Source organism: Balaenoptera ricei, chromosome 1, assembly GCF_028023285.1.
Source record: "Balaenoptera ricei isolate mBalRic1 chromosome 1, mBalRic1.hap2, whole genome shotgun sequence".
Classification (NCBI taxonomy): domain Eukaryota; kingdom Metazoa; phylum Chordata; class Mammalia; order Artiodactyla; family Balaenopteridae; genus Balaenoptera; species Balaenoptera ricei.
This window is the reverse complement of record NC_082639.1, coordinates 97,492,049-97,564,137: the sequence shown is the minus strand read 5'-3', so window position 1 is coordinate 97,564,137 and position 72,089 is coordinate 97,492,049. Positions and strand designations below refer to the sequence as shown.

General features: G+C 38.6%; 1 protein-coding gene and 1 non-coding gene across 2 annotated transcripts; both read right to left on the bottom strand.

Moving 5' to 3' along the window:
* Positions 1-28,716: 28,716 nt before the first annotated feature.
* On the bottom strand, positions 28,717-28,823 carry LOC132355226 (U6 spliceosomal RNA). The gene has a single exon (XR_009499575.1). It is a non-coding gene; the product is annotated as a U6 spliceosomal RNA (small nuclear RNA).
* A 10,021-nt stretch (positions 28,824-38,844) lies between these two features.
* Positions 38,845-70,743, bottom strand: CD53 (CD53 molecule). Its single transcript, XM_059900991.1, has 8 exons — positions 70,702-70,743; positions 52,883-52,962; positions 51,803-51,991; positions 49,668-49,742; positions 48,998-49,093; positions 41,696-41,776; positions 40,565-40,648; positions 38,845-39,705 (listed from the first exon to the last, which is right to left on the bottom strand). Exons 2-8 carry the CDS (start codon positions 52,943-52,945, stop codon positions 39,634-39,636), a joined length of 660 nt encoding a protein of 219 aa, XP_059756974.1. The 5' UTR covers positions 52,946-52,962; positions 70,702-70,743; the 3' UTR covers positions 38,845-39,633.
* Positions 70,744-72,089: the final 1,346 nt, after the last annotated feature.

The window sequence follows — 72,089 nt, the reverse complement described above, 5'->3', positions numbered from 1 at the left end:
TCCATTTACATTTAAGGTAATTATTGATATATATGTTCCTATTCCCATTTTCTTAAATATTTTGTGTTTGTTACTGTAGGTGTTTTCCTTCTCTTGTGTTTCTTGCCTAGAGAAGTTCCTTTAGCATTTGTTGTAAAGCTGGTTTGGTGGTGCTGAACTCTCTCAGCTTTTGCTTGTCTGTAAAGGTTTTAATTTCTCCATCAAATCTGAATGAGATTCTTGCTGGGTAGAGTAACCTTGGTTGTAGGTTTTTCTCCTTCATGACTTTAAATATATCCTGCCACTCCCTTCTGGCTTGCAGAGTTTCTGCTGAAAGATCAGCTGTTAACCTTATGGGGATTCCCTTGCGTGTTATTTGTTGTTTTTCCCTTGCTGCTTTTAATATGTTTTCTTTATATTTAATTTTTGATAGTTTGATTAATATGTGTCTTGGCGTGTTTTTCCTTGGATTTATCCTGTATGGGACTCTTTGTGCTTCCAGGACGTGATTAACTATTTCCTTTCCCATATTAGGGAAGTGTTCAACTATAATCTCTTCAAATATTTTCTCAGTCCCTTTCTTTTTCTCTTCTTCTTCTGGGACCCCTATAATTCGAATGTTGGTGTGTTTAATGTTGTCCCAGAGGTCTCTGAGACTGTCCTCAGTTCTTTTCATTCTTTTTTCTTTATTCTGCTCTGCAGTAATTATTTCCACTATTTTATCTTCCAGGTTACTTATCCGTTCTTCTGCCTCAGTTATTCTGCTATTGATCCCATCTAGAGTATTTTTAATTTCATTTATTGTGTTTTTCATCCTTGCTTGGTTCCTCTTTAGTTCTTCTACATCCTTGTTAAATGTTTCTTGCATTTTGTCTATTCTATTTCCAAGATTTTGTATCATCTTTACTATCAATACTCTGAATTCTTTTTCAGGTAGACTGCCTATTTCCTCTTCATTTGTTAGGTCTGGTGTGTTTTGACCCTGCTCCTTCACCTGCTGTGTGTTTTTTTGTCTTCTCATTTTGCTTATCTTACTGTGTTTGGGGTCTCCTTTTCACAGGCTGCAGGTTCGTAGTTCCTGTTGTTTTTGGTATCTGTCCCCAGTGGCTAAGGTTGGTTCAGTGGGTTTTGTAGGCTTCCTGGTGGAGGGGACTAGTGCTTGTGTTCTGGTGGATGAGGTTGGATCTTGTCTTTCTGGTGGGCATGTCCATGTCTGGTGGTGTGTTTTGGGGTGTCTGTGGCATTATTATGATTTTAGGCAGCCTCTCTGCTAATGGATGGGGCTGTGTTCCTGTCTTGCTAGTTTTTTGGCATAGGGTGTCCAGCACTGTAGCTTGCTAGTCGTTGAGTGAAGCTGGGTCTTGATGTTGAGATGGAGATCTCTGAGAGATTTTCGCCATTTGGTATTACATGGAGCTGGGAGGTCGCTTATGGACCAGTGTCCTGAAGTTGGCTCTCCCACCTCAGAGGCACAGCCCTGATGCCTGGCTGGAGCACCAATAGCCTTTCATCCACACGGCTCAGAATAAAAGGGAGAAAAAAATAGAAAGAAAGAAAGAAAGAGGATAAAATAAAATAAAATAAAGCTATTATAATAAAAATAAGAAAAAAATTATTAAGAATAAATGTATTCAGAAAAAAATTTTTTTAATTTTTAAAAATAGATTTATTAATTTTTTGTAATAAAAAATAAGAAGAAAAACTATTTTAAAAAAATTTATTAAGAAAAAAATTTTTTAAATTTTTTAAAATAAAAAATATGAAAAAACTTATTAAAAATTTTTTTAATTTCTAAAAATAGAAAATAAGGAAAAAATTATTAAGAAAACATTTATTAGGAAAAGAAAATTTTTTTAAGTAAAAAAAAACGGACAGACCTAACCCTAGGACTAATGGTGAAAGCAAAGCTATACAGACAAAATCTCACCCAGAAGCATACACATATACACTCACAAAAAAAAAGGGGGGAAAATTAATATATCCTGCTCCCAAAGTCGACCTCTTGAATTTGGGATGATTCGTTGTCTATTCAGGCATTCAACAGATACAGGCACATCAAGTTGTTTGTGGAGCTTTAATCCGCTGCTTCTGAGGCTGCTGGGAGAGATTTCCCTTTCTCTTATTTGTTCGTACAGCTCCCAGGGTTCAGCTTTGGATTTGGACCCGCCTCTGAATATAGGTCGCCTGAGGGCGTCTGTTCCCCGCCCAGACAGAACGGGGTTAAAGGAGCAGCTGCTTCCGGGGCTCTGGCTCACTCAGGACGGGGGGCAGGGAGGGGTATGGATGCAGGACGAGCCTGCGGCGTCAGTGGCGTCGTGATGTTGCACCAGCCTGAGGCCCACTGTGCATTCTCCCGGGGAAGTTGTCCCCGGATCACGGGAGCCTGGCAGTGGCGGGCTGCACAGGCTCCCAGGAGGGGCGGTGTGGAGACTGACCTGTGCTCACACACAGGCTTCTTGGTGGCGGCAGCAGCAGCCTTAGCGTCTCCTGCCCGCCTCTGGGGTCCGCACTGATAGTCGCGGCTCGTGCCCGTCTCTGGAGTTCGTTTAGGCGGTGCTCTGAATCCCCTCTCCTTGTGCGCTGCGAAACAAATAGGCAAGAAAAAGTCTCTTGCCTCTTCGGCAGCTGCAGACTTTTTCCCGGACTCCCTCCTGGCTAGCACCGAAGCCCGAGCCTCAGCTCCCAGCCCCCGCCCGCCCCGGCGGCTGAGCAGACAAGTCTCTCGGGCTGGTGAGTGCTACTCAGCACCGATCGTCTGTGCGGGAATCTCTCCGCTTTGCCCTCCGCACCCCTGTGGCTGCGCTCTCCTCCGTGGCTCCAAAGCATCCCCCCTCTGCCACCCACAGTCTCTGCCCACGAAGGGGCTTCCTAGTGTGTGGAAACCTTTCCTCCTTCACAGCTCCCTCCCACTGGTGCAGGTCCCGTCCCTATTCTTTTGTCTCTGTTATTTCTTTTTTCTTTTGCCCTAACCAAGTACGTGGGGATTTTCTTGCCTTTTGGGAAGTCTGACGTCTTCTGCCAGCATTCAGTGGGTGTTCTGTAGGAGCAGTTCCACGTGTAGATGTATTTCTACTGTATCTGTGGGAAGGAAGGTGATCTCCACGTCTTACTCTTCCACCATCTTGCCCCCTCTATTTTTAGTTTTTTAAGGAACCTCCATACTGTTCTCCATAGTGCCTGTATCAATTTACATTCCCACCTAAGTGCAAGAGGGTTCCCTTTTCTCCACACCCTCTCCAGCATTGATTGTAGATTTTTTGATGATGACCATTCTGACTGGTCTGAGGTGATAGCTCATTGTAGTTTTGATTTGCATTTCTCTAATGATTAGTGGTGTTGAGCATTCTTTCATGTGTTTGTTGACAATCTTTATACCTTCTTTGGAGAAATGTCTATTTAGGTCTGTCTACCATTTTTGGATTCAGTTGTTTGTGTTTATGATATTGAGCTGCATGAGCTGCTTGTAAATTTTGGAGATTAATCCTTTGTCAGTTGCTTCATTTGCAAATATTTTCTCCCATTCTGAGAGATGTCTTTTCATCTTGTTTATGGTTTCCTTTGCTGTTCAAAAGCTTTTAAGTTTCATTAGGTCCCATTTGTTTATTTTTGTTTTTATTTCCATTTCTCTAGGAGGTGGATCAAAAAGGATCTTGCTGTGATTTATGTCATAGATTGTTCTGCCTATATTTTCCTCTAATAGTTTGAAAGTGTCTGGCCTTACATTTAGGTCTTTAATCCATTTTGAGTTTATTTTTGAGTATGGTGTTAGGGAGTGTTCTAATTTCATTCTTTTACATGTAGCTGTCCAGTTTTCCCAGCACCACTTATTGAAGAGGCTGTCTTTTCTCCACTGTATATTCTTGCCTCCTCTATCAAAGATAAGGTGACCATATATGTGCGGGTTTATCTCTGGGCTTTCTATCCTGTTTCATTGATCTATATTTCTGTTTTTGTGCCAGTACCATACTGTCTTGATTACTGCAGCTTTGTAGTATAGTCTGAAGTCTGGGAGCCTGATTCCTCCAGCTCCGTTTTTCTTTCTCAAGATTGTGTTGGCTATTTGGGGTCTTTTGTGTTTCCATACAAATTGTGAAATTTTTTGTTCTAGTTCTGTGAAAAATGCCAGTGGTAGTTTGATAGAGATTGCATTGAACCTGTACATTGCTTTGGATAGTATAGTCATTTTCACAATGTTGATTCTTCCAATCCAAGAATATGGTATATCTCTCCATCTATTTGTATCATCTTTATTTTCTTTCATCAGTGTCTTATAATTTTCTGAATACAGGTCTTTTGTCTCCTTAGGTAGGTTTATTCCTAGATATTTTATTCTTTTTGTTGCAATGGTAAATGTGAAGGTTTCCTTAATTTCTCTTTCAGATTTTTCATCATTAGTGTATAGGATTACAAGAGATTTCTGTGCATTAATTTTGTATCCTGCTACTTTACCAAATTCATTGATTAGCTCTAATAGTTTTCTGGTAGCATCTTTAGAATTCTCTATGTATAGTATCATGTCATCTGCAAACAGTGACAGCTTTACTTCATCTTTCCGATTTTGATTCCTTTTATTTCTTTTTCTTCTCTGATTGCTGTGGCTAAAACTTCCAAAACAATATTGAATAATAGTGGTGGGAGTGGACAACCTTGTCTTCGTTCTGATCTTAGTGGAAATGGTTTTAGTTTTTCACCATTGAGAATGATGTTGGCTGTGGGTTTCTCATATATGGCCCTTATTATGTTGAGGTAAGTTCCCTCTATGCCTAATTTCTGGAGGATTTTTGTCATAAATCGGTGTTAAATTTTGTCAAAAGCTTTTTCTGCATCTATTGAGATTATCATATGGTTTTTATCCTTCAGTTTGTTAATATGGTGTATCACATTGATTGATTGCATATATTGAAGAATCCTTGCATTCCTGGGAAAAACCGCACTTGATCATGGAGTATGATCCTTTTAATGTGTTGTTGGATTCTGTTTGCTCGTATTTTATTGAGGATTTCTGCATCTATGTTCATCAGTGATATTGGCCTGTAGTTTTCTTTCTTTGTGACATCTTTGTCTGGTTATGGTATCAGGGTGATGGTGGCCTTATAGAATGAGTTTGGGAGTGTTCCTCCCTTTGATATATTTTGGAAGAGTTTGAGAAGAATAGGTTTTAGCTCTTCTTTAAATGTTTGATAGAATTTGGCTGTGAAGCCATCTGGTCCTGGGCTTTAGTTTGTTGGAAGATTTTTAATCACAGTTTCAATTTCAGTGCTTGTGATTGGTCTGTTTATATTTTCTATTTCTTCCTGCTTCAGTCTCGGAAGGTTGTGAGTTTGTCCATTTCTAAGAATTTCTCCATTTCTTTCAGGTTGTCCATTTTATTGGCATATATTTGCTTGTAGTAATTGTTCATGATCCTTTGTATTTCTGAAGTTTCAGTTGTTACTTCTCCCTTTTCATTTCTAATTCTATTGATTTGAGTCTTCTCCCTTTTTTTTTGATGAGTCTGTCTAATGGTTTATCAATTTTGTTTATCTTCTAAAAGAACCAGCTTTTAGTTTTATTTATCTTTGCTATCGTTTCCTTCATTTCTTTTTCATTTATTTCTGATCTGATCTTTATAATTTCTTTCCTTCTGCTAACTTTGGGGTTTTTTTTTGTTTTTCTTTTCTTTTTCTATTTGCTTTAGGTGTAAGGTTACGTTGTTTATTTGAGATGTTTCTTGTTTCTTGAAGTAGGATTGTATAGCTATAAAGTTCCCTTTAGAACTGCTTTTGCTGCCTCCCATAAGTTTTGGGTCGTCTTGTTTTCACTGTCATTTGTTTCTAGGTATTTTTTGATTTCCTCTTTGATTTCTTCAGTGATCTCTTGGTTATTAAGTATTGTACTGTTTAGCCTCCATGTATTTGTATTTTTTACACATTTTTCCCTGTAATTGATATCTAGTCTCATAGTGTTATGGTCGGAAGAGGTACTTGATACGATTTCAATTTTCTTAAATTTACCAAGGCTTTGGTAAATTTAAGAAAATTGAAATCGTATCAAGTATCTTTTCCGACCACAACGCTATGAGACTAGATATCAATTACAGGAAAAGATCTGTAAAAAATACAAACACATGGAGGCTACACAATACATTACTTAATAACGAAGTGATTACTGAAGAAATCAAAGGGGAAATCAAAAAATACCTAGAAACAAATGACAATGGAGATACGACGACCTAAAACCTATGGGATGCAGCAAAAGCAGTGCTAAGAGGGAAGTTTATAGCAATACAAGCCTACCTCAAGAAACAGGAAACATCTCGAATAAACAACCTAACCTTGCACCTAAAGCAATTAGAGAAAGAAGAACAAAAAAACCCCAAAGCCAGCAGAAGGAAAGAAATTATAAAGATCAGGTCAGAAATAAATGAAAAAGAAATGAAGGAAACAATAGCAAAAATCAATGAAACTAAAAGCTGGTTCTTTGAGAAGATAAACAAAATTGATAAACCATTAGCCAGACTCATCAAGAGAAAAAGGGAGAAGACTCAGATCAATAGAATTAGAAATGAAAAAGCAGAAGTAACCACTGACACTGCAGAAATACAAAAGATCATGAGAGATTACTACAAGCAACTCTATGCCAATAAAATGGACAACCTGGAAGAAATGGACAGATTCTTAGAAATGCACAACCTGCCGAGACTGAACCAGGAAGAAATAGAAAATATGAACAGACCAATCAGAAGCACTGAAATTGAAACTGTGATTAAAAACCTTCCAACAAACAAAAGCCCAGGACCAGATGGCTTCACAGGTGAATTCTATCAAACATTTAGAGAAGAGCTAACACCTATCCTTCTCAAACTCTTACAAAATATTGCAGAGGGAGGAACACTCCCAAACTCATTCTACGAGGCCACCATCACCCTGATACCAAAACCAGACAAAGATGTCACAAAGAAAGAAAACTACAGGCCAATATCACTGATGAACATAGATGCAAAAATCCTCAACAAAATACTAGCAAACAGAATCCAACAGCACATTAAAAGGATCATACAACATGATCAAGTGGGGTTCATCCCAGGAATGCAAGGATTCTTCAATATACGCAAATCAATCAATGTGATACACCATATTAACAAATTGAAGAAGAAAAACCATATGATCATCTCAATAGATGCAGAGAAAGCTTTCGACAAAATTCAACACCCATTTATGATAAAAGCCCTGCAGAAAGTAGGCATAGAGGGAACTTTCCTCAACATTATAAAGGCCATATATGACAAACCCACAGCCAACATTGTCTTCAATGGTGAAAAACTGAAACCGTTTCCACTAAGATCAGGAACAAGACAAGGTTGCCCACTCTCACCACTATTATTCAACATAGTTTTGGAAATGTTACCCACAGCAATCAGAGAAGACAAAGAAATAAAAGGAATCCAAATCGGAAAAGAAGAAGTAAAGCTGTCACTATTTGCAGATGACATGATACTATACATAGAGAATCCTAAAGATGCTACCAGAAAACTCCTAGAGCTAATCAATGAATTTGGTAAAGTAGCAGGATACAAAATTAATGCACAGAAATCTCTTGCATTTCTATACACTAATGACGAAAAATCTGAAAGTGAAATTAAGAAAACACCCCCATTTACCATTGTAACAAAAAGAATAAAATATCTAGGAATAAACCTACCTAAGGAGACAAAAGACCTGTATGCAGAAAATTATAAGACACTGATGAAAGAAATTAAAGATGATACAAATAGATGGAGAGATATACCATGTTCCTGGATTGGAAGAATCAACATTGTGAAAATGACTCTACTACCCAAAGCAATGTACAGGTTCAATGCAATCTCTATCAAACTACCACTGGCATTTTTCACAGAACTAGAACAAAAAATTTCACAATTTGTATGGAAACACAAAGGACCCCGAATAGCCAAAGCAATCTTGAGAACGAAAAATGGAGCTGGGGGAATCAGGCTCCCTGACTTCAGACTATATTACAAAGCTTCAGTAATCAAGACAGTTTGGTACTGGCACAAAAACAGAAATATAGATCAATGGAACAGGATAGAAAGCCCAGACATAAACCCACGCACATATGGTCACCTTATCTTTGATAAAGGAGGCAAGCATATACAGTGGAGAAAAGACAGCCTCTTCAATAAGTGGTGCTGGGAAAATTGGACAGGTACATGTAAAAGTATGAAATTAGAACACTCCCTGACACCAGGCACAAAAATAAACTCAAAATGGATTAAAGACCTAAGTGTAAGGGCAGACACTATCAAACTCTTAGAGGAAAACATAGGCAGAACACTCTATGACATACATCACAGCAAGATCCTTTTTGATCCACCTCCCAGAGAAATGGAAATAAAAACACAAATAAACAAATGGGACCTAATGAAACTTAAAAGCTTTTGCACAACAAAGGAAACCATAAACAAGACCAAAAGACAACCATCAGAATGGGAGAAAATATTTGCAAATGAAGCAACTGACAAAGGATTAATCTCCAAGATTTACAAGCAGCTCATGCAGCTCAATAACAAAAAAATGAACAACCCAATCCAAAAATGGGCAGAAGACCTAAATAGACATTTCTCCAAAGAAGGTATACAGATGGCCTACAGACACATGAAAGAATGCTCAACATCATTAATCATTAGAGAAATGCAAATCAAAACTACAATGAGATATCATCTCACACCGGTCAGAATGGCCATCATCAAAAAATCTAGAAACAATAAATGCTGGAGAGGATGTGGAGGAAAGGGAACACTCTTGCACTGTTGGTGGGAATGTAAATTGATACAGCCACTATGGAGAACAGTACGGAGGTTCCTTAAAAAACTACAAATAGAACTACCATACGACCCAGCAATCCCACTACTGGGCATATACCCTGAGAAAACCATAGGTCAAAAAGAGTCATGTACCAAAATGTTCATTGCAGCTCTATTTACAATAGCCAGGACATGGAAGCAACCTAAATGTCCATCGACAGATGAATGGATAAAGAAGATGTGGCACATATATACAATGGAATATTACTCAGCCATAAAAAGAAATGAAATGGAGGTATTTGTAATGAGGTGGATGGAGTTAGAGTCTGTCATACAGAGTGAAGTAAGTCAGAAAGAGAAAAACAAATACAGTATGCTAACACATATATACGGAATCTAAGGGAAAAAAAAAAAGGCCATGAAGAACCTAGTGGCAAGACGGAATAAAGACACAGACCTACTAGAGAATGGACTTGAGGATATGGGGAAGGGGTGGAGTGAGATGTGACAGGGTAAGAGAGTGTCATGGACATATATACACTACCATATGTAAAATAGATAACTAGTGGGAAGCAGCCGCATAGCACAGGGAGATCAGCTCGGTGCTTTGTGACCACCTAGAGGGGTGGGATGGGGAGGGTGGGAGGGAGGGAGATGCAAGAGGGAAGAGAAATGGGAACATATTGTATATGTATAACTGATTCACTTTGTTATAAAGCAGAAGCTAACACACCATTGTAAGGCAATTATACTTCAATAAAGATGTTTAAAAAAAACATAACAAAAAAACAAAAACAAAAACAAATTTACCAAGACTTGATTTGTGACCTAAGATATGATCTATTCTGGGGAGTGTTCCATGAGAAATTGAGAAGAAAGTGTATTCTGTTGTTTTGGGATGGAATGTCCTATAAATATCAATTAAGTCCATCTTGTTTAATGTATCATTTAAAGCTAGTGTTTCCTTATTTATTGTCATTTTGGATGATATGTCCATTGATGAAATTGGGGTGTTAAAGTCCCCTACTATGATTGTGTTACCTTCGATTTCCCCTTTTATGGCTGTTAGTATTTGCCTTATGTATTGAGGTGCTCCTATGTTGAGTGCATAAATATTTACAGTTGTTATATCTTCTTCTTGGATTGATCCCTTGATCATTATGTAGTGTCCTTCTTTGTCTCTTATAATAGTCTTTATTTTAAAGTCTATTTTGTCTGATATGAGAATTGTTACTCCAGCTTTCTTTTGGTTTTCTTTTGCATGGAATATCTTTTTCCATCCCCTCACTTTCACTTCTGTATGTGTCCCTAGGCCTGAAGTGAGTCTCTGGTAGACAGCATATATCTGGGTCTTATTTTTGTATCCATTCAGCCAGTCTGTATCTTTTGGTTGGAGCATTTAATCCATTTACATTTAAGGTAGTTATTGATATGTATGTTCCTATTACCATTTTCTTAATTGTTTTGGGTTTGTTATTGTAGGTCTTTTCCTTCTTTTGTTTTTCCTGCCAGAGAAGTTCCTTTAGCATTTGTTGTAGAGCTGGTTTTGTGGTGCTGAATTCTCTTAGCTTTTGCTTCTCTATAAAGATTTTAATTTCTCCATCAAATCTGAATGAGGTCCTTGCTGGGTAGAGTAATCTTAGTTGTAGGATTTTCCCTTTCATCACTTTAAATATGTCCTGCCCCTCCCTCCTGGCTTGCAGAGCTTCTGCTGAAAGATCAGCTGTTAGCCTTATGGGAATTCCCTTGTATGTTATTTCTTGTTTTTCCCTTGCTACTTTTAATATTTTTTCTTTGTATTTAATTTTTGATAGTTTGATTAATACGTGTCTTTGGTGTATCTCCTTGGATTTATCCTGTATGGGACTCTCTGCACTTCCTGGACTTGATTATCTATTTCCTTTCCCATATTAGGGAAGTTTTCAACTATAATCTCTTCAAATATTTTCTCAGTCCCTTTCTTTTTCTCTTCTTCTTCTGGGACCCCTATAATTCGAATGTTGGTGCATTTAATCTTGTCCCAGAAGTCTCTGAGACTGTCCTCAAGTCTTTTCATTCTTTTTTCTTTATTCTGCTCTACAGTAGTTATTTCCACTATTTTATCTTCCAGGTTACTTATCCGTTCTTCTGCCTCAGTTATTCTGCTTTTGATTCCTTCCAGAGAAGTTTTAATTAATTTCATTTATTGTGTTGGTCATCATTGTTTGTTTGCTCTTTAGTTCTTATAAGTTCTTGTTAAACGTTTCTTGTATTTTTTCCATTGTATTTCCAATATTTTGGATCATCTTTACTATCATTACTGTGAATTCTTTTTCAGGTAGACTGCCTATTGCCTCTTCATTTGTTTCATCTGGTGGGATTTTACCTTGCTCCTTCATCTGCTGTATGTTTCCCTGTCTTCTCATTTTGCTTCACTTACTGTGTTTGGGGTCTCCTTTTTGCAGTCTGCAGGTTCATAGTTCCTGTTGTTTTTGGTGTCTGCCCCCAGTGGCTAAGGTTGGTTCAGTGGCTTTTGTAGGCTTCCTGGTGGAGGAGACTAGTGCCTGTGTTCTGGAAGATGAGGCTGTATCTTGTCTTTCTGGTGGGCAGGACCACGTCTGGTGGTGTGTTTGGGGATGTCTCTGACCTTATTATGATTTTAGGCAGCCTCTCTGCTAATGGGTGGGGCTGTGTTCCTCTCTTGCTAGTTGTTTGGCATGGGGTGTCCAGCACTGTAGCTTGCCGGTCATTGAGTGGAGCTGGGCCTTAGTGTTGAGATGGAAATCTCTGGGAGAGCTTTTGCTGTTTGATATTACATGGAGCCGGGAGGTCTCTAGTGGACCAATGTCCTGAACTCAGCTCTCCCACCTCAAAGGCACAGGCCTGACAGCCGGCTGTAGTACCAAGTCCCTGTCAGTCACATGGCTCAGAAGAAAAGGGAGAAAAAAAGAAAGCAAGAACTAAATAAAATAAAATAAAATAAAGTTATGGAAATAAAATTTTAAAATAATTTTAAAAATAAAAAAATTTTAAAGTAATAAAAAAAAGAAAAAAAAGAAAGAAAAAAAGAAAGAAGAGAGCAACCAAACCAAAAAACAAATCCACCAATGACAACAAGCACTAAAAACTATACTAAAAAACAAACAAACAAACAAACAAACAAAAAACAGACAGACAGAACCCTAGGACAAATGGTAAAAGCAAAGTTATACAGACAAAATCACACAAAGAAGTATACACATACGTACTCACAAAATGAGAAAAAGGAAAAATATATATATATTGTTGCTCCCAAAGTCCACCGCTTCAATTTTGGAATGATTCATTGTTTATTCAGGTATTCCAGTGATGCAGGGTACATCAAGTTGATGGTGGAGATTTAATCTGCTGCTCCTGAGGCTGCTGGGAGAGATCTCCCTTTCTCTTCTTTGTTCGCACAGCTCCTGGGTTTCAGCTTTAGATTTCGCCCTGCCTCTGCATGTAGGTCACCTGAGGGTGTCTCTTCTTCACTCAGAGAGGACAGGATTAAAGTAGCAGCTGATTAGGGGGCTCTGGCTCACTCAGGCAGGGGAGGGGAAGGGATACGGAATGTGGGGCGAGCCTGCAGAGGCAGAGGCTGGTGTGATGTTGCAACAGCCTGAGGTGCCGTGTGTTCTCCCAGGGAATTTGTCCCTACATCACGGGACCCTGGCAGTGGCGGGCTGCACAGGCTTCTGTGAGGGGAGGTGTGGATAGTGACCTGTGCTTGCACACAGGCTTCTTGGTGGTTGCAGCAGCAGCCTTAGCGTTTCATACCCATCTCTGGTGTCCACACTGATAGCCGCGGCTCGTGCCTGTCTCTGGAGCTCATTTAGGCAGTGCTCTGAATCCCCTCTCCTCTCGCACCCCGAAACAATGGTCTCTTGCCTATTAGGCAGGTCCAGACTTTTTCCTGGACACCCTGCCGGCTAGCTATGGCACACTAGCCCCCCTTCAGGCTGTGTTCAAGCAGCCAACCCCAGTCCTCTCCCTGGGATCCAACCTCAGAAGCCCGAGCCTCAGCTCCCATCCCCCACCTGCCACAGCGGGTGAGCAAACAAGCCTCTCAGGCTAGTGAGTGCTGGTCGCCCTGATCCTCTGTGCGGGAATCTCTCCACTTTGCCCTCTACACCACAGTTGCTGCGCTCTCCTCCGTGGCTCCGAAGCTTCCCTCTCACCACCACTGCCCCACATCCCCACCCCAGTCTCCACCAGTGAAGGGGCTTCCTCGTGTATGGAAACTTTTCCTCCTTCACAGCTCCCTCCCTGTGGTGCAGGTCCTGTCTCTATTCTTTTGTCTCTGTTTTTCCTTTTTTTCTTTTGCCCTACCCAGGTACATGGGGAGTTTCTTGCCTTTTGGGAAGTCTGAGGTCTTCTGCCAGTGTTCAGTAGATGTTCTGTAGAAGTTGTTCCACATGTAGATGTATTTCTGATGTATTTGTGGGAAGGAAGGCTATCTCCATGTCTCACTCCTCTGCCATCTTGAAGGTCTCTCTTGATCACTGTGGTTTTGATTTGAATTTCCCTGATGATTACTGATGTTAGGCACTTTTTTCATGTACCTGTTGTATTTGTATTTCTTCTTGGGAAAAAATGTCTGTTCAGGTCCTTTGTCCCCTCTTTAATTTTTTTTTCTGAGTTGTATGAGTTCCTTGCGTATTTTGGAGATGAGCCTATTTTCTAATATGTGGTTTACAAATATTTTCTCCCATTCCATAGGTTGCCTTTCTCTTTTTTGATGGTTTCCCTTGCTGAGAAGAAGCTTTTTAGTTTGATGTAGTACTACTTGTTTATTTTTGCTTTTGTTTGTTCTTTTTGTGTCAAATCCAAAAAGAATAATTATCAAAGCCAATGTCAAGGAGCTTACAGTCTCTGTTTTCATCTAAGAGTTTTACGGTTTCAGATCTTATGTTCAACTCTTTAATCCATTTTTAGTTCAATTTTTTGTATGGTGTAAGCCAGGGGTCAAATTCTTCTCTTTTGCATGTAGCTGACCAGTTTTCTCAACACAATTTACTGAAGAGACTGTTGTTCCTCCTTTGCATATTTTTGGCTCCTTTGTTGTAAGTTAATTGACCACATATCCATAGGTTTATTTCTGGGCTCTCTATTCTGATCCATTGGTCTATATGTATTTTTTATGCCAAAATCATTCTGTTTTGATGACCATGCTTTGTAAAATAGTTTTTTTTTTAATATTTATTTATTTTTATTTTGCCTACACTTGGTCTTAGTTGAGATGTGCGGGATATTTGTTGCGGCATGTGGACCCCTTAAGTGCAGCATGCAAACTCTTAGCTGCAGCATGCATGTGGGATCTAGTTCCCCAACCAGAGATTGAACCTGAGCCTGCTGCATTGGGAGTGTGGAGTCTTACCCACTGGAACACCAGGGAAGTCCCTGTAAAATAGTTTGAAATCAGGAAATGTGATGCCTCCAGCTTTGTTCTTCTTTCTCAAGATTGCTTTGGCTATTTGGGGTATTTTGTGGTTCCATATAAATTTTAGGGTTGTTTTTCTTATTTATGAGAAAAATGTCATTGGAATTTATAGGGACTATGTTGAATCTGTAGATTGCTTTGGGCAATATGGACTTTTTCTTTTTTTTTTTTTGGCTACGTTGGGTCTTTGTTGCTGTGCACGGGCTTTCTCTAGTTGCGGTGAGTGGGGGCTACTCTTCGTTGTGGTGCACGGGCTTCTCATTGTGGTGACTTCTCTTGTTGTTGAGCACGGACTCTAAGGTGTGCAGGCTTCAGTAGTTGTGGCAGGTGGGCTCTAGAGAGCAGGGTCAGTAGTTGTTGTGCATGGGCTTAGTTGTTCCACAGCATGTGAGATCTTCCAGACCATGGCTCGAACCCCCATCCCCTGCATTGGCAGGTGGATTCTTAACCACTGCACCACCAGGGAAGTCCCCAGTATGGACATTTAACGATATTCTTCCAATCCGTGAACAAGAACATCTTTCCATTACTTTGGGTTTTCTTCAGTTTCTTTTAGCTTTCAGTATATAGAACTTAGGACTCCTTGGTTAAATATATTTCTAAGTATTTTATTCTTTCTGATGCTATGGTAAATAGGATTGTTCTCAGTTTCTCTTTCTGATAGTTCAATGTTGGTGTATAGAAACAATTTACTTTTTTATATTAATTTTTATCCCGCAACTTTACTGAACTCGTTTATTAGTTCTAACATGTTTTTGGTGGGGTTTTCAGAGTTTTCTATACATAATATTATGTCATCTGCAGATAGAAATAATTTTATGTGCTCCTTTCTTATTTAGATGTCCTTTATTTCTTTTTCTTGCCTGATTGCTCTGGCTAGGAATTTCACTACTATGTTGAGTAAAAGTAGCAAGAGTGGGCATCCTCGTCTTGTTCCAGATCTTAGAGGAAACGAATTCAACATTTCACTGTTGAGTATGATGTTAGCTGTGGGCTTGTAATATATGGACTTTATTACTTTGTGATACATTCCCCTATAGTCAATTCGTTAAGAGTTTTATCATGAAATGTTGCTGAATTTCGTCAAATGCTTTTTCTGCATCTGTTAAGATGATCATATAATTTTTATTTTTCAGTTTGTTAATGCGGTATATCACATTGATTTATTTGCAGATGTTAAATCATCCTTGTTTCCCTGGAATAAATCCCACTTGGTTATGGTGTATGATCTTTTTAATGTAGTGTTGAATTTGATTTGTTAATATTTTGTTGAGGATATTTGCATCGACGTTTGTCAGGGATTTTGGACTATAATTCTCTTTTCTTGTAGTGTCCTTGCCTAGCTTAGGTATCAGGGTAATGATGACCTCATAAAAAGAGTTTGGAAGTGTCCCTCCCTCTTTTATTTTTTGGAAAAGTTTGAGAAGGATGTATATTAGTTCTTCAAATGTTTGGTAGGGTTTATCAGTGAAGGCTTCTGATTATAAACTTTTCTTTCTTGGGATTTTTTGATTACTGGCTCAAGCTCTTTACTAGTAATTGGACTGCTCAGATTTTCAAATTCTTCATGATTCAATCTTTGAAGGTTTTATGTTTCTAGGAATTTATCACTTTCTTCTAGATTGTTCAATAAACAAGCATATACTTGTTTTTATGCTTCTTTGTATTTCTGTGGTCTCAGTTGTAATGACTCTTCTTCCATTTCCAATTTTATTTATTTGAATCCTTTCTCTTTTTTTCTTGGTAAATATAACTAAAGGTTTGTATATTTTCTTTTTCTTTTAAAAAAAACAGCTCTTGGTTTCATTGATGTTTTATTCTATTTTCTTTTTAGTCTCTATTTATTTCCACTCTGATCTTTTATTTCTTTCCTTCTACTAACTTGGGGTTTAGTTTCTTCTTATTATTCTAGTTCCTCGAGGTTTACAGTTAGTTTATGTCAGATCATCCTTTTTTCTTAATGTAGGCATTTATCGCTCTAAACTTTCCCCTTAGAACTGCTTTTGCGCCATCCCATAAGTTTTGGTATGTTGTGTTTCCATTTTTATTTGTCTCAAGTCTTTTTTTAAATTTTTATTTTGATTTCTTCTTTGACCCTTGGTTGTTCAGGAGCATGTTGTTTATTCTCCACATATTTGTGAATTTTCTAGTTTTCTTTTTGTATTTGATTTCTAATTTCATACCATTGTGGTAGGAACAGATGCTGGATATAATATCAATATTCTTAAATTTATTAAGACTTTTGTGGCCTAAATTATGATCTGTCTTGGAGAATGTTTCATGTGAGCTTGAGAAAAATGTGTATTGTACTACTGTTGGATGGAATGTTCTTTAAGTGTCTGATATGACCATCTGATCTAATGTGTAGTTAAAATTGAATATTTCTGTATGGGTTTTCTGTCAGGATGATCTATCCATTATTGAACTGTGGTATTTAAGTTCTCTACTATTATTGTATTGCTGTCAATTTATCTCTTCAGATCTGTTAATATTTTCTTTATATATTTAGGTGCTTCTATATTTGGTTCAGAAATATTTACTACTTTTATATACCCTTTGGTGAATTGATCCCTTTTTCATTATAGAAAAACCTTCTGTGTCTCCTGTTACAGTCATTAGCTTAAAGTGTATTTTGTCTGATATAAGTATAGCTATGCCTGATTTCTTTTGATTTCCATTTGCATCAAATATCTTTTTTCCATCCCTTCACTTTCAGTTATGTGTGCCCTTAAAGCTGAGGTACATCTCTGGTACACAGCATATAGTTGGGTCTTGGTTTTTGTTTTTCGGGTTTTTTGAATCCATGTAGTCACTCTGTGTGTTTTGATTGGAAAATTTAGTCCATTTACGTTTAAAGTAATTATTGATAGGCGTGGACTTACTATTGCCATTTTTTTGTAGTGGTATTTTTTGATTCCTTTCTCTTTATCTTCTGTGTATCTACTATAAGTTTTAACTTTGTGGTTATTTTGAGACATATAAAATATATTATATTTATAACAGTCTCTTTTAAGCTGATCACTTGTCTTTGAATGCATACAAATGCTCTACATTTTTACACTCCCTCTCTCCACACTTGGTTTTGATATCACTAATTTATATCTTTTTACAATGTGTATCCATTAACAAATTGATGTAATTATAGCTGTTTTTAATACTGTTGTTTTATACTTTCATATATTTTTCTGTTATTAATTAGAGCCCTTTTGTTTCAACTTGGAGGTGTTCTTTAACATTTCTTGTTAGGTCAGTCTAATGGTAATTAATTTCATAAGCTTTTGCTTGTCTGGAAAACTCTTTATCTTTCCTTCAGTTCTAAAGGCACACTTTGCCAGGTAGTGTTTTCTTGGTTGGCAGATTTTTGTTCAACACTTTGAATACATCTTCCTGCCTGCAAAGTTTCTGCTTAAATATTTGCTGAAAGTTTATGGGGGTTCCCCTGTAAATTATAAGTTGCTTTTCTCTGGTTGTTTAAGATTCTCTCCTTGGTTTTTTTTTTTTTTAATTATTATTTATTTATTTATTTTGGCTGTGTTGGGTCTTCGTTTCTGTGCGAGGGCTTCCTCTAATTGCGGCAAGTGGGGACCACTCTTCATCGCAGTGTGCGGGCCTCTCACTTTCGTGGCCTCTCTTGTTGAGGCGCACAGGCTCCAGGCACGCAGGCTCAGTAGTTGTGGCTCACGGGCCCAGTTGCTCCGCGGCATGTGGGATCTTCCCAGACCAGGGCTCGAACCCGCGTCCCCTGCATTAGCAGGCAGATTCTTAACCACTGCGCCACCAGGGAAGCCCTCTCTCCTTGTTTTTAACTTTTGACAAGTTAATTATAATGTTTCTTGGTATGGTTCTTTGGGTTTATTTATTTGGGTCCCTCTCTGGGATTCCTGAACTTGGATATCTTTATCTTTCTCCAGGTTAAGGCAGTTTTCAGCCATTATTTTTTGAAAATAAGCTTTCTGCTCCCTTTCTCTCTCTTGTCTCCTTGTGGGACCTCTATAATGCATATATTGGTTGACTTGATGATGTCTTCTATCATCATCAGGCTATATTCACTTTTTTTCATTCTTTTTTATTTACTCATCTGATTGGATGAATTCCACTGCCTTAGAATTCTTTCTTCTACTTGGTCTAGTCTGCTATTGAACCCTTCTAGTGAAATTTTCAGTTTAGTTATATTTTTCATCTCTATGGTTTCTTTTTGGTGCTTTGTAATATTTTCCATCTCTTCATTAAAATTCTCCCTTTGTTCTTGCATTACTCTTCTGATATCACTGAGCATCTTTATGACTATTATTTTGAACTCTCTATCAGGTAAGTCACTTATCTCCAATTCATTAAGATCTGTTTCTGGAGATTTATCTTGCTTTTTTGTTTGGTACTTACTCCTCTGTTTCTTCATCTTCCTTGACTGTGTTGGTTTCTGTGCATTAGATAAAACAGCCACCACTCCCCATCTTTTTTTTTTTTTTTAAACTTTTTCAATTTTTTTTTTTAAGAATTTCACTTATTTATTTATTTATTTATTGGCTGTGTTGGGTCTTCGTTTCTGTGTGAGGGCTTTCTCTAGTTGCGGCAAGCGAGGGCCACTCTTCATCACGGTGCGCGGGCCTCTCGCTATCGCAGCCTCTCTTGTTGCGGTGCACAGGCTCCAGACGCGCAGGCTCAGTAGTTGTGGCACACGGGCTTAGTTGCTCCGCGGCATGTGGGATCTTCCCAGACCAGGGCTCGAACCCGTGTCCCCTGCCTTGGCAGGCAGATTCTCAACCAGTGCACCACCAGGGAAGCCCTCCCCATCTTGATAGAGTGGCCTTTTATAGGAGATTGAACCTCATTGATGGTTTGGCCTGAGCTCCTAGCTGTCTTTCAAACTTCTGTGACTGTCCAAGTCTCCTTCTTCATTTTCAGTGGCTCCCAGTAGTTTAGGGTATGCCAAGACATCTCAGTGTCCCAAAAGGGAGGATTTCAATCAGCACCTATATGCAGGTTGATTAGAACCTGGATCCTCAGGTAGCAGCTGGGACAGTATGCATTTAAGCTCCTCCAAGGGAGAAACTGGGAGATGGTCATTTTGCCTGTTCCTTCTGTACTGATCCTTGGTGTATAGCCATGGAGAAGGAGATGCTCCTACACCTGTTAAGAAAGTGTTTCTATATTTGTTACAGTCCTGTGAGACTCATGAATGCAAGCACCACTGGCTATAGAGCCAAGTGATCCAGTGACCCATCCCTCATATGGGACCTGCAAATCCTGGGGCACTATATGTGTGTACAAGCTCCTTTCAGGAAGACACTGTCAACTTAATCTTGTTATTGGATCAGGGTGTACATAAGCTTTCTTGGTCTCTGGGGAAGATTGCAGTGAGTCCCTAGCGCCTGCTAAATTAGAAGTCTGGCCTTCAGATAGTAGTTTTTAAAGTATGCAAATAAACCTCTTTCAGGGAAAGACTTGGAGATGTATGATTTTGCCTGCTCCCTTTGCACTAAGCCTTGGGGGATAGCCTGTTAAGAATTGTTTCTTTATATGCTGTATGAGTCCTGTGGGACTTTTGAAGGAAATATCTTTGGTTATTAGAGCCAGGCAATCTGGAGACATACCACTTTTGTGGAAGCTCTAAAAACTGGGTTGCACACATGTGTACAATTTCCTTCCAGTCAGATACTAATAATTTGGAATGGGCTGAAAGGAGAAGGTAGGATGGATGTCTGCCATCTTCCCTGGTCTTTGGGGAGAATTGCAGCCAGTCCCTAGTACCTGCAAAACTGGAAGGCTGGCCCTCAGATAGTAGATTTCAAAGTATTCTGATAACCTTATTTCAAGGAAATACTGGGAGATGGGTGATTTTACCTGCTTCCTCTGTGCTGAGCCCTGGAGGGAGAGGCATGGTGAGTTCTCATGCACCCATTAGGAATTGCTTTTTTTGGTTTGCCATTGTATCGTGGGTCTCTTGGACACAAGCCCCACTGGGTTTCAGAGCTAGGTGTTTTGGGAACCTGTCCCTGTGATGGGAGTCTCAAAAGTTGGGGTCCAAGCTTTTGTGGGGTCCAAACTCTTCACTCTTTGAAAAGAATCTGGGAGTTGGGTGTTCCCTCCCAACTGTATGGCACTGTGCTAAAGGTGGGGTTTATGGTGTAAGAGAGTGTCTCAGTCTTTCCTACCCATTTCAGTGTCAGTATTTTCTCATTCGTCTGTTGTGTAGAAATCACTCAGCTAGTTTCTGGATCTCTTTCAGAGGGAACTTTTATGTGTGTAACTGTACATTCATTGCATCCGTGGGAGGAGGGAAACTCAGGAGCATCCTATATCACTATCTTGTTGACTCCCAATCTAGAATTTCTTTTAATGAGGTTTTTCTGGTGATAAATGCCTGTATTATTTTTGCCTCAAATTGTCTGTATTTCACTTTCATTTTTTAGCTTGCAAACTTTATTTTTTAGAGCAGTTTTAGATTCACAGAAAAATTTAGCAGAAAGTACAGAGTTTCCATATACCTCATGTCCCCATACATACACATCCTCCCCCCACTGTCGGCATCCTTCTCCACAGTTGTACATTTGTTAAACTTGATGCACCTACATTGACAAATCATGATCATCCAAAGCCCATAATTTACATAAGTGTTCACTTTGGTGAACATTCTATGGGTTTTGGCAAATGTATAATGACATGTATCAGCCATTATAGTATCATACATAATGGTTTCACTGACCTAAAAATACTCTTTGCCTATTCATCCTCCTTCCCCCCAACCCCTGGTGATCACTAATCTTTTTTATTGTCTCCATAGATTTTCCTTCTCCAGAATGCCATATAGTTGGAATCATATAATATGTAGCTTTCAGATTGGCTTCTTTCACTTTGTAATATGCATGTAAGATTCCTCCATGTCTTTTCATGACTTGATAGCTAATTTCTTTTTAGCATTGAGTAATATTCTAATTTCTTTTTAGCACTGAATAATATTCTATTGCCTGGATTTACCACAGTGTGTTTATCCATTCACCTACTGAAGGGCATCTTGCTTGCTTCCAAGTTTTTGCAATTATGAATAAAATTGCTATAAACTTGTGCACAGGTTTTTTTGTGGGCATAAATTTCAACTCCATTAACCCCATTAGCCAGGGTGTCTGAGTGACTTCAGTGAGAAGTGGCCCTCTCCCAACAATAAATATGTAACACAAGCAAGAAATAAATCTGTGTTGTTTTCTGCTACTGTAGAATTATCTAGCTTATTCTAATAGATGATGCTCTTATTATCTGTTTAATGTCATTGAAGCATCTGTAATGATGTCCCCCATTCCATTCCTGGTATTTGCTTTTTCTCTCTGGTTTTCTCTCTCTCTCTCTCTCCCCACCCCCACCTCTCTTTCTCCCCACCCCACCCCTAAGTCTCACCTCCAGAAGTTTTTCTTTTCAAAGAACATACTTTGGACTTTGTTTATGCTTGTTTTTTATTTTTTAACTTCTGCTCCTTTGTTTAATTTTCTTCCTTCTGCTTTAAAAAAATGTTTACGTTTAATTATCTTGCTTCTCTTTTTCCAACTTCTTGAGATGTTAGCTCATTAATTCTCATCTTTTCTTTTTTTCTAATATATGCATTTAAGGCTGTAAATTCTCTCCAAATTGCAGTGTCTTCCCATAGATCATGATATATAGTATTAGTGTTATCATTCAGTTCAAAATATATTCTAATTTATATTAGAAAAATTATATTTAATTTATATTTCTTCTCTGTTCCATGGGTTTCTAGGAAGTGTACTTCTTAAATTCTAAATGAATGGAAGTGCTTTTTTGTCTTTCTTTAGGAGATTTCCAGTCTAAATGGATTATGAGCAAAGGACATATCTTACATATTTTCATTCCTTTGAAATTTTAGATATTTCTCTTGTAAACAATATATAGTTTAATGTTAAAAAAATTCAGTATGATAATTTGTCCTTTGACTAGTTAATATCATTTATATACATTCAATTTAATTACTTATAAATTAGGGTTTCTTTCTACCCTCTTATTTTGTTCTTTACATTTATCATATATGTTCACTCTGTTTTATTTTTTTTCTTGACTTTGCTTTAATTGACTAAATATTATTTTATCATTATTATATTCACTTGGAAGTTTTAAAATGTTATTTCTCTTCTTATGGTGCCTACCCTAGAAATTATAACATGCACACTTTACTTTTCAAAGTCTGAATTTAAAAAATATTTATCTACCTCCTAGATATACAATGAACATTTTAACTCCATTTATCCTCTTCTTGACTTGTTGTTGTCTAGTGTTTTAAATCTATCTCTTTTTCCACCCCAACAATACATTATTATAATTATTCTACAGAATCAATGGTCATTTACATTTGCCCACATATTTACTACTATTTTTCTCTCCTTGATTCTATTTGTATTTCAGATCTTCCATCTAGGATCACTTTCTTTATGCCTGAAATTTATCCTTTAGAATTTTCTTTAGTGAACATCTGCTGATGACAAATTCTCTTGACTGTTATTTCTCTAAGAATATTCTTATTTCAAACTCAGCACTTTGAAGTCCACTGTCTTCGGAGAGATTTACTACTGATCAATGGTCAATCTGTCATTTCTTCAGAAATAATCTTTCTTTGGCTACTGTCAAGATTTTTCTGTCTTTGGTTTTCTTCAGTTTTCATATGATAGTCATGACTGTGGATTTATTTTTACTTATCCTTGAAATTAAATGGACGTTTTCAATCTATACATTGGAGCCTTTCATCAATTCTTAGATATATTCTCTTCAAATATTTCCTTTGGCTCATTTCTCTCTATTCATTCCAGGACTAAAATCAAATGAACTCAAACTGTATTTTATGTATCTCTTGTCCTCTGTACGTTTTCTACATTTATATATATCTATGCTGCATTCTCAATATATTTTTCTCTTCTATCTTCCTGGTCACAAATTCTGTCTTTTGTTTGTATTCAATCTGTTACCACATACATCTGTTGAGGTTTTTAATTTCAGTTATTGCTTTTTTCATTTCTAGATGTTATTTGGTTCTTTTTAAAGTCTGTGATTTTTTCATAGTTTCTTATTTCTGGTAGAAATTTTAACATTTGTGACTTTTTTTTAAACGTCTTTATTGGAGTATAATTGCTTTACAATGGTGTGCCAGCCTCTGCCCTATAACAAAGTGAATCAGCTACACACATACATATGTTCCCATATCTCCTCCCTCTTGCATCTCCCTCCCTCCCACCCTCCCTATCCCACCCCTCCAGATGGTCACAAAGCACCGAGCTGATCTTCCTGTGCTATGCGGTTGCTTCCCACTAGCTATCCATTCCACGTTTGGTAGTGAATATATGTCCATGCCACTCTCCCACTTTGTCACAGCTTACCCTTCCCCCTCCCCGTGTCCTCAAGTCCATTCTCTACATCTGCATTTTTATTCCTGTCCTGCCCCTAGGTTCTTCAGAACCATTTTTTTTTTATTTAGATTCCATATATATGTGTTAGCATACGGTATTTGTTTTTCTCTTTCTGACTTACTTCACTCTGTATGACAGACTCTAACTCCATCCACCTCACTACAAATAACTCCATTTTGTTTCCTTTTATTGCTGAGTAATATTCCATTGTATATATGTGCCACATCTTCTTTATCCATTCATCCGATGATGGACACTTAGGTTGCTTCCATGTACTGGCTATTGTAAATAGAGCTGCAATGAACATTTTGGTACATGACTCTTTTTGAATTATGGTTTTCTCAGGGTATATGCCCAGTAGTGGCATTGCTGGGTCGTATGGTAGTTCTATTTTTAGTTTTATAAGAAACCTCCATACTGTTCTCCATAGTGGCTGTATCAATTTACATTCCCACCAACAGTGCAAGTGTGTTCTCTTTTCTCCACACCCTCTCCAGCATTTATTGTTTCTAGATTTTTTGATGATAGCCATTCTGACCGGTGTGAGATGATACCTCATTGTAGTTTTGATTTCCATTTCTCTAATGATTAATGATGTTCAGCATTCTTTCATGTGTTTGTTGGCAATCTGTATATCTTCTTTGGAGAATGTCTATTTAGGTCTTCTGCCCATTTTTGGATTGGGTTGTTTGTTTTTTTGTTATTGAGCTGCATGAGCTGCTTGTAAATTTAGGAGATTAATCCTTGGTCAGTTGCTTCATTTGCAAATATTTTCTCCCATTCTGATGGTTGTCTTTTGGTCTTGTTTATGGTTTCCTTTGTTGTGCAAAAGCTTTTAAGTTTCATTAGGTCCCATTTGTTTATTTTTGTTTTTATTTCCATTTCTCTAGGAGCTGGGTCAAAAAGGATCTTGCTTTGATTTATGTCATAGAGTGCTCTGCATATGTTTTCCTCTAAGAGTTTGATAGTGTCTGTCCTTATGTTTAGGTCTTTAATCCACTTTGAGTTTATTTTTGTGTATGATGTCAGGGAGTGTTCTAATTTCATACTCTTACATGTACCTGTCCAGTTTTCCCAGCACCACTTATTGAAGAGGCTGTCTTTTCTCCACTGTATATGCTTGCCTCCTTTATCAAAGATAAGTGGCCATGTGTGCATGGGTTTATCTCTGGGCTTTCTATCCTGTTCTATTGATCTATATTTCTGTTTTGTTCCAGTACCAAACTGTCTTGATTACTGTAGCTTTGTACTCCCCAACTCATTCTACAAGGCCACCATCACCCTGATACCAAAACCAGACAAAGATGTCACAAAGAAAGAAAACTACAGGCCAATATCACTGATGAACATAGATGCAAAAATCCTCAACAGAATACTAGCAAACAGAATCCAACAGCACATTAAAAGGATCATACACCATGATCAAGTGGGGTTTATTCCAGGAATGCACGGATTCTTCAATATACGCAAATCAATCAACGTGATACACCATATTAACAAATTGAAGGACAAAAACCATATGATCATCTCAATAGATGCAGAGAAAGCTTTTGACAAAATTCAACACCAATTTATGATAAAAGTCCTCCAGAAAGTAGGCATAGAGGGAACTTTCCTCAACATAATAAAGGCCATATATGACAAACCCACAGCCAACATTGTCCTCAATCTTGAAAAAGTGAAACCATTTCCACTAAGATCAGGAACAAGACAAGGTTGCCCACTCTCACCACTATTATTCAACATAGTTTGGGAAGTTTAGCCACAGCAATCGAGAAGAAAAAGAAATAAAAGGAATCCAAATTGGAAAAGAAGAAGTAAAGCTGTCACTGTTTGCTGATGACATGATACTATACATAGGGAATCCTAAAGGTGCTGCCAGAAAACTACTAGAGCTAATCAATGAATTTGGTAAAGTAGCAGGATACAAAATTAATGCACAGAAATCTCTTGCCTTCCTATACACTAATGATGAAAAATCTGAAAGTGAAATTAAGAAAACACTCTCATTCACCATTGCAAGAAAAAGAATAAAATATCTAGGAATAAACCTGCCTAAGGAGACAAAAGACCTGTATGCAGAAAATTATAAGACACTGATGAAAGAAATTAAAGATGACACAAATAGATGGAGAGACATACCATGTTCTTGGATTGGAAGAATCAACATTGTGAAAATGACTCTACTACCCAAAGCAATCTACAGATTCGATGCAATCGCTATCAAACTACCACAGGCATTTTTCACAGAACTAGAACAAAAAATTTCACAATTTGTATGGAAACACATAAGACCCCGAATAGCCAAAGCAATCTTGAGAACGAAAAATGGAGCTGGAGGAATCAGGCTCCCTGACTTCAGATTTACTTTTACAACACGGTAAACACAGTTGATTTAAAACATGTGTCTAAAAATTTCAGCATCTGAACTCTGTCTCTGCTGACTCTGGTTTATGTTGGTTCTTGCTCATGTTATATTGTTGCTCTCTTTTTTGGCTCAGAAACTTTGATTGCTTGCTAGCCATTGTCCTTGAAAAATTATTTTGGGACATTTCCTGAGGCATAAGATGGATTTTCCCTCCTCAATATAGGTTTTTGATTCACCTCTCTTAGGTCTCTGGGCATGTTTAGTTGGGACAACTTCAAACCAAATTTAAGTTCTGCGAGTCATTAGTTCACTTAGACCTTGCTTTCTTAGTGTGCAACAACATGAGACTTGATCTGCTGTTATAACCACACAAGTATGTTTCTTTTTGTTTTTCCTGTTCTTTTTCCTTTCCTACTTGGTTCAAAACCACAGCAGTCCATTCCACAATTAATCAGAGTTTGAAGGAAATATAGTGGGTCAACCTCTGGTTTGCTATGACTGAGGGTGTGGTTCAATATAAAGGTCTCCCACAAGACTTTTTCTCCACCCCCAAAAAATCAAAATGCAAGTACTTGTGGCATTAGTTCATACCTTTGGATATAGGCAACTTTGGTGTTCTAATATTATACTTCTGTTTGCCCATTACTAGAACCACAACTTCTATGGCTTTTTAAAAATTCTTTTCTTTATTTTTACTGGGTGTCATCATGCTATGTCTAGGTTTGAGTTTCTATTTTCCCTCATGAAAATAATTCATTGGACTTCTTATTTATTAGTTGTATTTTTCATCATTTCTGGAATATTCTCAGCTGTTATCACTTCAAGTATTGTGTCTACCATGCTTTGTATCTCTTCTCTCTGGAATTCCAGTTACACTTACATTAGACTCTCTAACTCAGTCCTCATCATTTCTTAACTTTTATATTTTTCACTCTTTCTGTGTGATACTGTGTTCATTTGCTAGAGCTGCTGGAACAAACTACCATGAATTTGGTGCCTTCAAACCACATAAATTTATTTTCTCATGGTTCTGAAGTCCAGAAGTCCAAAATCAAGGTGTCTTCAGGGCTTGTTCCTTCTGGATGCTCTAGGGAAGAATCTGTTCCATGTCACTCTCTTACTTCTTGTGGTTGTTGGCAATTCTTGGTGTTCCTTGGCTTGTAGACCCATCACTGCATTCCCTGCCTCTGACTTTACATGGTCTTTCCTTATGGGTCTTCTCATCTGTATCTGTGTTTCAAATCTTCCTCTCCTTTCTCTTACAGAGACAACAGACATTGGATTTAGAGCCCACCCTAAAATTAGGATGAACTCATCTCAAGATTGTTAACGTAATCACATCTGCAAAAACCCTATTTCTGAATAAGGTCATATTCATAGGTGCCAAGGATTTTTTTTTTAAGATTTATTTATTATTTATTTATTTATTTTTGGCTGCGTTGGGTCTTAGTTGCAGTGCACGGGATCTTCATTGAGGCATGCGGGATCTTTCATTGCAGCACATGGGCTTCTCTCTAGTTGTGGCGTGTGGGTTTTCTCTTCTCTAGTGTGGCGTGCAGGCTCCAGGTGCGTGGGCTCTGTAGTGGTGCACGGGTTCCAGAGCATGTGGGCTCTGTAGTTTGTGGCACGCAGGCTCTCTAGTTGAGGTGTGCAAGCTCAGTGGTAGTGGCACACGGGCTTAGTTGCCTTATGGCATGTGGGATCTTAGTTCCCTGACCAAAGATTGACCCCATGTCCCCTGCATTTTAAGGCAGATTCTTTACCACTGGACCACCAGGGAAGTCCCAGTGCCAAGGATTTGCACATATCTTTTTTGGGGACACAATTCAACACACTGCAGCGACATTCTGATTAATCTACTTGTATAAATCTTCCTGTTTATTCATCTATCTTAGTTGAATCAAATCTGCTGTTAAACGTATTCATTTATGTTTTTAAATTTTCAATTATTAAATTTTCATTATTCAAAATGCTTAGTCTTTTAGATTCTTCTCTGCACATTTTTAAAAACTGTCCTTAATTTTTGTAAATATATAAAAACATGACTATCTATATTTTGTGTCAAGTTACTGCAATATCTGAAGTTTCATGCGTCCTTTCCTATTTTGTTGTTTCTCTTGGTTAAGAGTGCCTTGTTTTCTCATGTGTTTAGTGAATTTTTTCTGTGAGTAGTTCAATTTCATTGAAAATTTGCTTTTTAAGATTCATGGAGACCTGGTATTATGTGGGTTCCTTCAGAAAGTGTGTGCATTTTGTTTCTGCCAGAGCTAAGGATAACATTTTATTTGGAACTATATTAAATTTTTAGTTTGAGAGTTTAAGAATGATTCAGACACTATAAGTTTGCACCTTAAATGCAAATTTAATCTCACACCTTAAGCCAAATTATGAATTCAGTTTTTTAGGGCTGTTGCCTTCCTCTGCTAAACTGCCAAGTTTCAGACAGATTTTCGTGTAATCTTTGGTGAAAGTGAGCAGTATTTCTAGTTCTCTCTTACACTAAGGTGAAACCGTTCGGGGTCTTTGACTTAAAGGGGGAAAGATCTCTTCTTATACTCCCTATTTTGAGCAGATCACAAAATTTTCCTCCTGTACTCCATGTGCCATGAGACTATGAAAACTGATACCCAAGTTCATCTAGTTTGGCAAAGGCCCTCAAATTCATTTTACCTCTCTGGTTCACACCATCACTATATCCCTGGATTGAGAATTTCTTACTTTCTTTACAGCTCAAAAGCGCTTTTTTTTTTTAAAAAATATGGAACGCTTCGCAAATTTGTGTATTATCCTTGTGCAGGGGCCATGCTAATCTTCTCTGTATCATTCCAATTTTAGCATATGTGCTGTTGAATCAAGCATTCAACAGTGCTCTTAATAAAACATTTTAAAGTTTTTATCTAGCATCTTAGTTATTTAAAATAGGAAGTTTAGTCTAGTAATATTGTCTGTTGTCTTATCAGAAACAGAAATCCTCTTTTTCTTTTTGAATCAATTTGGATGATTTCTATTATTTTAGAAAATTATCTCCACCACCTACATTTAAAAAATTGATTGGCCTCATATTTTTTACCATATTATCTCAAGGGCTGTAAAATTTTAACTATATCTGTGGTTATGGCCCAATTTTTATTTATAGTTAATTTGTACATTTCCCCTCTCTTTTTCTTTTTTTAAACTAATTAATTAATTTATTTTTGGTGTGTTGGGTCTTCGTTTCTGTGCAAGGGCTTTCTCTAGTTGCAGCAAGCGGGGGCCACTCTTCATTGCGGTGCACAGGCCTCTCACTGTCGCAGCCTCTCCCATTGCGGAGCACAGGCTCCAGACGCGCAGGCTCAGTAGTTGTGGCGCACAGGCTTAGTTGCTCGGCAGCATGTGGGATCTTCCCAGACCAGGGCTCGAACCCATGTCCCCTGCATTAGCAGGAAGATTCTCAACCACTGCACCACCAGGGAAGCCCTCCCCTCTCTTTTTCTAATGTGATCAGGCCAATATAATTAATATAGACAAATAGTTGACAAAAGAAAATGTGATAAGAACTATGAAATTTCTATGAGTGTGTTATGGAGGTAAACACAAGAGACATTTTGTCAAGATTTAAATAGGAATACGTATGTAAAGCTCTTAGCACACTATCTCATACTTGATAAAATCTCAATAGATATTGATGCCGAAAGCTCAGCCTCTGTGCACCAGTGCGAAATCGAATCTTGGAGACAGAGTTTTGGGTGAAGTAGAAAAGAATAACTTTATTGCTTTGCCAGGCAAAGGTGGACATAATAGTCTCCTGCCCCAACAACTATGTGTCCCAACAGGGGAGGATTTGATGAGGAGTTTTATAGCAATGGTTCAAGGGTGAGGTTGCTGATAAGATTAGGGTGTATGCAGGGCCTCCATTCCTCTAATCTGATCTCAGGTAATCTTCCTGATCAGTTTCTCTGGTTCCTTTAATGTAGCCTCAGGTGGTCTTTCTCTGGTGTGAAGAATGATGACATGTTAAAGAGCTTAAAGACATTGTTATGTGCATCCCTTGAGGTGGAACCAGGACCATGCCTTAAGACTGCACTATTGTTTCCTGGCTGCCCCTCCCTTGTCTTTGCATCCCTTCCTTTCCCCGATTAACAACTGTTGGACTCTGCCCTTTGGAACCCAGGGAAGGTCATGGAGGCCGGAGTCAAGAAACAGGAGACAGAAAGGCTTTTGAGCCCAGGAGCCCCACAGGGTTCTGCTCAATTTCAATACTAAACTTTACAGTATTAAGGAAAACTTTCTTAGAGAAAGCAGAGGGTAAGAATTATCCAGACAAAGTGGATCAGTGGATGAGTGGGAAAAGTTTAGTACTGATAAAGCTTAGAGCAACTAAATAAATTTTAACATAACTAAAGCATAGAATAAAAGAATGGTAATGGCAGGGGGTGAGGTTGAAGACCTAAGAGTAAAGCATATCATGTAGAGCCTGGTAGGCATAATAAGGAATCTGGACTTTATTCTAAGAGAAACATAGTTATTGAAGGGTTTCAAGCAGGAAAGTCTCCTGATTTTTTTTAAAGTTTTTTTTTATTGTGGTAAAAGTCACATAATATAAAACACATGATTTTAACCATATTTAACTGTACAGTTCTGTGGCACTAAATACATTCACATAGTTGTGCAAATCTCACCATCATTCATCTCCAGAATTTTTCAACTTCCTAAACTGAAACTTTGTCCTCATTAAACACTAACTCCCCATTCCCCCTCCCCAACCCACCCCTCACTCCTTGGCCCCTGGCATCATTCAATGTACTTTCTGACTCTATGAATTTGACTATTCTAGGTACCTTGTATAAGTGGAATCAAACAGTATTTGTCTACAACTACTGTATATTAAAATGCATTTTTAAGGTTACCTTAATATATGTCTTACAAACAGATTGTATCTTCTTTTTTCCCCCCCTGTGCTATACAGTAGGTTCTCATTAGTTATCTATTTTATACATAGTAGTGTATATATATCAATCTCAATCTCCCAATTTATCCGACCCACCCCCTTTCCTCCCTTGGTGTTGATACGTTTGTTCTTTATGTCTCTGTCTCTATTTCTGCTTTGTGAATAGGTTCATCTGTACTATTTTTCTACATTCCACATATATGTGTTAATATACGATATTTGTTTTTCTCTTGCTGACTTACTTCACCCTGTATGACAGTATCTAGGTCCATCCATGTCTCTGCATATAGCACAATTTTATTCCTTTTTATAGCTGAATAATATTCCATTGTATATATGTACCACATCTTCTTTATCCATTCCACTGTTGATGGACATTTAGGTTGCTTCCATGTCCTGGCAATTGTAAATAGAGCTGCAATGAATATTAGGGTGCATACATCTTTTGGAATTATGGTTTTCTCTGGGTATACACCCAGTAGTGGGATTGCTGGGTCATATGGCAGTTCTATTTTTAGTTTTTTAAGGAACCTCCATACTGTTCTCCATAGTGGCTGCATCCATTTACATTCCCACCCACAGTGCAAGAGGGTTCCCTTTTCTCCACACCCTCTCCAGCATTTATTGATTGTAGGTTTTTTGATGATGGCCATTCTGACCAGTGTGAGGTGATTGTAGCTTTGATTGTAGCTTTGATTTGCATTTCTCTAATGATTAGTGATGTTGAGCATCCTTTCATGTGTTTGTTGGCAATCTGTATATCTTCTTTGGAGAAATGTCTATTTAGGTCTTCTGCCCATTTTTTGACTGGGTTGTTTGTTTTTTTGAAATTGAACTGCACGTGCTATTTGTATATTTTGGATATTAATCCCTTGTCAGTTGCTTCGTTTGCATATACTTTCTCCCATTCTGAGGGTTGTTTTTTCATCTTGTTTATGGTTTCCTTTGCTGTGCAAAAGATTTTAAGTTTCATTAGGTCCCATTTGTTTATTATTGTTTTTATTTTCATTACTCTAGGAGGTGGTCAAAAAATCTTGTTGTAATTTATGTCAAAGAGTGTTCTGCCTATGTTTTCCCCTAAGAGTTCTGTAGTGTCTGGTCTTACGTTCAGGTCTTTAATCCATTTTGAGTTTATTTTTGTGTATGGTGTTAGGGAGTGTTCTAATTTCATTCTTTTACATGTAGCTGTCCAGTTTTCCCAGCACCACTTATTGAAGAGGCTGTCTTTTCTCCATTGTATATTCTTGCCTCTTTTATCATAGATTAGGTGAGCATAGGTATGTGGGTTTATCTCTGGGCTTTCTATCCTGTTCCATTGATCTATATTTCTGTTTTTGTGCCAGTAGCATACTGTTTTGATCACTATGGTTTTGTAGTACTGTCTGAAGTCAAGGATTCTGATTCTTTCACCTCCATATTTGTTTGTTTGTTTTGTTCTGTTTTGTTTTTTTCTCAAGATTGCTTTGGCTATTTGGGGTCTTTTGTGTTTCCATACAAAGTGTAAAATTTTTTGTTCTAGTTCTGTGAAAAATACCATTGGTAATTTGATAGGGATTGCATTCAATCTGTAGACTGCTTTGGGAAATAGAATCATTTTGACAAACTTGTTTCTTCCAATCTAAGAACATGGTATATCTCTCCATCTGTTTGTGTCATCTTTGATTTCTTTCATCAGTATCTTATAGTTTTCTGCATACAGGTCTTTTGTCTCCTCAGGTAGTTTTATTCCTAGGTATTTTATTCTTTTTGTTGCAATGGTAAATAGGATTGTTTCCTTAATTTATATTTCTGCTAATTCATTGCTAGTGTATAGGGATGCAAGTGATTTCTGTGCATTAATTTTGTATCCTGCAACTTTACCAAATTCATTGATTAGCATCAGTAGTTTTCTGGTGGCATCTTTAGGATTTTCTATGTATAGTATCATGTCATCTGCAAACAGTGACATTTTAGTTCTTTTCCAATTTGTATTCCTTTTATTTCTTTTTCTTCTCTGATTGCCATGGATAGGATTTCCAAAACTATGTTGAATGATAGTGTCAAGAGCGGGCATCCTTGTCTTGTTCCTGATCTTAGAGGAAATGCTTTCAATTTTTCACCATTGAGAATGATGTTTGCTGTGGGTTTATCATATATGGCCTTTATTATGTTGAGGTAGGTTCCCACTATGCCCACTTTCTGGTGAGTTTTTATCATAAATGGGTGTTGAATTTTGTCAAAAGCTTTTTCTGCATCTATTGAGATTATCATATGGTTTTTATCCTTCAATTTGTTAATATGGTGTATACGTTGTTTGATTTGCATATAGTGAAGAATCCTTGCATTCCTGGGATAAACCCCACTTGTTCATAGTGTATGATCCTTCTAATGTGCTGTTGGATTCTGTTTGCTAGTATTTTGTTGAGGATTTTTGCATCTATATTCATCAGTGATATTGGTCTGTAATTTTCTTTTTTTGTAGTATCTTTGTCTGGTTTTGATATCAGGGTGATGGTGGCCTCGTAGTTTGAGTTTGGGAGTGTTCCTCCCTCTGCTATATTTTGGAAGAGTTTGAGAAGGATAGGTGTTAGGTCTTCTCTAAATGTTTGATAGAATTCTCCTGTGAAGCCATCTGGTCCTGAACTTTTGTTTATTGGAAGATTTTTAATCACAGTTTCAATTTCAGGGCTTGTGATTGGTCTGTTTATATTTTCTATTTCTTCCTGGTTCAGTCTTTGAAGTTTGTGCTTTTCTGAGAATTTGTCCATTTCTTCCAGGTTGTCCATTTTATTGGCATATAGTTGCTTGTAGTAATCTTTCATGATCCTGTGTATTTCACAGTGTCAGTTGTTACTTCTCCTTTTTCATTTCTAATTCTATTTTTCTGAGTTATCTCCCTTTTCTTTCTTGATGAGTCTTGTTAAAGGTTTATCAATTTTGTTTATCTTCTCAAAGAACCAGCTTCTAATTTCATTGATCTTTGCTATTGTTTGCTTTGTTTCTATTTCATTTATTTCTCCACTAATTTTTATGATTTCTTTCCTTCTATTAACTTTGGGGGTTTTTTTTTGTTCTTCTTTCTCTAGTTCCTTTAGGTGTAAGGTTAGATTGTTTATTTGAGATTTTTCTCATATCTTGAGGTAGGATTGTATTGCTATCGACTTCCCTCTTAGGACTGCTTTTGCTGCATCCCAGAGGTTTTGGATGGTTGTGTTTTCTTTGCCATTTGTCTCTAGGTATTTTTTGATTTCCTCTTTGAGTTCTTCAGTGATCTCTTGGTTATTTAGTAACGTATTGTTTAACCTCCAAGTGTTTGTGTTTTTTATGCGTTTTTTCCCCTGTAATTGATTTCTAATCTCATAGCGTTCTGGTCAGTAAAGATGCTTGACAAGATTTCAATTTTCTTAAATTTACCGAGGCTGGATTTGTGACCCAAGGTGTGATCTATCCTGGAGAATGGTCCATGTGCACTTGAGAAAAAGTGTTATCTGCTGTTTTCAGATGGAATGGCCTCTAAATATCAATTAAATCTATCTGGTCTATTGTGTCATTTAAAGCTTCTGCTTCCTTATTCATATTCTGTTTGGATGATCTTTCCATTGGTGTAAGTGAGGTGTTAAAGTCCCCCACTATTATTGTGTTACTGTTGATCTCCTCTTTTATAGCTTTTAGCAGTTGCCTAATGTATTGAGGTGCTCCTATGTTGGGTGCATATATATTTAAAATTGTTATATCTTCTTCTTGGATTGATCCCTTGATCATTATGTAGTGTCCTTCTTTGGCTCTTGTAATAGTCTTTATTTTAAAGTCTATTTTGTCTGATATGAGAATTGCTTCTCCAGCTTTCTTTTGATTTCTATTTGCATGGAATATCTTTTTTCCATCCCTTCACTTTCAGTCTGTATGTGTCCTTAGGTCTGAAGCGGGACTCTTGTACACAGCATATATACAGGTCTTGTGTTTGTATCCATTCAGCTAGCCTGTGTCTTTTGGTTGGAGTATTTAATCCATTCACATTTAAGGTAATTATCGATATGTATGTTCCTAGTACCATTTTCTTAATTGTTTTGGGTTTATTTTTGTAAGTCCTTTTCTTCTCTTGTGTTTCCCACTTACAGAAGTTCCTTTAGCATTTGTTGTATAGCTGGTTTGGTGGTGCTGAATTCTCTTAGCTTTTGCTTGTCTGTAAAGCTTTTGATTTCTCTGTCAAATCTGAATGAGATCCTTGCTGGGTAGAGTAATCTTGGTTGTAGGTTCTTCCCTTTCATCACTTTAAATATATCCTGCCACTCTATTCTGGATTGCAGAGTTTCTGCTGAAAAATCAGTTGATAACTTTATGGGGTTTCCCTTGTCTGTTATTTGTTGCTTTTCCCATGCTGCTTTCAATATTTCTTTGAATTTAATTTTTGTTGGTTTGATTAATAGGTGTCTCAACATGTTTCTCCTTGGATTTATCCTGTGTGGGATTCTCTGCACTTCCTGGACTTGGGTGGCTATTTCCTTTCCCATGTTAGGGAAGCTTTCGACTATAATCTCTTCAAGTATTTTCTCAGGTCTTTTCTCTCTTTCTTCTTCTTCTGGGACCCCTATAATTCGAATGTTGGTGCATTTAATGTTGTTGCAGAAATCTCTGTGACTGTCCTCCTTTCTTTTTATTCTTTTTTCTTTATTCTGCTCCTAGGCAGTTATTTCCACCATTCTATCTTCCAGCTCACTCATTCATTCTTCTCCCTCAATTATTCTGCTATTGATTCCTTCTATTGTATTTTTCATTTCAGTTATTGTGTTGTTCATCACTGATTGTTTGTCCTTTAGTTCTTCTAGGTCCTTGTTAAACATTTCTTGTATTTTCTTGACCCATTCCTCCATTCTATTTCTGAGATTTTGGATCATCTTTACTATCATTACTCTGAATTCTTTTTCAGGTAGATTGCCTATTTCCTCTTCATTTATTTGGTCTTGCAGGCTTTTATCTTGTTCCTCTATCTGTAACATATTTCTCTGTCATCTCATTTTTGTTGATGGGTGGGGCTATGTTCCTATCTTGCTGCTTGTTTGGCTTGAGGCATCTAGCACTGGAGTTTGCAGGCAGTTAGGTGGAGCTGGATCTTGGTGCCAAGATGAGGATCTCTGTGAGAGCTCACAGAGATTATTGTTCCCTGGTGTCTGAAGTTCTCTGTTAGTCCAATGCTCCCACCACAGGTGCTCAGGCCCAACCTCCAGCCTGGAAACTACAATCCCACAAGCCAAGAGGTGCAGCAAAAAGGAACAAAAAAGAAAAATAGACAACAAACAAAAAAGAGCAGAACAATAACAAAGAATAAGAAATAAAATAAAATTAGAAAAATAAAAAATATGTTAGAAAAAATAAAAATAAAAATGAAACAACAAAACACAACAGCAAAAAATATTTTTTTTAACTTAAAAAATTTTTTTAAATTAAAATTCCCTGGTGCCTCTGCTATCAATTTCATTGCCCCCACAGTGAGCTACATCCAACCCCTGTCTCCCTAGGAGGGCCTCCAACACCTTTAGGTAGCTATCTGGACCCGCTGTGTCTGCCCCACCTCTGTTTGTGTTTCTTTCACCAGTGTCTGCTCCTGAAGATGGCCCAGAGCACATATGCTCGTGCAAGCCAGCTTGGGGGCAGGCTTCCATGGGTGTGTCCACAGGGGCCATCATGGCTTGAGGAGGCTTTGGAGAATGGTGGTGCTCGGTCTGCCTGGACCCTTGCAGCCCTAGGAGGAGCTTTGCCAGGGGTGGCACATGGGCCACCAGGACCTGTGCAGTCTTTGTAGGCTTTGTGGGGGACAGTGCTCAGGTCCACCAGGAACTGAGCAGCCCCCAGAAGCCCTGGGGGGTGTTGTACTTGGGTCCGTTGGGACCCAAGAAGCCAGAGGAGGCCTCAGCAGGGGCAGGGCTCAGGCATGGGACCTATATGGGCTGAAGAGACCTCCATGAGGTTAGGGCTCAGGCCCAGCACCCTAGCAGGCTTGCTGGTGCCCGAGTGGTGGGGGGAACCCTGGTTTGAGGGGCGGGTGAGCCTGCTCAGGTGTGTGCCCCTGCCACTGCCCAAGGAGGCCAGGCTGGTGGACAGGGAAGGGTGTTGCAAGGGTGGCCTTTCCCTCTGCGCACCACTCAACAATTGCGCCCCACTTCCCTGGTGGCCTGGGCCTCCTCCACCAAACTTCCTGGCTGTGGAACCCTTCCCCCCTGCCACCCCAGATCATCTCCCCACCTCCCACAACCGTCCCCTCCCTGGGTCCACCCTCCAAACCCACTGTCCAGCACCCAGCCCTTCTCCCCACCAGGGGACACACAATCCAGGCTGGCGTGCGTAGGGGCCTAGCAAAGACCACACACATGCCCCACTCCTCTCTCCCCCCAAAGACCTTTGCAGGGCACCCCTCTGACACCCTGCCCCTTGAAGGTCCCCCCGTCTCTGCTGATCCCCCCACCACTAGTGGGTCCCCCTGAGTGCTGAAACCTCTCCTCTCCCCCAGCCCCTCCCCCTAGGGGTGCCAGCCCTGTTCCGTCTCCATCACTCTTCCCTCCCACCTTCCCTCCCTCCTTCCCTTCCATGTCCCACCCAGCTGCACAGGGACCCCTCCTGTCCCCCAGGTGTCCAAGGTTCCCCATTAATGCCTAGCAGGTGCTCTGTGAGAACTGTTCTGATGCACCCCTGCTGTACCTGTGAGGAGATGCAAACTCCACTTTCTCCTACTCTGCCATCTTGACCCAGAGTTCGAAAGTCTCCTTATTATATTTACGTTTTAGAAATATTATTTTGGCTACTGTATGGAGAATAGCTTAGATGGGGTCAATAGTGGGTACTAGGAGAACAGATAGCAGACAACTGAGGGAATATAGGTAAGAAATGAAATGGGGAGAGTGGATGAATTAGGTATTTTGCAGCTGAATCCTTAGAACTTTATGACTGAATGGATGTTGGGAGGGAAGGGCAGGCTAGAGTTAGGACACAGCCCAGGTTTCTGGCTAGGGCAACCAGAAGGTGGTCTTATCACTCACTGATATGGGGGAACAAAGAAGAGAAACAGGCTTGGAAGATACAATAAGTTTTATTTTGTGCATGTTGAATGTGAGACATGTTTGATACTTGTGATAATCATTAGAATGTCCCCTCTGCTCCTTTGCCTCAGGAAAGTACAAAAGATATAGATTTCCTTATAAACTGCTATGAATTTGACCAATTTTCCTAAAAGGAAGTTGGAGATCCTACACAAATCTTTGAGAATAGAAACCAATTCTGTCACCCCTTTCTTTAACTTCTCTACATTTGACTCTGTATTAGATGTGGTCTGATCTTTTGCTTTCAAAGTATGGTTATCATATAGACAATTAAATTTAGCTTCTCCTGACCCAACAAACATGGTGTAGTTGACCACCTCTAAGATAGCCCCCAGTGATCTCCACCCCATAGTATCTACACACTTGTGTAATTTCCTCCCCTTGAGTGTGAACTTTTCAACTTACTTCTAAGGAATAGTATACAGCAGGACTGATGTGATGGCACTTCTGAGTTAGGTTATAAAAGGAGTGTATGGCTTGTTTTGGGTGCTGTATTTCATGCTGTCTCTTGAATACCTTACTATGGGGAGAATGAGCCTCCATGTCATAAGGCAGTGTTATGGAAAGGTGCATGTGGCAAAGAACTGATGCCTATCAGGAGCCATATGAGAACTTGGAAGTGTGTCCTTTTCTAGTTGAGACTTGAGATGACTGCAGCTGATTGTAGTCATGTGAGAGATCACGAGCCAGAATCACTCAGTAAAGTTGCTCCCAGATTCATGATCAACAAAAAATGTCAGATAATAAATGTTCATTGTTCTCAGCGACAAGTTTTGGAGTAATTCATTATGTAGCAATAGATAACTAATATCCCTAACTTGCTGGCAGGGCAATCAGGCTGAGTCATGGAAATTATATTTGAGACAAAGGAATGAGAATGTAGTGATTGACAGAACATAAGCTATTTTATTTATTGAAGAATTAAAATAGTACATTAACAAAAACTTATCTGAAAGAGAAATAACACCAGAACTCTTTTGAATGTGATTATCACCTAAACCACCAGAAATACCTATCCTGCTGAATTCCTTCATAGTTATGTAAATCAAAGGCTAAGAGATTGGCAGAAATCAGGATGTGAGTCATTGGATAGTTTATTTTGGAAAGACTTAGATGAATCAATAAGACCCTTTAATAAAGAAATTGAAATGAAACCTAACCTTTGGAGAAAGGGTACTCTGTCATTCCTGTAGCCAAGGCCCCCAGACAAAAGGAAACAGAGGATTGTGACAACGATCCAGTGAACCTGGCCCCAGAGCTCCCTTAAGCTTATCTCTTGATTGACTTTGGAGAGTGGGCTGGGCATGATTTAGAGGCCAGAGACTTGTTTGACAATGGGAAGATGCAAAAACTCAAGCTGCAGACCCATCCTTTGATCTTGAGCCATTAGTACCACAGGTTCTCTTGGACTTTCATGTCTGATAAATGCTCAGTTATTAATGAGTGACAAAGCTGCTGCCATGAATGGTAAAGGATTGTCTTGCTATCTGAGATGGGAAGTGCCTGACCAACACCCTCTTCTCTGGTTGTATGAGACAGGGACTCAACAGGGAAGAGATGGGAGGGGGACAAAGACACCAGTTCAGGAGGTGGTCATTTAGGGCTTCATGTTACAAGTGGTTTTGGATTTCCAGTGATGAAACAAGTCTCTCCAGCACAAGGCAGCCGCAGGTCATAATCCTAGGACCTGGCTGGTTTTGTCAATCTGGCAATTCAACGTCAGTGCAAAGGACATCCCCAATACCTGAGGGAAGAGTTGGGAAAATGTGAGGTCTTTACAGGTAGAAACATCTCACTCACAGTCCCTGGGATCAGTCCCAGAGAAAAAGAAATTGTCCATCACACTGAGACTACCCTTCCTACTATCACTTCTAATTCTTTCTCAGGAGTTTTCTCCTTTAGCTTTAGAGTGGCAGTGGGGAGACAAGTGGGGGTAATGATGGCAAGACAGTAGAGTATAAAGTATTGGGACATCTTTTGTCTCCTTAAGAAATCACAGAAGTCCTGCTGCTGGTATAATCAAGCTCTGCACAGGTCAACACTTTGTGCAATGAGTGATCTCTACCCTTGCCTTAGGCCTCTTTGGTTTCCAAGCAGAGAAAAATCATTTCTCTCTGAGCGTCTTGATTAGGTCTTAGCTAATCTGTGATACACTCAAGACACTTGGGTATAAAAATGGTAGAAATATCACATAATAAAAAAAACAAAAAACTACCCCCCATTCACCCTTGACTTGTCAAACTAAGCAGAGAAGCAATGAGGAAATTGATTACAGTTTTCATCACCAACTCCTGCTTAGCACACAAGGCCAATTTTTCAAGTGGAGTGCTTTATTCATCACAGGCTTTTCCAGACCAGCTCTGTGAGGGACCAAAGTAAGGTTCTGCTTGGTGGTTTTTAATTTGACAATGAAACACTCATTTCCCTTAGGGATAAATTAACCAGATAGAACTTACAGCATATTTTCTGTATGCCTTAAACTGGTAATAACATCATTTTCTACTTGACTGGGGGAGCTCATATTTATGTACCTGGTACCGTTCTAAAAATTACATGACTTATCTCATTAAATCCTCAAAGTAGTCCTCTGGTTAAGCTCTTACCTGGATTACACATACACAGATAGTGATGATTCCGATATACAGGAAATTGGAGTGAAACCACAGTTTTGCTTTTACATAGCAACCCTAGAAAAAATTACAAGTACAAATGACACTACTATATTACTCAACTTTATCAGGAGGCTTATTTGGGAAGACAGTTTGTATTTTGCCTTATGCCAAGAGACTTAGGCCAGGCATTATATTTTAATTTTTTTATATGGATGAAGAAATGTGCATAAAATAGAAAATATTAAACTAGAGACTTTTCTGGTATTGTTTTCATTACAGTGTCATCTAAAGTAGAAGTCTTAGATCTTTACACACTGAGTTAAACTAGATCCTAAGAGGCAGGTCAACCACATATGTCTTTGTGTTTTTTGAATATTCACTAGTGTCTTGGGATTGACAAATGGGAATATAGGTTATGCAATCCTAGGACTGGTTGCATTTCAGCTTCTGCTTCAAAAGCCAGTAAACATATAATAGGCCTGCCAAGCTGCAGGGCAGTTGCTGGTTGGTAGGTGTCCCAGTCTTTCTTCACAGACCCTCCCAAATTCCAGAGATTTCCAAACAACCTCAAGTGAGTAACATGGGGTAGCAGGACCTTAGGGACTTAGTCTAGTTGAAAGTTGATTTGGGCTTCTTCTCTGGGTCTAGTCAGAAGTTCCATCAACTCTCTCTTCCCCAGCTCCTCACTCCTTCACTTATGATTCATTCTGCTAAAGGGTTGGATGCTGCCATCTCCAAGGAAGGAGAGCAGGGAAACAGGTAGAGAGAGAAGCTTTTCTGCTTCAACCTTACAATTTCACTTTCAACCATAAGAAGACCTAATTCTTGCTCAAGAAAAATCTAGACATAGTCTTCTGCCACTATCACATAAAATTTCCCCTCTAATGTAATAGTTTAGAGTAGCAAGATTCTTCATGGCATCTCTAATCTAGATGAACTTACTCTTTTTTTGTTTGTTTTTCTTATTTGTCTAGTTATATGGGTTGTTTCCCTGGTCTCTCTTTTGTTTAAGGTTTCCTGTTTCTGGCTGGGAGGACTAGGTCCTGTACGACTGGAGTTTCTAAGGTAATTAAAAGTTTAATCACAGTGGCCAATAGCAGAAAATTTCTAAAAATAAATTACCTTAACTTGTGGTTCTGAGGGGCAAGATGCTGGTGGGCTGCCCATCCAATCACTCGTGCCATTTACACCGCAACATTGCAGCTGAAAGCCAAACCCCAAACAAGTGATGGTTAGTAAGATAACAGAAAGAAAACCATGGGCCAGAATTGGCCTGACTATTATGGCTCCTTAAAACTAAGTACTTTCAAACCTGTGATACCATTTCCTTCACACAAAACTTCTTGAAGTAGAGAGGGCATATTTAATTTATTCACATTTTACAAATAAAAAATTAGGCACACAGGAGACTTTATAATGGAGGGATCAGGCTGACCACACCTAGACCCATTGTATGGCTGTTAGCATAGCTGATGCTATCTTGGGCCCTTACAGTTTCTCCTGTCCTACCGCTGACCCTACCCAGGGTACAGTAAATCACTTCTATGTCATAAAGAGCTTTGTAATTAATAGATATTGTGGCCTCTATGCTCTGTTAGTCCCCAAACAATGATGATAACCTTTGCTGATGTTCTCCCAGTGCCCACAAGACTAGTTACCATTCATTCTGACTTAGGAATGTATGTCCTGTTTCCAAGCATCTACCTCCATACACTAAGTTAACTATAAAATTGTCCCGATGGCTCCTTGGCAGTGTGGAGTGTAGCTGCAAATGCTTCCTGATCCTTGTCCTCCAGATCCTAATACTACCCTGTGAGTAAGTTACCCTATAGTAAACTGATCCAGTGATTATATGGAGCTGCCTGCCTTGTTTTTTGGTCTCAAGATGCCTCCTCAGTTCACTGGGCACTTTTCGTTCCCTCCATCTTTGGACAATTGGCAAGTCAGGCAGGAGACTGAAAATAATGCAGGAATGGGTGAAGGGGCCAAACAGGGAAAAGCTTGTTGTCTGTGGGGGAAACCCCAGGTTGGCCAGCCATTTCCATGTGGGGTGATCTGGCTATATTTATGGAACACTTCAGGCTGGTGCAAGAGTAGAAGGATACCCTGAAAACACCAAAGGGCATACTAGATGTATTAACCGAAGAGGTAGCACAGTGAAAGTGGGGTGAAAAAAAAGTGAGCAAGTTATTGCAGCTGTTGCATGGCCTTTGTTATGGACTCTAAATATTAGCACAGAAAAGGAATTACAGTTCACCTGGGAACTAGAGAAGACTAAAGAGGCGCTGGCACTAGAGAGGACTGTCTGGATGGCATGTTCTGCAACTTAGGACATTATGTCAAAGAAAATACAACAAGAGGAAGAACATATTGAAGTGATGGAATGTAAGATGGCTAATCTTGACTTAGGAATGCACGTCCTGTTTCCAAGTATCTACCCCCATACCCTAGGTTACCTATAAGATCATCCCAATGGCCCCTTGACAGTGTGGAATGCATCTGCAAATGCCTCCAAATCATCTGCCTACTCCCAATCCCACTCTGTAAGTTACCCTATAATAAGCTGATCCATTGATTATATGGAGCTGCATGCTTCACTTTTTGGTCTCAAGATGCCTTCTCAGTTCGTTGGGCAGTTTTTGTTCCCTCTGTCCTCTGACACTCACCAACAAGTCTTAAGATCACAAAAAGTAGGACAATCAGATATTCTGTGCCTTCTTATGTGATGCTGTAGGAAATATCTATGTTAGTCTCACCACAAATAGAACCTTTATCAAGCCTCCAGATTCACAAGTATGGGAGACAGAGACTCCCTGTTGCTAAAATACTTTGAGAAGCAAATAGCCGAATCCAGAAATTGGGGAATTCTACAGGACAAACAACCTAATTTCTTTCCACAAGTAAATAGCATGAACACAGAGAGATACTATCATAGATTAAAAGAGATTTAGAGACATATTATCCAAATATAATATGTGGACCTCGTTTGGATCTTGGTTGGAAGAAACCAATTAAAAATAATATTTTTAGGTAAATGATTATAGACATTTATTAATGATATTAAAGAATTATTGTAAATTTTTAGGTGTATTAAAAAGACATTATTTTACTAGAAGATTAAACAACACACTTCTAAATAACACATGATCAGAAAAGAAATCTCAAGAGAAATTTTAAAATATTTGAAAACATATATAAAAATGAAAACACACATGGAAACACAACTTATAAAAATATATGGGATGCAGCAAAAGCAGTGCTTAGAGGGAAATTTATACACTGAATAAAAATATTAGAAAAGAAGAAAGATCAAAAAATCAATAATCTCAGTGTATATCTTAGAAGACTAGAAAAAGAAGAGCAAATTAAATTCAAAGTAAGAAGAAAAATAAATGAGAATTAAAGCAGAAATCAATAAAATTGAAAACAAGAAATCAATAGAGAAAATCATCAAAATTAAAAGGTGGCCTGGGGCTTCCCTGGAGGCGCAGTGGTTGGGAATCTGCCTGTCAATGCAGAGGACACGTGTTCAAGCCCTGGTCTGGGAAGATCCCACATGCCGCAGAGCAACTAGGTCCGTGAGCCACAATTACTGAGCCTGCGCGTCTGGAGCCTGTGCTCCGCAACAAGAGAGGCCGCGATAGTGAGAGGCCTGCGCACCGCGATGAAGAGTGGCTCCCGCTTGCCGCAACTAGAGAAAGCCCTCACACAGAAACGAAGACCCAACACAGCCAAAAAAAAAAAAAAAGTGGCCTGGAGAGATTGATCAAGATGGTGGAGTATGAGGACGTGAAGCTCACCTCCCCCTATGAACACATCAAAAATACATCTACATGTGGAAAAATTCTCACTGAAAACTAACTAAAAACTGGCAGAAGGACTCCTGTACAACCAAGGCTGTAAAAAAAATACACATATAATTGGGTAGGAAGGGAAAAAAAGTGATTAGGTCAGGACCTGTGCCCCTGGGAGGGGACTCAGAGTGAAAGGGAGAATGCATGGGTGGGATACCGACCCTGGGGAGTGAGTGGTGAGAACCACAAATTTGCAGCCCCAGTCGTGGGGTCCTATGCTTGGGAGAAAAGGTGCCTTGTCTGACTGGAGTACTTACTGGTTGGATTAACAGGAGGGCTGTGGAAGCCTGGACTCCACTCGTGAGGAGCGCATGCATGCTGGCTTGCCTCCAAGGCAGGGTGGAGAGATGTCTGCTTTAGCAGCTGCCAGATTTCTTGCAACCACCTACTCGCATGCCCTAACCCAAGCCAAGCAAACGCTCTGGCCCCACTCATTCCATGTCACAGTGCAACACTGGATCTGGGGTGGCCATGACCAAGGAGAAGATGCAAACCGTGGGACACAGAGGTGACCCAGTATAGTGGCGGAGCCTGGGTGGGGCAGCAGCTGCCGTTGTTGGTGTTTACTCAAGCAGTACATCAGAAACATCCTAGATCTCTGATGGAAGCTGTTCTACCACCTTCCCCCCCGCCCGCCATACACTGAGAGTCCATGTGGACCCCACCTACCCTGAGGTGTGGCTCCACAACAAGGCAGGGGAGGCAGAGGCTGGGGGCAGTGATTGGCTGTGAGGGACAAGGGGATTTGCAGCCAAGGCTGCTTCTGAGCAGAATGAGGGAAACAATTGCAGGTGTCTGTGAAGCAGCACATCAAAGACAGCTCAGATGTCTGTCTTCAGCTGACATGAGCCAAGAGCCCATATGGGTCCCACTTGCTTCAGCACTTCCCCTTTCTGGGTCAAGGGTCCCAGTGCAGGCAGAGGGGAAAACACACACTAAGGGAACAGAGCCAGTTCAGGTCTGACTCTTAGGGCTTTGACTCCAGCAACTTGGATCAGACCCTGCCACTGATAGGGCAGTGATGATCACTGAGCAGAGGGGAAGTTCCACCTTACATCTGGCTCTAGATCTAGCCCTTGCACCTCTAGTCCCACTCCCCACCAAGGTGATAGCTGTCAGCACACACTAAGGAAAGACGTGACTTGCATCCCCATCAAATCCAGCTCTCCCACCAAAGGCTTTGGGCATGCATAGTCTATACAGGGACACTCCCACATAACAACACCCCTTCAAGACTGCAGTAGGTAACTCTTTCACCTAAATTCATAGAGGCAGAGAAAGTTAAGCAAAATGAAAAGGCAGAGGACCTGCTCTCAATTGAAAGAGCAAAAGAAAACCCCTGAATAAATAAATAATGCAATAGAAATAATTTACAGATAAAGAGTTCAAAATATTGGTAATAAAAATGTTAACTGAATTAGGGAAAATAAGAGATGTACACAGTGAAAACTTTAGAGGGGAACACAAAAATATAAAAAAGAAAGAAAGAAAGAGTATACAGAGTGGGAAGGAAGACATAAAACTGTTTTTGTTCACAGGTGATATGATCATCTATGAAGAGAATCTGAAAGAATTGACATAAAAAATTCCTGGGACTAACAAGCAATTATAACAAGGTTGCAGAACATAAAGTTAATATACAAAAGCCAATTGCTTTCCTATATTACAACAATGAATAAGTGGAATTTGAAATTAAAAACACAATACCATTTACATTAGCATCCCCCAAAATGAAATACTTAAGTATTCAATATAAATCTAACAAAATATGTACAAGATCTGTATGAGGAAAAAACTCATAAAACTCTGATGAACAAAATCAAAGAAGAACCAAGTAAATGGGGAGATATGCCATGTTCGTGGATAGGAAGACTCAGTGTTAAGGTATTAGTTCTTCCCAACTTGATCTATAGATTCAGTGCTACCCCAATCAAAATCCCAGCCGGTTATTTTATGGATATGAACCAACTGATTCTAAAGTTTATATAGAGAGGCAAAAGACCCAGAATAGTCAATACAATATTGAAGAAAAAGAACAAATTTGGAGGACTGATGCTACCCAGCTTCAAGACTTACTATAAAGCTACAGTAATCAAGACAGTATGGTATTGGTGAAAGAATAGACAAATAGATTTAGAGAGCCCAGAAACAGGCCTGCATAAATATAGTCAAATGATCTTTGACAAAGGAGCAAAGGCAATACAATGGAAAAAAGATAGTCTGTTTAACAAATGGTGCTGGAATAACTGGACATACACATGCAAAAAAAAAAAAAGAAAGAAAGAAAGAAAGAAAAAAATCTAGACTGAGACCTTACACCCTTCACAAAAATTAACTCCAAATAGATCATAGACCTAAAAGTAAAACACAAAACTATAAAAATCCTAGAAGATAATACAGGAGAAAACCTACATGACCTTGGTTATGATTATATATTTTTTGAAACAACACCAAAGGTATGACCCATGAAAGAAATAATTGATAAGCTGGACTCAGATAAAATTAAAAACTTATATTCTGCAAAAGACAATATCAGGAGAATTAGAAGACAAGCCACAGACTGGGAGAAAATATTTGCAAAAGACACATCTGATAAAGGATTGTTGCCTAAATATTAAAGCCAAAAAAAAACCTCTTAAAACTCAACAATAAGAAAACAACCAACCTGATTAAAAAATGAACCAACGACCTTAACAGACACCTCACCAAAGAAGATATACAGATGGCAAATAAACATATGAAAATCCACATCATACGTCATCAAGGAAATGAAAATTAAAACAATGAGCTACCAGTACACGCCTATGAAGGTGGTCAAAATCTGGAACACTGACACTAAATACTCATGAGATGTGGAGCAACAGGAACACCCATACATTGCTGGTGGGAATGAGAAATGGTACAGATGCTTTGGAAGAACATTTGGAGGTTTTTTACAAATTATACATACTTTCACCAAATGAACCAGCAATCATGTTCCTCGGTATTTATCCAAAGGAGTTGAAAAGTTATGTCCACAGAAAAAAAACTGCTCATGGATGATTATAGCAGCTTTATTCATAATTGCCAAAACTTGAAAGCAACCAAGATGTCCTTCAATAGGAGAATGAATAAGTAAACTGTGGTATATCCAGAAAATGGAATATTAACACTAAAAGTAAATGAGCTATCAAGCCATGAAAAGACATGGAGGGATCTTAAAAGTATATTAGTAAGTGGAAGAAGCCAGCTTGAAATGATTATATACAGTATGACTTCAACTATATGACATTCTGGAAAAGGCAAAACTATGGAGACAATAAAAAGATCAGTGGTTGCCAAGGATGAGGGTAGGAGGAGGTATAAATAGGCAGAGCACAGAGGATTTTTATGGTAGGGAAACTACTCTGTATGATATTATAATGATGCACATATGTCATTATAAATTTGTTCAAATGAATAGAATGTGCAACACCAAGAGTGAACCCTAATGTTAACTATGGACTTTGGGTGATAATTATGTGTCAATGTAGGCTCATTCTTCATTTAAAAAAATGTACCATTCTGGTGAGCGATTTGATAATGGGGGAGACTATGCATGTGTGGGAGTATATGGGAAATCTCTGTACCTCCCTCTCAGTTCTGTTGTAAACCTAAGACTGCTCTAAAAAAATAAAGTGTTTGTGAAAAAAGAACTTACCTTTATATTTAATTTTAAATGATATAATATCTATTATTTGCTTTAATAAATACTAGCAAAAAAAGCATAGAGGGTTAGCTAAAACACCATCGGCAACATGTTGACTATTGAAGCTTGGTGATATGTACCCAGAGATTCATTTTTCTATTATTCTCTTTTCTTTTGTATAAGTCTAGAAATTCTATAATAAGAAGGCTTCTAAACAGGATTTTTTTTTTTAAAAAAGGAAAGAAAAAGAAAGAATTGGGGATCCAGAAAGGTTAAGTGACTTTTCCAAGACCACCTAATCCTGGTCTCTGGGCTTTAATTCCTGTGCTATTTCTTTTACTCCACACTAAGCAGGCATAGCAGGGCCACAGGCGACTCCATGTGGTCATAATGGTATTGTCTGAGACACAAGCTATGCCAGTATCATGCTGGCTCCCTGACCCCAACACACCAAGGCAGGAATACCAATTTAATATATATGTTTGTTGGTGGGTTAGGGCATGAGGAATGGGGTGCTGGTGAGCTAGATAACAAGAATGATTTGGGATACTCAGGACTTCAAAAAAGATTTCTTGCATTAAACAATTTCTGTTTTCAGAAAAATTTTGGAAAATACATAAACGAATCCAGTATAACATGTTTGGGTCTTTCTTACATCTTAGTAGGGCTTTAAAAATGAGCCTGAGTGGGTGAAGGGTAAAAGAGAGAATGTAGACAACTTTGTACCAATCAAGCTGATTCCTGTGCTCTCCTGTTTGTGACAGCCAAGCATTATTCTGAACCTAGGGGCTGTGGACCTTAGATTCTGAAACTTTCATGAAAGGAAGACCCGTCTAGTCCCCAGGGACTGAGGTTGGAAAATTATGTCTGGGCTGAGCTGAGGAGGATTCCACTTGTACTCACAAATGACTGGATGGAGTCCCATGCCGCCTTGGTGCTGTTGTCTGAATAATATTGCTGGATGCTCTCAGTCAGACCCTCAGCCACATAGTCATTCAGCTGGGTGGGGCACATTCCAGCAGAGAAGACATTGTAAAAAGCAAGTGAGTTCAAGGAACAAGGAATTTCTAATGTAGGCTAATAAAATGGTTCCATCTGCTCCTCCCTTCCAAATGGTCTCCTCAGAACTAGGAAGTGAGGGGAGGGAGCTTATATATAGGAAGAAATGCTGAGGATGAGATGCCACTGAAGGAAGAAGTACACAGTGGTCTCTTGTCCGTCCAGAACTCTGGTTTTACAAAGGAGGAAAATGGACAATCAAAGCATGTGTTCTCTTAGGCACTGAGACAGATATTCTGTACTGCCAAACACATGGAGAAAAGTAAATAGGTAACTAGGAGGAAGATAAACTTGTTTTTTTACTGTTCTTCCTATTCATCCTTCAAAACACCACTCAAATGCAATCTCCTTCATGATTTTTTTTCTCTCCCCAATTGCAATTAATCCCTCTTTCCTTCATCCTTCTACTTTGATTCTAACTCTATTATAGGACTTATTTTGTGCCAATTTCTTCTCCACTGCACACTACCCACTCTTAGGAATACAGAAATGAGTTTTATTCTCTATAACTTACCTTCTGTTCATACACGAAGAGCAGGATGGCCAAGGTCACCTCAGCAAGGAGGATAATCAGCAGCAGGACAAAGAACTGGGGCAAAGCAGAGAGATGCTCACAGCACTGATCCTCATTCCTCCCCCACTTCTACTTCACCCTGGGAGCATCCAGGCATGTCTCTGCACATGTGCTGCAGGTTCTGTTCCTGCCTGTTCGAGCCTTCATAAGCTTTCTCTTGTTTTGTGAGGAATATTTGTTCTTTTCCTACAACTAGACTCCAAGACTCTAGAGGGCAGATCAGCTGTCTTCTAACTTTGTTCTCTTCTTCCCATTGTGCCTACTGAGTTACATGTGCATAATGAATAGGCAATACCATTTGTTGAATCAGTGAAGAAGTTTTGGCATCAGCCTATTGAAACAGAGCAAAAACTAGTAAACTAAACCATGTGTCTTTAGAGTTTGGGGCCTGGTCTTTTCGGCAAGCAAAGGGCTATTTTGGGGTGGAGGAAGGTGATGGTAGAGGTTGAGAATAGCCCTGTACAGATGGGGAGAAAAGGTGCTCTAATCATGGTTTTAACTCATATTTATCTCCAACTCTAGGTGCTTACGCTAATCACAATTAACAGAAAACACATTTTCACTTATTCACTTTCCTTCATTTTTTACCCCAACACAGAATTTGACTGCTGAAAACCTTTTTCCCAAGTCTATAATCTTCCATCTTTTGCCACTAGTCTGGGAACTATCTGAGAACAAGGACTTTCTTATTCTATCCTCCTTTTTTTTTCTTTTTTAATTAATTTATTTATTTTTGGCTGTATTGGGTCTTCGTTGCTGTGTGCCGGTTTCTCATTGCGGTGGCTTCTCTTGTTGCAGAGCATGGGCTCTAGGCGCACGGGCTTCAGTAGTCATGGCTCGTGGGGCTCTACAGTGAAGGCTCAGTAGTTGTGACACACGGGCTTAGTTGCTCTGCAACATGTAGGATCTTCCCGGACCAGGGCTCGAAGCCGTGCCCCCTGCATTGGCAGGTAGATTCTTAACTACTGTGTCACCAGGGAAGCCCTCTTATTCTATCTCTTGACTCCAGTTTAACAGTTGACCCATAACGGAAAGAAGATTAACCACATGACTTGAGGAAAAAGAAAGGTGATTGGGAATCCATATTTATGGATAGAGTGGTACTGTTATACCAAGCTCTGTTCTGAGCACACCAGAGAAATGAAGAGCTCTTCCTCCATAGATCTTACAGGAAAAACCTAAGTCTAAAGGTGCTCCTTAGGATAGGTAACTGACAGGGAGCAAGTGAAAAGCTTTAGCATCTCTCATGTTAGACCTCAATGGCTGCAGCCTAGGCCTTCACCCGGTTGGGTCACTCAAACTAAGGTGTATCTAGTGCAGATATCAGATAGGTAAGCATCCTCTGCCATTTTAGGAGGGTTACAGCACTCAGAAGAATCTAGAGACTATATTTTCCATCAGTTAGTGACTCTGAGTCAGATCCTGGAAATATATAATAATGTGAGGAGGATTTAGGCAGATGGATGACAGTTGATTTCAACCAGATATAAATAAGAAATGGGGGGGGGGATAAATTGGGAAATTGGGATAGACATAGAAACACTACTATAGATAAAATAGATAACTAATAAGAACCTGCTGTATAGCACAGGGAACTCTACTCAATACTCTGTAATGGCCTACATGGGAAAAGAATCTAAAAACAAAAAAAGAGTGGATATATGTTTATGTATAGCAGATTCACTTTCCTGTACACCCAAAACTAACACAACATTGTTAATCAATTATACTCCAATAAAAATTTTAAAAATAAAATAAAATAAATGATGAAATCTATAGAAAAAAAAGAAATAAAAGTTATGAAGGCAAATTATAATGACAAGGTCGTCATTAACAGTGTAACATGGATGTCAAGGAGGATAGCAATGCCCTCTCTTATCCATCCCTGGGACCCCAGTCAAAAACAAAATACTACTGGTCTAGACAGAGTGGACTGACCTGAGGTGCCAAATTTATGTTCCTATGATTTCCCTGCACTAATAGGTGAGCTGCCAGAAAACATCTTGCCTGTGGCTTAAGCCAAGGCATCATGTCACCCCACTTAGGACACCACATCAGCTGTGAGAGTAACTCACCGACATAAGCAGGCACTTATTCTCCTTGATGGATCCCATGCAGCCCAGGAAGGCAACCACCATGATAATGGAACCCACGATGACAAGCACATTGCCCAGCGTGAGGGAGGGGAGGTTATGGAAGAGCACTCCAAAGTTGTTATGGATCAGGAGGTAGATCCCAAAGCCCAAAATGCAACAGCCACAGAGCTGAAAGGAAGAATCACATAACACTCTGAAATAAAATGTGGTTCTTGAATATCTCCTCATACTCACTTAATTGAGATTAGAATCACCTTTTTCTATTGGTTCTACCCAACAAACTCTTTACTCAGATTTCCCCATGCACCTAGAAAAAAAGTTATCATCTCCTGGATGTCCCACTCATGCCTCATCTTACCCATATCAGATACCAGGGAAAGCTCATTCCTATGGGTAACACAGTATCTTCATGCATCAGATTCCCACTCTTGCTTCCAGATCCTCATGATTCAGATCTCTACTCCTTGTTCCCTCAGCTGCTTATATATGGTCTTCCCTTTGGAAACCACAACCATGTAAAGAGAATACCCTGGTTGAGAAGTTCATTTTTCTTGGCAGAAAACTAGAGAAGCCAAACTTTTAAGAATCTTCTCATAGAAACATGAGTACCAACCTATTCTATGTCTGAAATTCAATTGCTGAATCTGGTATAGTGACACCTCCCCAGAAAAGGTGACTTCCTTTTCAATCAGCTATTTTTTCCAGGGGGTCAGGTTTGGGCATTGGGGGAGCAAGAAAAAAAGAGCCATTCAATACAGAGAATGTAGAGTCTTAGGTTTCTCACCCATAGATGTCAGCAGTGAGCAGTAATAGCCTAAAGCTCCCAGAGAAACAGTATCCCCAACTGCACTGGTATCTTTCAATTTTGCAGGCTTATACTATGGCAGGATGGAAAGAGGGGAGAAAATTATCATTCCCTTCTTCTTAGGCTGGGTATACTGCACCTGACCTGGGCATGTGTGGGTTCCACTCCACACCAGGCTCTTCAGGAGAGGAGAGAGAAGTAGAGTGTAGCTAGGAAGAGGTGAGTTCAACCATGCTCAGAAGAGACAGACTTACCCAAAAGATCAAATTGAAGAAAAACAGGACATACTTCAGCAATTTCAAGCTACTCATGCCCATGCTGAGATATTCTTGCCCTAAAAAGTAGAAGGAAGAAAAGAGGACATAAGTGACCTGGCTCTGCAAAGTGGCACCAGAGATCAGAGGACACATATGTCCAGGGTTCAAAGATCTCCAGCATCACCTTGGGTTTGAGCTGTGAATCTTTTCTGGAAAGTTTCCCCAAACTTCTTGCTCTTTTAGTCTCTGAACTGAGGAACCAATTGTTTCATCTTGGACACTCACATTTGTTTCAATTCAGCAAGCTAAAGATGCTTAACCTTGAATTAAGCACTCTAGAAGTAAGCAATAGAGCCATTCTTAGAGGAGGGTGAGTCAGTGACACATACCAGGCCAGTGCTCAGGGACTGAAGGCAGCCCTGGGATCAGGGATAGGCTGGTCAATCAGCTGTGGAGAAAGTCAGTGACTTGATCCACCAGTTTCTTAAATACCCTGAGATGCATATACATTCTACATTTGGTCTATGAACTTCTCCACATGAAAACGGGGGGAACATATCTATGCCTTATTCATTCTTCTACTGAAGAAACATATATGGTGTTTTCTGTTCTAGGTGCTGTGGGAGATATAAACATGACTAAGCAATAGCTATCCTCCAGAAAATGTCAATCTTACAGCAGAGATAACACTGACCAACAAATATCCAGTGAAGAAACAAAAAGAGATTACAATGAGAGCTTGAATTCTTTAAAAATAGAATTTTGTTTTTCAGTGAGGACATCAGTATCCAAAGTCTGGTCCTCAATTCTAGAGATCCAGATACACAGTTTTGAATTTTCTCTCAGAAGTAATGAGTTTCTGTAGCATGACTCATATTTTAAAACTGCACATAAAACTGATATACAAAGCAAGAAAGTCAATTTATTGTTTTTTCTCCCATTAGAACTATGCTTTTTCTAGTGCATAGATTGCTTTTATAATCCATCATACCCTTGTTACAGTGTCAAGATACCCAGAAATCAGATGGTCTTAAGGGATGGTTCATTCAGGCTATAAATAAGCCTGATGAGCTACTTATGTTACATAATAGAGTAATCTTCTCTGTTAAAAAGGTCAAATACTTATATCTATCTCATACCATTTTCCTATTTCTTTATCTTGTCCTTCTCTTTTCCCTTCCTTCTTATCTTGACCCTCAGAATTATTCTTAATTGTTAATAATTACTTTAACCAAGTTAAAATAAAAGTGGATTTTAATTTTATTTGGAAATGCTTAGGAGGTAAAAAAAAATAAAAGTATGATGATTTATTACATAAGCTTTGAAGTCAAACTTGAAGTCAACTTTCACATATGCCACTGAACAGGTGTGTGAGATTTGTAAACCTACTTAACATTTCCAGTTACAATTTATCCCTGTGTAAAATGGGGTAATACTTATACATTATAGGGTAGAAGTAAAGGTTAAATCATCTTACCACAGAGACTGATATATGACCAGTACTCAATAAATGGAACCCAAGTTTATTTAGATGGAGTTGAGTATTTCCCAGGCCTCATAGTCAAGGGTTAGCTGCTCAAAAAGACTACACTCATTTGAATGTGTTCACTTGAATGTCACCTCCTTCATCAATCCAGCTGAAAATCTTTGTATTTCCATGGCAGTTAGTACTGTTCTTTGGGACTTGACAAATTCATCTTTCATTACTTGATATTGCCTGTGCAAAGAGCTATCATAAGGAATCTCAAAAATTTGGAGATAAGGACTGGTAAATTTCACATCTTAAGAGTTAAATTAATTAAAAATTCTAGCTAAACAAATAATTTATCCATAGATATATCTTAGTCTGGGAGATACTTGGTCAATGTACAGAGAAAAAAGAACAAAGCTGGGATTATAACCCTCCCAGACTTCACATGTACTATTGGGTTGGCCAAAAAGTTCTTTCAGGGTTTTCTATAAGATCTTATCCATAAGATCAATGCAAACTTACAGTAATCAAAACAGCATGGTATCGGCCCAAAAACAGATACATAGATCAATGGAACTGAATAGAGAGCCCAGAAATAAACCCATGCCCCTATGGTCAATTAATATATGGCAAAAGAGGCAAGAATACACAATGGAGAAAAGACAGTCTCTTCAAAAACTTGTGCTGGGAAAACTGGACAGCCACATGTAAAATAGAGAGGTTAGAACATTCTCTTACACCATATACAAAAATAAATGCAAAATGGTTTAATGACCTAAATGTAAGACCAGAAACTATAAAACTCCTAGAGCAGAACATAGGCTGAACACTCTCAACATAAATCATAGCAATATTTTCTTGCATCAGTCTCCTAAGGCAAAAGAAATAAAAGCAAAGATAAACAAATGAGACCTAATTGAAGTTAAAAGTTTTTGCACAGCAAAGGAAACCATCAACAAAATAAAAAAACAGCCTATGGGATGGGAGAAAATATTTGCAAATTATGAAACCAACAAGGGGTTAGTATCCAAAATATATAAACAGCTCATACAACTCAATATCAAAAACCAGATAATCCAATCAAAAATGGGCAGAAGACTTGAACAGACATTTTTCCAAAGAAGACATGCAGATAGATGGCTAACAGGCACATGAAAAGACACTCAGCATCACTAATTATTAGAGAAATGCAAATCAAAACCGCAGTGAGGTATCACCTCACATCTGTCAGAATGGCTGTCATCAAAAAGTCTACAAATAACAAATGTTGGCGAGGATGTGGAGAAAAGGGAACCCTTGTACACTGTTGGTGGGAATGTAAATTGGTGCAACCACTAAGGAACTATGGATTTTCCTCAAAAAACTAAAAATAGAACTACCATATTATATAGCAGTTCTACTCATGGTTATATACCCAGAAAAACCAAAAACTCTAATCCAAAAAGATAATTGCACCTTAATGTTCATAGCAGCACTATTGAAAATAGCCAAGACATGGAAGCAACCCAAGTGCCTATCAACAGACGATTGAATAAAGGAGATATTGAATTGAATAAAGAAATATATATATATTATATATATATATTAGCCATAAAAAAGAATGAAATACTGCCATTTGCAACAATGTGGATGGACCTAGAGAATACTGTGCATAGTTAAATAAGTCAGAGAAAGTCAAATACTATATGATATTGCTTGCATGTGGAATCTAAAAAATAATACAAATGAATGTATATGCAGAACAGAAACAGATTCATAGATATAGAAAAAAACTTGTGATTACCAAATGGGAGAGGGAAGACGGAGGAACAAATTAAAGGTATGGGATAACAGATACAAATTACTATATATAAAATAGATAAGCAGCAAGGATATACTGTATAGCACAGGGAATTATATCCATCATCTTGTAATAACCTATAATGGAGTATAATCTGCAAAAATACTAAATCACTATGCTGTACACCTGAAATAACACAATATTATAAATCAACTATACTTAAATAAAGAAAGAAAATCCATAGTACTTCTGTACATTAGCAACAAATAATCAGAAGTCAATTTTTAAAAAATACATTTACAATAGCATCAAACTATGAAATAGTTAGGAATTAATCTTACAAAAGATGTGAAACACCTACACACTGAAAACTAAAAAACAAAAACAAACATAAATAAACAAAAAAACATTGCTGAGAGAAATTGAAAAAGATATAAATAAATGGAGAGATATACCATGTACATGGGCTAAGAGACAGTGCTGTTAAAATGTCAATCCTTCCCAAATTTATCTATAGATTCATTGTAATTGCAATCAATGTCACAGCAGACTTCTTTGTAGACGTTCGAATATTGATTCTAAAATTCACTTGGGAATGCAAAGGTCTTAGAATAGCAAAAACAAATTTGATAAAGAACAAAGGTGGAGGACAAGCACTACCTGACTTTGCTACTTTCTATGAAGTTACAATAAAGAAGGCATAGTATTGGCATGAAGATAAACAAATAGATTAATGGAACAGAATAGAGAACTAGAGATACGTGAACAACTGATTTGCAACTAAGATACAAAGTTAATACAACAGAGAAAGGATATTTTTTCAACATGATACTGGAACAATTGGATATTGCAAATATGCAAAAAAAATTAATTTGGATACATATATCTCAAAAATTAAGTAAAAAAAAATAGATCATAGACCTAAACATAAAATCTACAACTATAATACTCCAGAAGAAAATATAGGAGAAAATATTTGCAACCTCGTTAGGCAAAGAATTCTCCGATAAGGTGCCAAAAGCAAAATCCATAAAAGAACTGATAAATTGGACTTCCATAAAATTTTAAAAAACTTCTGCTCTTCAAAAGATACTGTTAAGAGAATGAAAAGACAAGCCACAGATGAGGAGAAAATATTTCCAAATCACATATGAGATAAAGGGCTTCTATCCAGATTTCAAAAAGAGGTTATGGGAACTTCTGACTTATAGGAAGTAGGTCAGAAGCACAGGTAACAACCTGGGCTTGGGACTGGTATCTTAAGTGGAAGGAAGTCTTGTGGGACTGAGCCCTTTACTAATGGAATCTGATTCTATCTCTGGGTAGACAGTGTCAGAATTGAGTTGAATTCTTGGACACTCTGCTGGTCTCCAAGGATTGCTTGTTAGTGTGGGGAAGCCGCCACACACACATATATTGGAATTAGGTCCAGGAAGCTAATTTACAACCTAGAGCTCTAACAACAGGTGAATGGATAAATAAACAGTGGTATAACTATATAATGGTATACTACTCAGGAATAAAAAGGAATGAACTGTTGGTACACTCTAGAGCATAGATGAATCTCCAAATGATTAAAGTGAGTGAAAGAAGTGAGACAAAACAGGAGTACCTAATGTGTTATTACAGTTATATAACATTTTAGAAAATGAAAACTATAGCAATAGAAAGCAGATGGATGATTGCCTGGGGACTGGGGTAGAGGAGTATGGGGTGGGGTAAATAGAGGGGGAGCAGGGAAGGACAGGAAGAAGAGATCACAAAAGACTGTGAATAATCTTTTGTGAGTGATGAATATGTTTGTTACCTTGACTGTAGTGACGGTTATTTTTTTAATTTTTTTAGGTAGCTACTGTGTGCAGTCTGTATTCTTTTTCTATTGCTGTCACAACTTAGCATCTTTTTATTTTAATTAAAAAAAACTTTTTTTTATATAGCAGGTTCTTATTAGTCATCAATGTTATACACATCAGTGTATACATGTCAATCCCAATCGCCCAATTCATCACACCACCACACCCACCCCCCCACAACTTTCCCCCCTTGGTGTCCATACGTTTGTTCTCTACATCTGTGTCTCAATTTCTGCCCTGCAAACTGTTTCATCTGTACCATTTTTCTAGGTTCCACATACATGTGTTAATATACGATATTTGTTTTTCTCTTTCTGACTTACTTCACTCTGTATGACAGTCTCTAGATCCATCCACGTCTCAACAAATGACCCAATTTCGTTCCTTTTTATGGCTGAGTAATATTCCATTGTATATATGTACCACATCTTCTTTATCCATTCGTCTGTTGATGGGCATTTAGGTTGCTTCCATGACCTTGCTATTGTAAATAGTGCTGCAATGAACATTGGGGGGCATGTGTATTTTTGAATTGTGGTTTTCTCTGGGTATATGCCCAGTAGTGGGATTGCTGGATCATATGGTAATTCTATTTTTAGTTTTTTAAGGAACCTCCATACTGTTCTCCATAGTGGCTGTATCAATTTACATTCCCACCAACAGTGCAAGAGGGTTCCCTTTTCTCCACACCCTATCCAGCATTCGTTGGTTGTAGATTTTCTGATGAAGCCGATTCTAACTGGTGTGAGGTGATACCTCATTGTAGTTTTGATTTGCATTTCTCTAATAATTACTGATGTTGAGCAGGTTTTCATGTGCTTCTTGGCCATCTGTATGTCTTCTTTGGAGAAATGTCTATTAAGGTCCTCTGCGCATTTTTGGATTGGGTTGTTTGTTTTTTTAATATTGAGCTACATGAGCTGTTTATATATTTTGGAGATTAATCCTTTGTCCGTTGATTCATTTGCAAATATTTTCTCCCATTCTGACAGTTGTCTTTTCATCTTTTTATGGTTTCCTTTGTTGTGCAAAAGCTTTGAAGTTTCATTAGGTCCCATTTGTTTATTTCTGTTTTTATTTCCAATACTCTAGGAGGTGGATCAAAAAAGATCTTGCTGTGATTTATGTCAAAGAGTGTTCTTCCAATGTTTTCCTCTAAGAGTTTTATAGTATCCAGTCTTACATTTAGGTTTCTAATCCATTTTGAGTTTATTTTTGTGTATGGTGTTAGGGAGTGTTCTAATTTCATTCTTTTACATGTAGCTGTCCAGTTTTCCCAGCACCACTTGTTGAAAAGACTGTCTTTTCTCCATTGTATATCCTTGCCTCCTTTGTCATAGATTAGTTGACCATAGGTGTGTGGGTTTACCTCTAGGCTTTCTATCTTGTTCCATTGATCTATATTTCTGTTTTTGTGCCAGTACCATATTGTCTTGATTACTGTAGCTTTGTAGTATAGTCTGAAGTCAGGGAGTCTCATTCCTCCAGCTCCGTTGTTTTCCCTGAAGACTGCTTTGGCTATTCGGAGTCTTTTGTGTCTCCATACACATTTTAAGATTTTTTATTCTAGTTCCATAAAAAATGCCATTGGTAATTTGATAGGGATTGCACTGAATCTGTAGATTGCTTTGGGTAGTATAGTCATTTTCATAATATTGATTCTTCCAATCCAAGAACATGGCATATCTCTCCATCTGTTGGTATCATCTTTAATTTCTTTCATCAGTGTCTTATAGTTTTCTGCATATAGGTCTTTTGTCTCCCTAAGAAGGTTTATTCCTAGGTATTTTATTCTTTTTATCACAATAGTAAATGGGAGTGTTTCCTTAATTTCTCTTTCAGATTTGTCATCATTAGTGCATAGGAATGCAAGAGATTTCTGTGCATTAATTTTGTATCCTGCAACTTTACCAAATTCATGGATTAGCTCTAGTAGTTTTCTGGTGGCATCTTTAGGATTCTCTACGTATAGTATCATGTCATCTGCAAACAGTGACAGTTTTACTTCTTTTTTTCCAATTTGTATTCCTTTTATTTCTTTTTCTTCTCTGATTGCTGTGGCTAGGACTTCCAAAACTATGTTGAATAATAGCTGTGAGAGTGGATATCCTTGTCTTGTTCCTGATCTTAGAGGAAATGCTTTCAGTTTTTCACCATTGAGAATGATGTTTGCTGTGGGTTTGTCGTCCATGGCCTTTATTATGTTGAGGTCAGTTCCCTCTATGCCCACTTTCTGGAAAGTTTTTATCATAAATGTGTGTTGAATTTTGTCAAAAGCTTTTTCGGCATCTACGGAGATGATCATATGGTTTTTATTCTTCAATTTGTTAATATGGTGTATCACATTGATTGATTTGCGTATATTGAAGAGCCTTGCATTGCTGGGATAAATCCCACTTGATCATGGTGTATGATCCTTTTAATGTGCTGTTGGATTCTGTTTGCTAGTATTTTGTTGAGGATTTTTGCATCTATATTCATCAGTGATATTGGTCTGTAATTTTCTTTTTTTGTAGTATCTTTGCCTGGTTTTGGTATCAGGGTGATGGTGGCCCCATAGAATGAGTTTGAGAGTGTTCCTTCCTCTGCAATTTTTTGGAAGAGTTTGAGAAGGATGAGTGTTAGCTCTTCTCTAAATGTTTGAGAGAATTCACCTGTGAAGCCATCTGGGCCTGGACTTTGGTTTGTTGGAAGATTTTTAATCACAGTTTAAATTTTATTACTTGTGATTGGTCTGTTCATATTTTCTATTTCTTCCTGGTTCAGTCTTGGAAGGTTATATCATTCTAAGAATTTGTCCATTTCTTCCAGGTTGTCCATTTTATTGGCATAGAGTTGCTGGTAGTAGTCTCTTAGGATGCTTTGTATTCCTGCGGTGTCTGTTGTAACTTCTCCTTTTTCATTTCTGATATTTTTGATTTGAGTCCTCTCCCTCTTTTTCTTGATGAGTCTTGCTAATGATTTATCAATTTTGTTTATCTTCTCAAAGAACCAGCTTTTAGTTTTATTGATCTTTGCTATTGTTTTCTTTGTTTCTACTTCATTTATTTCTGCTTTGATCTTTATGATTTCTTTCCTTCTGCTAACTTTGGGTTTTGTTTGTTCTTCTTTCTCTAGTTCCTTTAGGTGTAAGGTTAGATTGTTTATTTGAGATTTTTCTTTTTTCTTGAGGTAGGCTTGTATAGCTATAAATTTCCCTCTTAGAACTGCTTTTGCTGTATCCCATAGGTTTTGGATCATCGTGTTTTCATTGTCATTTGTCTCTAGGTATCTTTTGATTTCCTCTTGGATTTCTTCAGTGATCTCTTGGTTATTTAGTAACATAGTTTTTAGCCTCCATGTGTTTGTGTTTTTTATGTTTTTTCCCCTGTAACTGATTTCTAATCTCATAGTGTTGTGGTCAGAAAAGATGCTTGATATGATTTCAATTTTCTTAAATTTACTGAGGCTTGATTTGTTACCCAGGATGTGATCTATCCTGGAGAATGTTCCATGCGCACTTGAGAAGAAAGTGTAATCTGCTGTTTTTGGATGGAATGTCTAATAAAATCAATTAAATCTATCTGGTCTATTGTGTCATTTAAAGCTTCTGTTTCCTTATTTATTTTCATTTTGGATGATCTGTCCATTGGTGTAAGTGAGGTGTTAAAGTCCCCCACTGTTATTGTGTTACTGTCAATTTCCTCTTTTACAGTGGTTAACAGTTGCCTTATGCATTGAGGTGCTCCTATGTTGGGTGCATATATATTTATAATTGCTATATCTTCTTCTTGGATTGATTCCTTGATCATTATGTAGTGTCCTTCCTTGTCTCTTGTAACATTCTTTATTTTAAAGTCTATTTTATCTGATATGAGTATAGCTACTCCAGCTCTCTTTTGATTTCCATTTGCATGGAATATCTTTTTCCATCCCTTCCCTTTCAGTCTGTATGTGCCCCTAGGTCTGAAGTGGGTCTCTTGTAGACAGCATATATATGGGTCTTGTTTTTGTATCCATTCAGCAAGCCTGTGTGTTTTGGTTGGAGCATTTAATCCATTCACGTTTAAGGTAATTATCGATATGTATGTTCCTATGATCATTTTCTTAATTATTTTGGGTTTGTTTTTGTAGGTCCTTTTCTTCTCTTGTGTTTCCCACTTAGAGAAGTTCCTTTAGCATTTGTTGCAGAACTGGTTTGGTGGTGCTGAATTCTCTTAGCTGTTGCTTGTCTGTAAAGCTTTTGATTTCTCCATCGAATCTGAATGAGATCCTTGCCGGGTAGAGTAATCTTGGTTGTAGGTTCTTCCCTTTCATCACTTTAAGTATATTATGCCACTCCCTTCTGGCTTGTAGAGTTTCTGCTGAGAAATCAGCTGTTAACCTTATGGGAGTTCCCTTGTATGTTATTTGTCGTTTTTCCCTTGCTGCATTCAATAATTTTTCTTTGTCTTTAATTTTTGCCAATTTGATTACTATGTGTCTCTGCATGTTTCTCCTTGGGTTTATCCTGTATGGGACTTGCTGCGCTTCCTGGACTTGGGTGGTTATTTCCTTTCCCATGTTAGGGAAGTTTTTGACTATAATCTCCGTAAATATTTTCTCTGGTCCTTTCTCTCTCTCTTCTCCTTCTGGGACCCCTATAATGTGAATGTTGTTGTGTTTAATGTTGTCCCAGAGGTCTCTTATGCTGTCTTCATTTCTTTTCATTCTTTTTTCTTTATTCTGTTTCTCAGCAGTGAATTCCACCATTCTGTCTTCCAGGTCACTTCTCCGTTCTTCTGCCTCAGTTATTCTGCTATTGATTCCTTCTAGTGTAGTTTTCATTTCAGTTATTGTATTATTCATCTCTGTTTGTTTGTTCTTTAATTCTTCTAGGTCTTTGTTAAACATTTCTGGCATCTTCTCAATCTTTGCCTCCATTCTTTTTCCGAGGTCCTGGATCATCTTCACTATCATTATTCTGAATTCTTTTTCTGGAAGGTTGCCTATCTCCACTTCATTTGGTTGTTTTTCTGGGGTTTTATCTTGTTCCTTCATCTTGTGTATAGCCCTCTGCATTTTCATCTTGTCTATCTTTCTGTGAATGTGGTTTTAGTTTCACAGGCTGCAGGATTGTAGTTCTTCTTGCTTCTGCTGTCTGCCCTCTGGTGGATGAGGCTATCTAAGAGGCTCATGCAAGTTTCCTGATGGGAGGTAATGGTGGTGGGTAGAGCTGACTGTTGCTCTTCAGTTTTTTTTTTTAGAGGAAAATTTACAACTTTATTTTATTTTATTTTTTTGTATTAAAGTATTGTTAATTTACAGTGTTTGTAGTTATGGTTTTATGCATGTATACATATGTTAAAAGGTCCTTCCTAATTTGCTCCTGTCCATCTCTCCAAATTCATTGCAACGTTCTCAGTCTTATACTTTAAAATCTAGCAAGTAACATTGAATACTTTTCTCCATGCTTCCTTCCTTACCTTTGCTCAGCAGTCCTTTGCTGGAATTTGCCCCTTTCTTTCCCTCTGACCCCTTAATTAGGTTAGCTACTAATCATCCTGGGACTCAGCTCCCTAGACTGTCAGCTTCTTGAGGGATTCAACTTTGAATCCTCGAGGCCTAACACAGTACCTAATTACACTAAAAAAGTAAGATGGTTGAATGAACAAATGACTGGAACTTTGCTCATTAACTCTAAATAATCTGGTGTAGTGGAATGAACATGACACTGCAGAGTGAGGAGCTTTGGGCTTGAGATTTATTGTGCCATTAAACTAATTTTTTAGACATGGAAAATAACCAACCCAGAAGAAAATTGGACCAGATGCCTCCTAGAGTCACCTCATGTCCAATATCTTCAGATCCTGTGACAGCTGCTTCAGGACCTTGTAATCTATTGTCCACAGAGCATCAACTAATGAGGTGCCCACAAATCTGCAGATATCCCCACTGATTCTTTCCTTCACAGACAGGAAAAAGAACCTCTTTCTCCTTCCTGATTTTCCACTTAGACTTGCACCAAACTGAAGGAGAAAAGCCGCCCATTTTGTGAAGATCATTATTACTTTTACCATATACAACAATGAACCCAGCTTGTACATAAATCAAGAGAGAACGTCACATAAATCAAGAGAGAATTCCCCTTTCCTTTCTTCACTGTAGCTGGTCAGTTATTGAGTTCCCACCCCTTCCAACCCCACCGGAAAAACTGACACCCCTCTGCAGTCAAAATCTGTGACTCATGTGGCCCTGTGAAGAAAGTCCCTGACGTCAGCTTCCAGGAAACCTCTGTGACTGAACTGCAGTTAATTGCAGCACCTCCCACACCCGATGTGGAGGCCAGGGAGGAAGTTCACCCTTTACTAATTTTCCTCCAAGCAAAGAGCTCAGGCTGTTAAGCTGTCTCATGGATTTCTAGTTCAGTCTCTTTCTTTTCTTTAACCCATACTTGCAGGTCATCTAATACAGTCTTGAAGGTAATCAAGCTTAGAAGTGGCTAAAGTTGGACAGAAGTTCCAAGAAACTATCAATTCTTGCTCTCCAGCCTTATATGATCCACTTTTAGATTTGGAGCCACAGCAAGACAGCTTTGGTGTTACACGGACTGTTAGATTTATGAGATGTTAATAAATATTCCTCAAACAAAAAAACCCAAACAAAACCATAGGGAGTGAGGGGAATCCATGGTCAATAATTTTGGAAGTGAGATTAAATAAAAATAAAACATAAAATAATAAACAGTTTTTTAAATGAGTGACTTCTGTGAAAACTGATATATACTAACGTACATTGTGGGTGTCTAAGAGAAAAGTCTACTTATATAACTACAAACCTATTCATATATTACAGATTACTTATTAACAGCTCAGAGAACATAGTGTTCCATGGAAAACAGTTTGACAAACACTAGTAATGGACGCGGGCAGGTTTAGTTTTGAATTCTAGCAGTGGAAAATGTGATAAAACGTTAATATTTGAGAAATCTGAAATACCAAAATGGAGAGACAGTCTAGAAAATACTTGCCTGCACTCTTCAAGAATATCAGCTTCCTTAATCTCTCTAACTTTTCCAATTTCCTCATCTTTAAAATGGTGATTCATTAATACATACCTCATAGGTTGTTCTGAAAGTTAAATGAGATAATATTTCCTGGATGGTTCAGTATCAGGGTGCCTGGTTCAGTGAAAACTGAGGAAAAGATCAAGTTCAGAGCCTCCCTAACAGTCCATTCTTAAGGGTGACTCTGAAATTTCTGCTAGATTTTCAGGAATAAAACACATTAGGTGCCAGAAGGCCTTTTTAGTATCCTTTGCTTGTTTCATTTTTTGTAAATATCTTTTAAAAAAAGTTTCGTGTGTTCTTGTGAAAAAATTTAAACCATAAAGAGAGTACAAAGAAGAAAGCATAAAATCTTCTGAAACTCCACATCCCAGAGATAACCACCATTAACATTTTTGGTGAACATCTTTCCAGACATTTCTTGATATACAGATCTATTTGCTAATTTACATAGAAGAACATGTAATGTTCTTACATCCAGCAAGGTAATTATTGGCTTCCCATTTATTCCTACACAGAATCTGTGGAGGTCTTTAATTCATTGCTGAACAATATTGGGAGCATTATTAACATAAGTTTTTTCTAAATAGGAAAGGAAATCTGTTCTGCATGAGGGCCCCCAAATTATGGCCGTCTTGACAAAATAAATTTAGATAAATGATATAGTTCACTGAACTCTGCAAAATGCCAAGCTCTTCATAAATAAATTTTATTTATAATCCTCATATCAACCTCGTAACTTAGGTGTCAATAGCCCCACTTTTAAAACAGGAAGTCCAAGACACAGACAGCCTATGTAACTGGCACAAGATCACCCAGCTAATAATCAGCAACGACAGGGCACAGGCCAAGGTCTTTCAGTCTCCCAAGCCTACATTCCTTCCATTGTCCCAGGCTCCGAGTTCTTACCTCCCACTTCCCAACTCAACTCCCCCCACTGCAATGTGATGAGCCTCCAGGAGGACTCCTTCCATCTTTCACAGTTTGAACCCCTGTGAGCAGTGGCTGAGGTAGGATGTGGGTTTTGCATGTATGTCTATTCATGGAGTAATAAGCAGTTACAGGGGGAAGGGTGATACTAAAATTAAACCAAATCAAACCATCAACTTTCATGCATTAGTTTCCTCTCACCTCTCCATAACTTTGTCAAAGGAATGTGTCTGTCATCTTATTCTTCCCTGAAATTGTGTTCCGGTGAAAATTTCCTTTCAAGGCTGTTCTCAAGGGAGAGGAACTGGTGATTTATAAAAGAGAGAAAGAAGGAAGAAGCAAAGAGAAGAGAAAAAATGAGGAAAAACAAATCCAGATGATCTTGGGGGTCTCATTTTCCTCCATTTGAGAGCTTAGGAAGATGATCACTCAACAGAAAAATCATAGATGTTCCTAGCAGCTGAGCTGAGACAGGGACTTATATAACAAGGCCTCTCTGTAAATCAGGAACGGTTCCACAAAACAGTTACCATTGTTCCAGAGTCAGTGGACTAGTGGTTCTCTTTCCTTAGCATAAAATGTGTAGAATTTTGCTGTGGAGGGTCCCTGTCCTAGAGACCTGTCCATGGTGTGTTCAGGCAAGCTCTGCCCACAGTGGACAAGGCTCTCTGTGGGATAACGAAAGCCGTTTCTGTGATATTCCTATCAAAAGTTGGAAGAGCCTGAATCTAGTCACAAGGAAACATCAGAAATACCAAAATGGAGAGACATTCTAGAAAATACTTGCCTGTACTCTTCAAGAATATCAACGTCATGAAACACAAAGAAAGACACAGGAACCGTTCCAGATAGGAGACTAGAGAGACGACGGTGAAAAACAATGTATGATCAGAGATTTCCCTTTGCTGTAAAAAATATTAGTGGGCAATTGGTGGAATCTGAATAAAATCTATAGAGTGGTAATAGTATTGTATCAGTGTTAAAATCTTGATTTTGATCATTGTAAAGTGGATATATAAGAGGATGTTTTCGTTTGTAGAAAATACACACTAAAACACTTAAGGGGAAAAGATATCATGTCAGCAAATGAGAAAGCTGGAGGATAAAGAAAATGTGATAAAACGTTAATATTTGAGAAATCTGAATGAAGGGGGTTCAGAAATTCTTGGTATTGTTTTTGTAACTTTTCTGTAAGTACAAATTTTTGTCAAAATTAAAGGTAAAAAAAAAAAAGTTGAACATAAGTAAATGATCTGAAGGATTCCTATCTTGAAATCATTACGATTTAAGTCCCTCATGGTATAAATACTGCGATTCTACAATAACTATTTTTAGAAGAATAAACCATGGGATAATTCTTTAAGGCCTCTATTTGTTCCTAATATAGAGTAAATATTAAGCCATGAGTTCAAATTTACTTGAACAAATTTTAAAAGATGTGAGTTATCAAAATCATTTCTCACCTTTATTCTTCAATCTAGTTCTCCTGAAATATAAAATGTCAAACAAAAGTTTGACAAATTAAATAAATATTAAATACTTGATTTGTTAGCATATTGATTTCAGATCATCTGGATTTATAGTTAAGTTGTATTTTCATGTCTACCTATGTTAAAAAGCACTGGAAACTTCTTTATGTGAACAAATAACACAGTTTAATGATGCCTATTTAAAAAGAAGTCTATAAGAAAAAGGTGTATAGTGTAGTGTGGAGAAAAGAACATTTCACAGAGACTCAGGAAACATTCTAGATAACTAGTTAAGTAATTTTATGACTTTGGACAAGTCACCTGACCTGAAAAATACACAAATTGGAACGTTATAATAGCAAAACAGGGCTCCCACTATGAGTTGGACATTTTATTTAAGCTTAAATAATCTCTAAGTTCCCTTTAAGTATCAACATTCTAACACTTGGAATATAGTGCATTTATTTTAAATGGTTATGGAAATGTATCATTGTGGCTGAACAACTTTTGGCCATAGCTAGGATGTATTGTTGCTACTGCTTGGGGAGGAACTCTACTGTGAAATGGGAAATGAATAGAGGAATTGCCTCTATATCCCAACACAGAGATGGACAGCCTGAGGGCTCACCCACTGGCTTTGGAAAAACGTTATCTTCCTCTTTCTGAAGGCCTACTTCCAGATGGCCTTCCCAAACTGACCACCCAACCTACAGTTGCAATCCTCTCCTCCTCTGTCCTAGCAGCCACCCTGGAGGCCCACTCTGCAGAGCTGTCTAATGTCTCTGCATTACTCTGCTTCAGTGCTCTGCACCTGCAGTGGCAGCTGGGTCCTGGAGGTTCCTGAAGGCAGGTGTCCAGTCTCTAGGCCCATGGTGATCTGCACAAATTGGACGCTCACTCGGTACAGGAAGTACTGTAGGCTGACTAATTCAGGAACATAAACCAAACCATCCTAACTAAATCAACACAGCATTTCCGGAAACAGAAGCTGAGAGAAAGAGAATGGCTGCAACCTCGCAAAAAGCTCCACCTTTCACTTAAATCTAGGGGGAAAACCTAGGTTGAAGAAGAAGAAATCTGACTCTCACCCTCATTTCAAGCCACATTCCATCAAGCCTGTCAAGTGGAGGTTTCAGGCATAGCTCCGTCCAGGGCTGGGCTTGGGACCCTCCTGGTTAGAGATCTTGCTTTCCACTTTCAGGTGTTGGGGTTCTAGAAATAAGTAGGAGAAATTTCCTACTTCCTGTGGTCCTGCAACCATGGTTTGTTATAGTCCAATCTCATTTGCTTACTCTCATTTCTAGCATGCCTGGGTGTTCACATTTCTTTGAGTTTGCATACACTGTGTCTTGTCTGAAATGCCATTACCCCCAGTCTCCATAGCAAACTCATCCTTCCTTGAAAATGAACCCAAGCAGTCACCTCTCCCAGGGAGTCTTTGGCACACTCCTGAACTCCTACATTTTGTGCACACGCTTGCTCCATTATAGAAAAGATCACATTGTGTCATATTTGTGTATTGCTGTGTCTGTCCTTCATGTTACTCTACAAATGCTTTGAAATTGTTAACCACATCAGTTATCCTCGGGTCTCCAGTGCTTAGCATATGCCTAGCTGCTGGCATGTTACAAAGTAGGAGTGAGGAAGGTTAAACAGACCTCAGGTCCTAGTCTGAAGCCCTCTGCACGGTCAGAAGTCAACCTGAAGACATAAGAAACTACAGACCAACAGAGTTTGAGGTTTCCAGTGTGTGTCTCTTGTCAATTACCAAATGCAAGGTCACTTAGATAGTAGTAGATGTAAAAGGTTGGGCTTTGAATCATTCCTTGCTGGTATAAAGATGTCCAATCCTTTCATTTAAAGGTTAAATACTCTAATTGGCCCACACAGGAAACATCACAGGAAATCATGTTTCAGTTCAGCCTCTGCTCTAATTCAACCACAATTTCAAAATAGTGCAGATTCTGGTAGAGATTGAGAAAGCAAAACTTCTTTGTTTAGCCAGCAGCTAAGATTCTGCTTTTGCTCGGTTCTCTTCCAAAGCCCTTGCATACATATCTGATATTTCTTATCTCCCAAGGGAGTTCCTTAAGGGCAAGATTGTTTGCTGGACAAATATCTTCCTTCTACTTTGCCCCCTTCCTCCCAGGCACAGTGCCTGGCCCTAGGAGGTACTTAACATCTGATTATTAAATTAATTCATTAAAAAGTCTAGTCTTTATTTTTTAAATTCAAAGCACAATAACCCCTGAGGTACTTTGGGGATCTAGAGCCCTTTTCCCCATTCCCATGCCTCATTGTTAGGTGGGTGAGTATGGTTCTAGGGGACTTTGCTCTCCATTCCCAGTAAGATCCTTGCAAATATTGGAAGGAGAAAGTTTTCATCTAGAGTTCCCTGTGGTAACCTTACCCCCAGTGACTATAGTGGTTACAGAAAGCCAGGACCAAAGCTTAGCTATCACTTTCTGAGTCCATAAGACCTCAGTTATAAGTTATGGGGCCTGAATTAGAAATCATTGCAATATCAAGTTTGTTTTGCAAGTCATGCAAAGTTGGTGCATGTCATATTATATTTATCAATATTCTTGTTTTGAATACTAAGGATAATTTTATTTGGGGGAAACCTGAGGATCACAGTGGTCTTCCTGCCCTTTAAAAACAACCAATCTAAGCATCTCTTAGTGGTGTCTAGCTTTTACTTCTCAAAATACAGGTTCTGAGCATATCCTGTGTCCTTGACTCTGAGCTGGGTATTATGATTTATAGCAGTCCTTCTGTTTAGTGTCTCTAGGAATCACAGTGGGAGTCACTAACTTTACTTTTGAAAATTTCTCAAATGAAGAAGATCTGCATCTCCCAGCTGCCATTTAAAATAGCTATGACTGTTGGTTCTCTGCTCACTTTAAAATCACAAGACAAATCTTCTGAAGACCAGCGCATGTAGGAAATCTCCCCAGCTTCATCTTGTACAGATGGCTCTGGTCAACAGAAATGACCAGACGGAGAAATTCAAGTTCTGAAGCAATTTAAGCACATAAATGCCCTGACCCAAAGAGATATCAGATAATGGGAATCTGGTTAATTGAAACTCCTTCCGACCTGATTGCCTTTTGAGGGTCACTAGAATCTTGTTCATAATTTTACTACCTGCAGTAAATATTTGCAAAAGTTTCAGGAAATTGTAAAGTTACTAGAGAGGTATATAGAGACTCCTAAGAAGATACCCTAGCCCACATAATATGGTTCAGGTCTCTGCTCTCAAACCAAATTAAAATATCACCAATCTTACCTTTTGCAGACTCTTTTCCTCAGTCCTTTAGGCAGAATTGGTGATTATCAACGAGGCGCCGAGACAAGACTGGTGACACGGATGTCGGGGCTATTTGTGTAAAAGGAGAAGTGAAGGGGGAATAAATGTGATCACACTGTGACGACAGGAAGCCCAGATGAGGAGACGGAGGAAGTGGGGCTGGGCCCGCCCTCTTTAGCCTCAAAGATACAATCCTTCCCCCGTGGGTTTTAGAAGCTTACTCTACAACCCACCCAAATGTCTAAACCAGTTTCTCTGCAACTCAGGAAAAACTCGAAGTCCAAGTTGGTTCAGGCAGGAATCTATGAGAACTGGTGGGTTCTGGGGAGATTTTGGCATTGATTTTTGTCTAAAAAAGGGCAGTGCTTCTCAATCAAGGTGACATCTCAGAATTACCTGTGGATCTGTTCAAGAATAAGTATGCCTGACCACACCATACTTCTTCAGTCCCATTCAGGTAGACAGACTGGAGTGGAACCCAAGAATCAATATTTTAAGAAGTTTTCTAGGACTGAGACTTAGGAATGTCTCTTAAGCCACTCCACCTTCTCTCCACCTTCCCTCCAACTACCTTCCAGAAGATCTGTAGTCTCCAGTTTGATTGGGTCACTATTTTCAGATTTCCATGTCTCAAAAGCTGGACTGTCCTTATGTAAGGGTATTGTCAGGGGCAAACTCCAAGGCACAATCCAGCGGGCACTAGTAGAAATGATTTGGTTAGTAGAGGGAGCTCCAGGTTTAGAGTCCCAAGATCTGGGTTTCAGTCCCAGCTTTATTTCTGTTAGCTGTGAGATACTGAGAAACTCTCAACCTCTCAGCTTCAGTTTACTAATAGTAACATCCAATAATAATTCTGCTATCTTCCTTTGCCCTTAGACATAAAGACTCTGGAATAACTTCTGGCCAGGTTTGGCTCATGGGGAAAGCTGAGTTAAACAAAGAAGAAAAGGTTCTTTACTGGAGACTGTGTTGTGTCAGTCCTTAATATTCTCTTAACATTCCCTAAATATGTAGCATTTCCCAAACTTGTTTGATCATAGAACAATGTGTGTGTGTGTGTGTGTGTGTGTGTGAGGTATTTCTCAGGGAACAATTTTTCAGTGTAACTATACTTCAGGAAATGCTGTTATAAACTCTCCTCTCTTCAGCTGGCATCACTCTGAGAAATCACTGCCCCTCATCCGAGGCTGCTGTCACACTGACAGGCCCCTGAAGTGGAGTAATTGAAGAAAGACTTCTTGATGAGTTTGATTACTATCTCTCTGTGTCAAAGATGCACATCTCTATGTGCAACCTGGTCTCTCACTTGAGTGCCACACAGGCACCTCAAGTACAGTATCCAAAATTCAGCTTAGTAAACTCAGCTT

Bases quoted from the DNA above. Each gene is read 5' to 3' on its own strand.
- CD53 (XM_059900991.1), bottom strand. From the start codon at position 52,945: ATGGGCATGAGTAGCTTGAAATTGCTGAAGTATGTCCTGTTTTTCTTC. The intron at 49,094-49,667 runs GTAAGTTATAGA...TGCCCCACCCAG, and splicing joins TCTTCGTGTATGAACAGAAG to CTGAATGACTATGTGGCTGA. The intron at 41,777-48,997 runs GTGAGTACAAGT...TTTGGCTTTCAG, and splicing joins GGGACTCCATCCAGTCATTT to CTGCAATGTTGCGGTGTAAA.